The sequence below is a fragment of the Plutella xylostella genome, chromosome 6 (genome assembly GCF_932276165.1).
Source record: "Plutella xylostella chromosome 6, ilPluXylo3.1, whole genome shotgun sequence".
Taxonomy (NCBI): domain Eukaryota; kingdom Metazoa; phylum Arthropoda; class Insecta; order Lepidoptera; family Plutellidae; genus Plutella; species Plutella xylostella.
The window spans coordinates 10,130,799-10,202,887 of NC_063986.1; the positions used below are offsets into that span (position 1 = coordinate 10,130,799).

General features: G+C 37.0%; 1 protein-coding gene across 1 annotated transcript; it reads right to left on the reverse strand.

Annotated features, from left to right (window-relative positions):
• Positions 1 to 24,626: 24,626 nt before the first annotated feature.
• LOC125488624 lies at positions 24,627 to 41,542 on the reverse strand. Its single transcript, XM_048621677.1, has 2 exons — positions 40,645 to 41,542; positions 24,627 to 25,267 (listed from the first exon to the last, which is right to left on the reverse strand). The coding sequence occupies exons 1-2, from the start codon at positions 41,431 to 41,433 to the stop codon at positions 24,983 to 24,985; spliced, it is 1,074 nt and encodes a 357-aa protein (XP_048477634.1). The 5' UTR covers positions 41,434 to 41,542; the 3' UTR covers positions 24,627 to 24,982.
• Between the last annotated feature and the right edge of the window lie 30,547 nt (positions 41,543 to 72,089).

Consider the following 72,089-nt stretch of genomic DNA (forward strand, 5'->3'; position numbering starts at 1 on the left):
CATGTAATTGGCATTTTAGTTGTAATTTCTGTAGTGATAGTTTATTTTTAAAATAATGCTGTTTGTTTCGCTAATAAATAAAATAAAATAAAATAAAAATAAAATAAGCTCAAAAGTATACAATAGCATAAAACAAGCAGCATAAAATAATTTTAATCAAAACTTCACTTCACCTTCCATCTAATTTCACACTGAAATCAGTGCAAATTTCGAGCTCAAACCGTAATACAACAACGCTTTTATAAAGTGAAAAGTTTGGGATAACTCATCTAGTGGAGTGGAGTATCATGAAGTCCTGAACTTGAGTTTACACACAGAACATTAGCGAACAGGGTCAACGCTATTTCGCGCGCGGTCGGGGGATGGATAATAAGTTTATTTAGCAAGAGGACTGACCCACTGTCATGCCTCGGGACCGCCAGAAGGAAGTCTGCTGTAGTGTTGCTGTAGCTATAGCTTCCTGTAAGACCACTAGCTAGCTTTGTAGACTGTCCAGGGACAGGGACAGGGAGGGGCAAGGGTTAGAAAATGCAAGAGATTTTTAACGCTGCCAAGTATCACATACAGCAGTAAAATACCGCAAACGCCTCCGTTTCTGTTACCGGTCGTGAAATTTAGTTGTCAAGTTTTATAGTAAAAAAATATTTATTGCTTATTTTATATCGTTATAAGTTATATATGGTTATATTTATACAGTAAATGCCAGACTGGGTGAAAGGTTTATTAAATTTATTTTTTCTTGGGGCTGTAGTTATCTATAAAGGTCTTTAATATTTTTTCCTTCAGTTACATTATCTAAATTATTATTCCAAGAATACCCTCGGTATGCACTTAGCTTCTCAAGGAATAATGCGAGGAAAAATTTAACGATTAATTTCAGATTATCTTTATAGCAGTCAGAGAGAAGAAGATAAAAATATTCTTTGTGATGGAAACTTATAGAATAAGTGAAGTAATTTAAGTGGAGTAATAGTGAAAAAGAAAGAAATAATATTTCTAGTATTGTGTATGTACACTTTTGATGAAGTAGTAAACTATGGAAATAAAGGCTAGGGTATAAAATCAACAATAACATTTTGGATACAATACTAAACCTCACATACCTATAATATGTTTCACAACTTTATAATAATCATAATTTCCGGTATGGTGATTAAAAAAATGACACCGAAATACCTCCATATAAAAACACGTACCTACTGGTAAACTTAAATTAGTTCGTGTAATTGGTACATGTTATTGATAAGTACCTCTCTAACCTTTCTTTTATAAGTGTATTGTAACATGTACTGTTGATGTGCCTTATATAAATAAATAAATAAGTTCGTAGCAAATTCTTCGTAGCATTTGGCTGCTACGCCGCCGCATCGTAGCACGCAATACTACGCCGCGCCGTAGCAACTAGTTCGGCGATGCAAAAACATTGATAAATTATTAAGGTTACCATTACCAAACCGGGTATTTTACTGTTATTCACATTATTAAGCAATTTTGTAATTTGTGATTCATTCAGTAAAACTAGGATTCATTCAGATTCTCATTTAAAAGGCTTTCCGTACATAAATGCTAGTAGTTCCTTTTTATATAGGTCAAAACCGGTTTTACATTTAATATTCAGAAACAAAAAAAGACATCAGACTACATATTTTACTTACGAACTCATCTGGCTTACCTTGAAACTTTATATTTAGCTTAATCTTTTTATACAACAGGCTTAATATTATCCCACCTTGCGGCCATTAAATTATCTTCGAATAACGAAAGTGACATCATCTAGTTACACTTGTTTAACTTACATAATCTAATTCTCTAAATATCGACTTTCCCTCCCACGAGATGGAAACTAAAGGGTTCTTATGTAGTAACTAATAATTCGTTATGTAACTTCATCATGTGTTACTCTCACGTTAACAGTTGGTTGCCATTAAGTACCTAACTGGTGATAGTGTATTTACGTAATCCAGCGTTTACCGAATACCTGTCCTTTAGTACCAATTTGTCCATAGCCGGTTAGAGCATAACCAGGGAGTAGTGGTTGACTTTTGACACATCTGTCATGAATTTTATATGGAGATGACGTTTAATTTACCTATATATCAATCCCTGTCGGTTAGATAACCGACTATGGAGAAATTGGCTCTTAAGTTAAGCGTTCAACTATCGGCATCGTACGCAACGGACGCATCGCATTCAGTATTCTTTGAATTATGACACACAAGTGCGTCCAAAAATAATAATAAAAACATATCCAAACTTAGGCACACCCTAGACAATTGCGCAATATTGAAAATTGTGCAATATAATTCATCGTCTAGGGTTGATATTGAAGATTGCGCAAACGTCATTTGGATTAAGAACTTATTGCACAATAAGTATATTGCACAATATTATTGTAGGTCTAGGGTGCGCCTTACGCTAGAGGTATAAAGGAAAAGCCTCGTAAATACCTATTTTTGCGCTTGTCACTGATAGTTCACCGCAAGCAATAATGACAACGCACAGTCCCACAACCCACTTATGCACCAGAAAAATATGAAAATAACTTTTAATATACACAGAGAACAAAAACGGACAAATAAACCTTCGAGATCGGTTACATTGTAATTGGTAGAGAATCCTACTAGCAGTATGTTCGCCCTTGTACCAATTTACTTTGTGCAATAAAGAATTTAATAACAATAAAAATTACCAGAACGCATAATAGTACTTTTACCGCATAATAAAACTTGGTATACACGACACAAAAAAGGGATACCTAACAATGTGCGACAGAGGGCTGATGATGATGATGGTGTTGTCGAAGTAAGTTTCTCATTTAGAAGTACTCGTGTGTCGATGCTTATATTTGCTTCAAGAACTACATCTGCAGGTAATCTCATTTTAAATGCGATCTTGGGTCATCCAGCGCCTCTGGAGATTGGTTCAAGATATTTCCAACAAAATTTTCATTCGATATTCTGATTTCCGAAAATTTGAATTTAGATATTTTTTATTTTTAACGTAAGGATCATGCATCCGAATCCAGTGCTTCCGCGCGGACTTGACTATATGGAAATCATTGAGCCTCCCTCAATGATTTCCATATGTTCAGCAGTGGACGTCCTATGGCTGAGATGATGATGATGATGATGAATATTATATTAGGTAGGAACTATTGAAAGCTCACAATAACGCATATTCTGTGCTTCGCCCTCCTCTAACTTGCACCGCAACTGAAGGCTTGATGGCCGCTCAGAGTCCAACTAATAATGTCTCAAGTTAAATTGATCAATTAAAACTTATGCAAAACTTAGACCCGCTTGCCACGAGGTGTGGTCACTTAGCTCACAAAACGACCAGCAGGCCAATTCTCCGAACAATATAATAAAAATTACACTAAAAACATGTAGGCATCTCCACCAAAATCATACCAAAATAGATCCATGTGCCATGTTATATTTGCCTCTATAAACGAATATTATGAAAGGATTCTGACATGCATATGCCATATGAAGAGTATCAAACATACACCCTCTGTGCATTGGGCAAGATACTTGATTTGTAGGGTACCAACATACTGAATGGGTCATATAAAACTTAAATAATAATTATACCAGGAACCACGCTCACGATTAGAGGATATTGAAAACATTTGCTGTAATAATTGGTCTCAAGACACCCCAGGGTGAAATAAATACAAACTAGGTATTATTTCTAAAAGTCCTGTAACATTCAAAGTGATTACGATAATATTAGATAATAAGGGCCATATTCCGCAGAAGGCACGTACATAATTGCCTTTTCTCAGAAACTGTTTTACAGAAAAAAAAAACATTATATTATAATAATATATTTTTTACATTATATAAAAAAACTATCATGTACATTGTACACTACTTTCACGGAAGAATATAAAATGGTACAGAGTACCTACCATGAAACCGAGTTACATAACCATAACCACTTTAATTATAAACACGAGCGTCTAATGTTTTGCAAAATTGTAGTTTTCAATGTTACCCCTCTACGGCGCGGCGCACCCTCGGCCATCCTATTTCCTCTAATTACTTCGTAGTTGCGTGTTACATGCCACGCTTTGTCCTCCACATGATCATGTCATAACCCCGAATATTCACTTTCGGGTGGGTCTCACCACGACTTAGATTAAAATGTATATAAATGCACGAATTTAACACGCTTTGTTTTTTTAACGTGTTGTCTTTTAATAAGTAAGTATTAGAATTTGTTCATATAATTGGAAGACGTAAGCTGACCTATTGGGGGCGGTCCGGTATATTTCTGGTGTATGTCCCTAGGATGCACGCAGCATTGCCCCTCTGGACGGCAAGGGAGAGCCTTTGTAGGAGGAATGCTCCGGACCGGGGGTCGAGCCCCTTGTCCCTCATTCTTCTTCCTATTTCTTTCACAAAGGCTTTCCCCTGCCTTCCCCATGCGCCGGTGGTCTCTATGGCCAGAGGGACAAAGATGAATGAAGGCAAAAGATTTGAATACTTCAAAGTTTTTGCCCTCGCCGCTGACTCCGCGGCAGCGCCCGCTGTCACTGTGGTGGCCGCTAAGTGTGATTGTGCAAATGTGCACACGCAAGTCGCATTAGTGAAAATGCCTGGTTAAACAAGCAAAGTAAGACATGTACTTAATTATAATCCCCTAAACAACATATAAATATGTCAGTATGTACTTAGTATTTCTATAGAATAAAATAAAGCAAGGCAGGCCGAGACGGAGATGGCGGGACGACCTGGACTAGGCTATACAAAAAAATAAATAAAAAAAAAGCAATACTTGCATTCTCCAAAATTTCAACTCAGATTACCAGGATATTGGCGGCTAAACGGCGGCCCGAGTCACGACACGTGAATGTAAAAATTCTAAGGCCCAGATAAATAGTCGTTGCTTAGCACTTGCTCAAACTAATGCTTAGCCAAGTACGACTTCACCTGAACTAAGTCGAGTTGCAATGAGTCTCTTAAATAGACACTACTTAGCGTGTGCTCGGCTAAGTCACTGTCTTTGAACCTGTTATGTCAAATCTGCGTCAAATATATATTTATTTATCTGTGGTCATGGTTTCATTCCGTAGTTTTTTAGCAAATTTGGTATAAATGTGGTCTGTGGATAGCCTGAGAGCATAGAATAATAATTTCCTGAGAGTGTGGCAGATGTGACAACTTGGGTATGCTAAGCAAGGGCCAAGTCTTGACAAATGTGAACTCGAACTCGGCTAAGTCAGAGTGCGAACTTACTGGCATAGTCTGTGCTCAAGTAGTGTCTATTTTAGTGAATTCGTGTTCTTAGCATGTGCTCAAGCTAAGACCCCGTCTTAGTTTCGTCTATTTATCTTGGCCTTAAAGTTTCATTTTTCATTAAATTCTGAAATAGGTCAACCATAAACTAAATAGTGCGATATTAAAACAGCTTTGGAATACTAAAAGGAGAAAAACTATAAAACTTCGTTTAAAAACAATTTATTGGCTCTTTTTCTCGTCGCTGTAAAACTGCTTGAGAAAACCTCTTTAATATCTATAATTCTATACCGTATTTAAATATTGAAATGATGCCACACTCAGCACATTTATCTGAGTTTATCCTAACTATCCTTCCTTCCTAACTAATATTATAAATGCGAAAGTAACTGTGTCTGTCTGTCTGTCTGTCTGTCTGTCTGTCTGTTACTCTTTCACGCCAAAACTACTGAACGGATTTGAATGAAATTTGGTATACATACGGTCTAGACCCTGGGAAAGAACATAGGCTACTTTTTATCCCGGAATTCCCACGGGAAAACTTTTTAAGGCGAAGCGAAGCGCGCGGGAACAGCTAGTTCATTTATATTTGCTAAAGAATACTTTAGAACTGGTTTCAAAGTAAGTACCTACAACAATTTAAATGAATAAAACGGTTGCAGTCCAGACAATAGACACTTTTTGTTATGTTCTTATTTTGTAAGCTGTACTTAATTGTACATTTTACCGTTTTCATACTTGTATACAAATAATACAAGTCAATAGAATATTATAAAGCTTTTTCTTGTTGCAGGCCGAAAAAATACTATAGGTACTGCCTGTTATTGCCTTAAAACCTTGTTAAACATTTACAAAAAATCACTCTGACATAAATTATGGATATAGGATAGATATTGGATTAAGTAAAGATAGTGTAATAAAAATATAATTATTAACATCAAAAGTGCAAAGACAACCACATAACTTAGAGCTTACTTCCTAATTTCTTCCCCTGGCAGGTGGTGGCTACAATTTTTAATTTAACCTCATTAGGTTTATTCGAGATTACCCTCATTCTTGGCGGGCCATGTTTATGAATCGCATTAGCATTTTAATTGGTGCGACACGACGGTGCTTCTGTTACGTAGAAAAAGTTATTTGCAGAAGGTGCACTCGGTACTTCGGGTGTGAAATGTGTATCCTTGCATAAAATACTACAAATTATAGGATGTTTTGACCGTTATGCAGTTGACAGATAAAAACGTAAACGTTTTTGGTTGCGTAAAATATCAATAAATATATAAAAAAAAACGGATGAACGTAATTTTTTTGCACTCTCCGTGCGAATTAGGGCTCTTTGTCTTATATCAAACTCATACTTCGAACACAGTTCTTATTCTTATTAACAAGTTGGCGAAAGGATTAGGTTTCCCGAATAAGTGAGATTATTATTTTAGTTATTGCAGGTGCAATATAGTATTTATTTATAACCTATTTCGTTACATGAAAGATTCAGAACTGGCAATTAATCAAAATTAAAGTCCTCCGAGGCCTAAAAAAAACCCTTCCTTCATTGGAAGGAGACCCGTGCCCCAGCAGTGGGGACGCGATGGGTCGTGATGATGATGATGAAAGTCCTCCTATATGGCTTTACGTGTTCTTAATAAATTATGCATAACTACTAGGTCTTAGGACTAGACGGAAACGGTTTTTATGCAAAAAGAGCCCACGGAAAAACATTATATTTTACAAAATAAAAGCGTAACTTCTGTTCCTACTTGTCTGTGAAACATTATTCGATTACATCTCCGCCTCAGGTGATTGCGTTGCTACATAAATGTTATTTCTGTTGCGCGGTTACTAAATTTGCTGCACTTTGTACACGAATAGAATACATAAATAAAAGTAAATATACCTACTGCATCCAATTCTGACCCCATATACGTCCGAGTGGGGTGCTAAAAGCTTAATAGCTCATTTAATGTCTGGATAGTTAACTAATGACGTTTCAAATAGCTTTTGTACCTTGTACAAAGAGCTTGGGTAAGATTATATATACATATATATTATATATATTCCTATATATATATGTTACTGTAAAAGCCCGAACAACGGTAAATCCTAAGATTTACGCGTAAAACCTAAGATTTACCAACTCTTAATGGTAAAAGCCCGAAAGATTTTGCGATTCGCACTTTTACCACTATTCACTTGGTAAATCTTAGGATTTACATTAAGGCACGGTAAATGTTGAAAAAGCCAGGTTATAACTTATAACCTCCGTAGTCGAACAAAGCGTCCGTAGTCGAGCGGGCTTCAGTGATCGTAACTGATCACTGAGGTTTAGCAACAACCAGCATGGACAGCCATTGGATGGGTGACCGATTACAAGTGGTGTGCCAAGTAACAAGACGTGTTGTAACAAGTATTTTTTTTAACCTAGCTACCTATCTTTAATAATAGGTAGGTAATTAATTATCTTTTGTTTTTTCTCAATTTATTTGTTAAGTTACAAGCTAATTTGTTTTCAACAAGTATATTTCTGTACCTACTAATAAATGCCAATAATTAACAAAAAAAATATATAATATCGATTCTGTTATGTTTTTGAGAAGACATTTTAATAGTTTTAATTTTAACTATTTAGGAAATAATTTAGAGGTGGATAATAATTACAAAATGAAAAAATATATGATTATTACACATTGTTAAAATAATTATGTTGATTTAAAGGTTTTAAGATGACTGTTCATAAAAAATTATATAAATTCTGAAAGAAATTAATTTAAGTTTCTGATTGAAATAAATGAATAGGTAATAATTAATCTTTGTTTTATTCCCAAAACCAACTTTTACTAGGTGTCAGTGGTAAAACCTAGCATTTACCAAATTCTAATGGTAAAAGCCCGAAAAAAATGACCCATTTTCACAAATCCTTACATTTACCAACTCATGTTGGTAAATCCTAAGATTTACTGGTAAATCCTAGGATTTACCGTTGTTCGGGCTTTTACAGTAACATATATAAGTATATATATATATGTTACTGTAAAAGCCCGAACGACGGTAAATCCTAGGATTTACCAGTACAGTAACATATATAAGTATATATATATATGTTACTGTAAAAGTATATATATATATGTTACTGTAAAAGCCCGAACGACGGTAAATCCTAGGATTTACCAGTACAGTAACATATATAAGTATATATATATATGTTACTGTAAAAGCCCGAACGACGGTAAATCCTAGGATTTACCAGTAAATCGTAGGATTTACCAACATGAGTTGGTAAATGTAAGGATTTGTAAAAATGGGTCATTTTTTCCGGCTTTTACCATTAGAATTTGGTAAATGCTAGGTTTTACCACTGACACCTAGTAAAAGTTGGTTTTGGGAATAAAACAAAGATTAATTATTACCTACCTATTCATTTATTTCAATCAAAAACTTGACTTGTATTTGTTTAGGTTAATGAGTATAGATGCCGTTGAGGGTACAAACTCGAGATTGTGTGCTAGCGATGTAAGTCGGTATGTGCTGGTAATAAAGTGCGTTTTGATTTGGCGATAAAGGTTTTTCCCAATAACCACTTGTCGAAAAGAAATTGGAGGTCAAGGTCATTCATCAACTTTTGGGCGATGTAATGCACCGGATTATGGTATTTATGTGTATAGTAATAGATGTAATCATTGAATGCTGGATCATTGGAAAATAACTTTATTTTCACTCATTCACTGAACGATAATTTAAACACGGAAACCGGAAGTAAAATAATTTTCACGTATTATTATTGTTGACGTCGAGTAAAGTAGATTGCAATAATAAATATTTCTTAAGTTCGGTTAGTTATAAGTTATCATCATCATCACGACTCATTACGTCCCCACTGCTGGGGCACGGGTCTCCTTCCAATGAAGGAAGGGTTTCGATCTAGTCCACCACGCTGGCCTAGTGCGGGTTGGTGGACCCCAACACAAGCAAGCTTGCGCTGAGCGAGTTGTCGGGTAAGTGGGCAACCCGACTGTCAGACGTTTTCAAGCCGCCCGAAGGCCTCTGACTAGGCTTAACGACTGCTGCCGAAGCAGCAAGCGGGACCCACGGCTTAACGTGCCGTCCGAAGCACGAAAGCATCCAGAAAAGAACCACTTGAAATCGGTCACCCATCCAATGGCTGACCATGCTGGTTGTTGCTAAAACTCAGTGATCAGTTACGATCACTGAGGCCCGCTCGACTACGGACGCTTTGTTCGACTACGGAGGTTATAAGTTATAACCTGGCTTTTTCAACATTTACCGTGCCTTAATGTAAATCCTAAGATTTACCAAGTGAATAGTGGTAAAAGTGCGAATCGCAAAATCTTTCGGGCTTTTACCATTAAGAGTTGGTAAATCTTAGGTTTTACGCGTAAATCTTAGGATTTACCGTTGTTCGGGCTTTTACAGTAACATATATATAGGAATTCTCAATATAAAACGAAGCAATGCTATTTTTAAAAATCTATTTCGAATATTGCTTCAGGTTGCTTTTTATAGGTACTCGACGCAATTGTTGCATCAGAAAATGCGACAAATTGCTGAACACAACATCCACATTGCACAAGCTGTTTTTTTCTTCGGGAAGCTGAAGTTATCATGTGGAAATTCCGGGAAAGTAAGTGGCTTATGGGAATTTAGATGGTTAGCTTCCTGCATACCAAATTTCATGAGCATCCTTACATTGATTCCGCATGTGAAGATTACATACACACATAAACTTTCGCCTTTACAAATCGCCTTTTTAGTGATATTTGAGCCAATTCAATAAACCGTGACACGCGTTATTTTTAAAAGCACTGATTTATCAAATCATTGTTTATTTTATTGTAACAACTCAATAATAAATTTCCGTATTACATAGGTACAACATACAATACAAACGAGCACTGGAATAAAAAATCTTTTAGGTTTTGGGAAATAGCAAATAAAATGCGCAGAATTGATAGCGACATTTTCCATATTTTTTGTCGTAAAGCTGGAATGTCGACATGCAATAACCAAAGTTTTCTTTTATTAAAATATTTGGTTTGGGACGGATATTTTTCTAGGAATGAAAGAGTCTATTTTTTTTATTCCTAATAAAATATTTTTTGGTACGTCCGATTTCTATATTTCGAAAAGCAATGTACAAGTAGGTACTAAAACAATCTCGAATAAGTTAATTACTTATATATAATTTATGTTTATATTTTATTTTATAATTTCTTTCGATAATAACTCTTGTTATCGTGTCGATAACAAACCAGCCTTTTAAAGGTGCACATCCGGAAGTATGTCACAGAGCTTTTCATTCTGAACAACTTTTGCTTGGGATATAACGAAAAAAAGATGCTTCCCCATCCCAAAAATGGTTGTTTACGTGACACTGTGTATGGGGAGTAGATTTTTTTTAGGGAATATCCCAAGGTCATCATAACAAAAGTTGTTCAGAATGAAAAGCTCTGTGACATACTTCCGGATGTGCACCTATGAAAGACTCACCCTGTATATGAAAATCTGTTCGATATAGACCGCTTACATTATGTGTTTGATTGTAATGCCATGCTAGGCTCACTCCCGTTATAATTTCGCCTTTTGATCGTACAACTTATTATTATGTTGTTTTGACGGTGTTAGATGATATAAATGCCAAGGCCATCAACTAAGAAGTAATTGTTTATTTGACGGAAGTTTAACTCGCTTTGTTATGTAGGTAGGTTAAAACTCATTAAAATTTAAACTCTCAACTTTTGAACATTCTTCTTATACTCAAGAAGGTATTGGTTGATTTTCTTGTGGAAGTTATAAGATATTTAAATATAATTCAATTGTTGGTATAATGGCAACTAGACTATATTCTGTCCATTATATTATTGGTTTTTAGACATTCTAAATCCCATACATATTTGACGACTGCAAAGGAAAACCAACTTTACTTACCAGACATAAAGAATCGTCAAAAATACAATAAGATATTGGAAGCCCTATAGGTATTGTTATTAAGAAGATAATTAAAATGGTTAATAAACGGGCATAAGGTTATACTAGAATAAAGGGCGACCTCAGTTAAAAGACCCTGCCTTTAACTCAGCACTAAACTGTTACAGTAAAGTAAGCCTTTTCATGCTCCACCCTGGCTTTTGGTGGAAATGATTCATTTCATTTCGTGATAAAAAAATCCGAATCCCAGATTTCCCTATTACGTTAACTGTGATATCGTGTTCATGTCTCATTAACATTTTAATTGGTCTGACATGCAGTGATTTATCCGTGTCATGTCATGTCATACCCAACGGTACATGCCTCGCCCTAGTTACCTGACCACGGTTATATGGGTCATTGAAAAAAGTGTTTGTACGTTTGTAAGTAATGTTAAGTAACCCATTTTTAGTTGTGGCAACTAGACTGCGATAATTTATTTAAGAATTTTGCATTTCATACATCCAGTATGGATGCAACCACAGGTTGTAGTTTAAATTTCACTCTTCAACGCAAGAATTAATATTAAACCCATGTAATATCCAAACAATAGCGTAATACACGCTATACGGTGCAGAAAACTCCTAGGAAACGCCTGGAGCTGAATTTCATTTGTAACTTCATACATACGTACGTAGGTTCACGTGATATCTATGAAAATAGTGACGGTGAATTCCGAGAAGGACGAGACAAAGACAAAGTGAAACTCCGGTCCGATTCAGTGATGCGTGCTACGTAATATATTTTGTGTTAAAACACGTCACACATACGTACACCGTGTCTGAAGAAATGATTGGAGGTCAGTGCATCTGACCGAATATTCACACTTCGCTCAGCTTGCAGTAGAATACATAGATAGAGTAAGTACTTGTTGGCAACACCAATATTAATATTTAAAAACATAATAAGTATGTACCTTCGACCATTTACAATCAAAGGTATGTACCTACTTCCGTTTCCTGTCTATATTTAATTTCCTAAAATTATTTATTTGTACTTTTTGACTTCCGTTTCCTGTCTTCTCTTTTTCTATCTATCACCTAATGTGTGTGTACAGTAAATAAGCAGTTTTTATTAATATTAACAAGTCGTTCAAAGTTCAAAGTCATTTATTTGTGATTCACAGGTCAGAAGTAAGGTGTAAAATTACAAAAATATTGTTTCACCGTAAATCAGCCAACATGGCATACAAATATTATAAGTATAGTAAGTACTTCATTATATCTATCATGCAGTCATGCAGAATCAAATAATTAATTAAATATAATGATTTCAAAAATAATTATAATTAGGTCCATTATTATAATTTCGATTTACTCATTGTGTATCGGATAGGTATTCGTTAACGCTATAGTATTAGTAGAGCCATTCCAAAAATATTTTTCTGTCGTGTTTAAAGTCATTCTACCTACTACAAATCTACTCAGCAGTCAGCACCGAACACAACTCCAGCTCCCTCAGTCTACATTTATCGTTTCCAACAGTACTCATTATTTGTACACAAGGGAGTAATAACAAATTTACATACAAAAGGTGGTCTTAACGCTTATAGTGATCTCTTCTACACAACCACCGGATGGCTGGATGGATAGAAATAGGGTACACTGGTACAGTCATCGCTATTTAAACTTCAGTGGCTTGTCAAAGTAAACCGGTAAAACAATTTGTTGGATGTGATGTAACAATTAAACCTAGAGCAGACGTTTTAAAAGACTGCTACTACTATTTACGGCATAACTTTTATTGATAATAGGAATCTTGTCGTAGCTTGATACTAGCTCATAGTTAGTAAAAACTCACCTTTATCAAAACACTAGCTGTTCCCGCGCGATTCGCTTCGGCTTAAAAAGTTTTCCTGTGGGAATTCCGGGATAAAAAGTAGCCTATGTTCTTTCCCAGAGTCTAGACCATATACTGTATACCAAAAATCATTCAAATCCGTTCAGTAGTTTTGCCGTGAAAGAGTAACAGGCAGACAGACGGACACAGTTACTTTCGAATTTATAATATTATATAGTTAGGATAATTAATCAAAACATAATTAAGGGTTCAAGCAGCAACAAAGGGCTGAATTAAATTTTGAATTTTGTGAAACATTGTCCGGCATGTCACACGTTTGTGTTCAGCTCGTCAGCGGGGAATGTAATTATTATGCAAAAATAAACGGTTTTTGATACAATCCAAATTTTAATCCAGTGCCTCATAATAATTTATTTGTACTAGTTAGGTAGGTATGGGTAGGTGTACCAAATCAAAACAGGTTAGGAAGGTATCTCAAATTAAACCTTTTACGAAAACAGAAGTGTCTACCTGAGGATAAAGGCAGTATTGGATCATAATACTTGGAAAATTCTTTATAGCCAATAGATGAATGATGATGAATGAACTATTATGAAAAGAAAATTGATTTGAAAAATGCCTGCAGATACCTGGTATTTACAATATTGTTTAAATTTTAGTAATAAAGGCTTTCTATTCGCAAATTCTTTAACTTATTATTTCCCTCTCTGGAATGCCGTTATCACGCGACTTAGCGCCTAACACGAAAACAACGGACCTTACCACAATGAGACAGTGTTCTATAGTTGTTTAGCACTGTCAAATGCATTAAAATCTGTCACATAAAATACCGATCTAAACTTAACGTTGTAGGTACATAATTAACCCCTGAGTCACCTTTTTTTGTAACACCCTGTATTGACTACGTGTAGCATAAAGCAAAGTCGCTTCCCGCGTCTGTCTGTGCGTATGTCTACGTATGCTTAGATTTTGAAAACCCCAGAAAGGCTTTTGTACCGGCTTTGTTAATAAATAGAGTGATTTAGAAGAAAGGTTTATATTATGTACTTTTTATAGCAGAATTCCCACGGGAAAACCTTTCCCAAGCGAAACTCACGGGAAAAGCTAGTAGGTACCAACGAAAACTATGCCGTCGTAAAATAGGCTAGCTTTACTAAGAGTAGGTAAATACGTAGTATTTGAAAAGCCGTCGTTGTCTGGTTAGTATTTAGTTAATTAAATTTTCCCTGTTGGTTCCAAACTGCTGTTGGTATTTGTATAGTCCAGTTAGCAGCTTCTGGCTGCAAGAACGCAGATGCTATTATTGTTTTCTTTCAAAAGTTTTCGAATTATAAAATTTTGGTACAGTCTTCTCGGCAAAAAAAAGAAGATCGCGATAGCTTGCTGCTCTGAGAGCTGTCAGGTTGCTTTGTCGTAAACTGTACTAAATAGTTTGTTAAGGGCCCTTACAGGGTGACGTGCCGCGCCAATTTTGGGTTTTCAATGCTCTTCACACAGCACACGCAGTGACACGCACACATGTTAGTTTGCACAGTGGGTCGATAAACTTTTACTCGCCAACTTTATTGACAATTATGTTCAAGTACATTTTGGGTGATTTTAGGGTAAGTAAGTATAATTCTTACTTACACTGGTAGGCACCAGGAAAGAGTAGAAATTAATAGGGGTGCCACTTTTCTCCATACTCGGAACCCGATTAGATTTCTAAACAAATGTGGTATTTACTTGTAGAAAGGTAACTACAGGTATTAAAGTGTAGATAATAAGTTATACTAAGGGTATACTAAGCCGAAAGGGGATGACTCAAGGGGTCATTCTGAACAACTTTAGTTCTACGAGTTTTGCAAAAACGCGAAGAAAAAAAATCGTTTTCCATGGTAAAAAGTCACGTGGCAACAAAGTTTCTATGATAAAGTTTTTTTTGGTTAATTTTTAAAACTCGTAGAACAAAAGTTCAGAATCAGTCTCACTTGTTTTAACCCGACTGCCGAAGGAGGAGAGTAATGTTTTTGATTGTATGTATGTATGTTTGTAAGTATATTTTTTGGTGGCAGAATAATATTTTTCATATTTTTAGAGTTTCGTACCTCAAAAGGAAAAAAGCAACCGTTATAAGATCTCTTTGTTGTCCGTCTGTCTGACTGACTGTCTGTCACTGCCCTTTTTCTCAGAAACGGGTAAAGATATCAAGCTGATATTTCGCATAGATATGAGGGGTACCCAAAAAAAATTGGGGTACTCCCTCTCCCATACAAGTAAATTGGGGCTGATATTTTTTCCGGTTATTTTGATGGTGTAGGTAGGGTATCGTTGAATAGGTCTTTTAATATAATAGGTATAAAAAAGGTTAAAATATAATTATTTGGCTTTTACCCTTAAATTTGGGGACCACACCATAGACAAATCCTAATTTAAAAAATGTTTTCAATAGATAGCGTGATTTTATGTTGGGTAACTCAGAATAAGAAGTGATGATATCTCAGAATAATAATGGTTAATGGTGCTATTCCGCTGAGCATCGAAACCGGTGGGACGCTAATGAAAAGTGGTCATGGAAATGCACCAGGAAAGACCCTGCTCCTAGAACAAGGCATGAGTTTGTGATTTGTGTGCGTGAAAAGCGAGGATGCAAACTTTGAATATTTTCTTGATTTTTTTATTATTGATGCAATAACATATAATTAGTATTATTCTGAGTTACCCACCGAAGTCACCCCGTGGCAGGTTGACTAGATAGGTACTTTTGCAAATCACGCCATATATCGTTGTTTTTATTAGTGGCTACTGTCTATAGAAGAAATTCCGTCATTGACAATTTTACGTTACAAATGAATTTAGTAAACCCAGTAAACCTAACTAATCCAGAAGAAACCTCAAATATCTTTCTCTCTCTCTTTGAAAAACATACTTAATAGCCCAAACTCGATTCTATTCTATTCTCTGTGGGGGTGTAAGTACCTGCACCTGGCTCTCTCGAGTGGAACCTTTGTGCATATCCCCAAGGTCTAAACTGCCTTCCTAAGCTTGAACCATTTCCCACCACGCTGGTCCACTGCGGGTTGGTGGGTTCACATATCTAGATGTGCTAAATCTAGATATGCAGGTTTCCTCACGATGTTTTCCTTCACCGTTAGAGCGATGGTATACATTGTACTTAAGTTAAAAGAACTCATTGGTACATGTCAGCGCCGTGATTCGAACCCGCATCTCTTGCGTGAGAAGCGGGCGCTTACCCGACTGAGCTACCACCGCGCCCAAACTCGATGCTTTTAGCTATTAAATCTTTGAAATAAAATTCAGTCACCTCCGTGTTACTGCCCTCATCAGATCCTCACGAGACCATGCCTCAACCAGCACCATGAGACTGTGTTTTTGAATCCTAACCTAATCTTCCTACGTATTGTCATCACTTAGATCCATTCACTATATTCCTGCTCCTCATCCCAGGGCCGTGGGGAGGCACGTCAGCTTTTTAAAGACATCAGCAGCAGACTAATAGAAGTCTCAAGGGACCCTAGGGCTGGCACTTACCTATCACAAAGGCTAAGCATCGCTATATAGCGGGGTAACGCGGCCAGCGTCTTGGGTACCCTACCCGACAGTGGCAGCGATCTGGCCAGCATCTTCTTTTTAGTTTAATTTTAATTTTATATTAGTGAGTTTTAGTTAGGCATTAATAATTATAATTTAATCAAGAAGTACCATGGACTTAACTAATAAAAAACATTATCATTTAATTTATTGAATATAGTATAAGAATTATGCTCCCTCAATTTCAAATCAAATTATGTTGGTGTCATAAAAGTTGAAAAAGTGCAATGACAACCAATGTGCAGTGATTTCGTGTCTGTACACAATAAGATCGCGAGCTGTCAGTGCCGCCTAAACCGACGTGACCCTTCTTTGGAGGCCACCGGCCGACTGAGTCAAACGTCGCTTGTGTTTATGATTTTATAACACAGAAAGCCGCCATAGATATTTGTATGAAGATTTGAGGGAAAAAATTGCTCAAGTTTGGGATTAATTTACACAAAATAGGTGTGTGTTTATTAAAAAACAAGGTATTTAGCGCCTAGTCCAAGCATTTATCTTTATAATTTGATAAGAATCATATGAAAATTCTTGATAATTACGACACAGTTGTTACAATACGGGAGTGTGATTTACTGGTTTTTCGTAATTAATTTACAGCTATCCATAAGCATTTACTTAAATTCGAATGATTCAGCACCTAGCTAGACTCTTCGGCTACCTGTGTGATTTTTTTCAAGGCTGTAGAGCATCATTTACTACATAATTCTATGACAATGCCAACCCTCGATTGCCTATTGCCGACCCTTAATGAGAAGTTTTTTTAAACAGATGATTGAATATTTTTGACACTTCTTCTTAATTTCATGTTTTTTTGAGCTGGGTAAGTATAGGTATGCAAAAAAAAATTGTTCAGTTCACCATCATGATCAAAAATTAAAGTTTTGGGAAATGATTAGAATGGTGTTAAAATTATTCTTTAAATATGGAAAACATCCACAGCGAGCAGATTTGTAACACAAAAACCAGTTTGCTTGGATTCAACTTAACGAAGTTAATAAGCCTTGTTAAAAACTAAATCAATCAAGTGTATTTATTATTACAGTGGTTTTTTTGCTCACGATTCACAATTTCTTAACCGTACAGTGTGTTTATAATTAATAACCTATATAAAAATGTATTTACGATATCTGTATAAAATAGTATATGTACCTATCTTCTTGACTAGTGGAATACGCTTGGCATAGCATTAATTGCCACTTCTAAGGTTAAGACCCACTCGGACGTAAGGGCACTCATAGTTAAACCTGGCTTCCTGCTAAGATGCTTTTATGATGTCTGTGTAAGCTGCAAACATGTATACCTAACATGTATACTCTAGACTCCATAGCCCAAGTGCACATTTCACAAATGTTGTAGCTCCACTTAATCGATCGTTAATACTCTTTCGACAAGTTTCACACCTGAGAACGTCCAGTTTAGCAGAACTTGAGTTTGGATACTGTGATTGGCTGAAATGCTGTTGAGTACGTACATAGTTAGATAGATGTACTCAAGTCAGAAATTTGGCATATTTGGTCGATGAAATATGTCAAATAATATTATAATTATGAATAATATTATTAGTTTTAGTTATTATGAATAGCTAAAACTATTCTATAATTGAATAGCTATAACTATTATATTATTATTATTATTTTTTTTTTTTTTAATTATGAATAGACCCATTTCGATACCTACCTACCAATGCTACGGGACTGAATTGTAGCACCTCAAAGTGTAGGAGGCCAGAGTGACCAATAAGTTGTTCAAGCGACTAGGCCGAGTGAAGGAAGCTCAAACTTGGTAAAAGTTTTCTCCTTGTAAAGCATTGATTTTGACAATAGTCCGAAGTTTAGGAAGTTCCAGCTTGCGTTGCCTTTCCCAAGATGCGACTTTGCAGTTTACTTGCGAAGTGCCCTTTTTACAGAGTTGCTGAATTATAACTTTCGCTGTGATCTATTTGTTTGGTCGATCTGACTTTCAAAGAAGCGTGAAAGTAAGTAGTAAGTACTTACACAAATGACGACCGAATGGCGTAGTGGTTAGTGACCTGACTACTGAGCCGATGGTCCTGGGTTCGATTCCCGGCTGGGGCAGATATTTGTTTAAAGACAGATATTTGTACTCGGGTCTTGGGTGTTGATATTCATATTTAGTATCTATCTATCTATGTATTTGTGTAGATATATCAGCTGTCCGACACCCATAACACAGGTTCTGCCTAGCTTGGGGTCGGATGGCCGTGTGTAAGATGTCCCCACATAAAAAAAAAAAATAAAAAAAAAAAATATAATTATGTTGTATAAAAATTGTAGTAGGTAGTTTAGTTTGTAATATAGTGTCTTATTTATTATTAAGCTAAAGTTATTATATATTGTAAACCCATAAATACAAACACTTAAGACTTGTGTAAAAAAAATCGTTAAGTACCAGATAATTGTTTGTGTGTGTTAGTTTTTTTTAGCTTTAGTGCCCTGCCACAATATTGGATTTAGTTTTAAATGCTTTGAATTACTTACCGTTTTATGTATATCAAGATGAGTTTTTACCAAATATAATTATAATTTTACCAGGCATGTACAATGTACATATATAGTACATATACATGTAAGTATACATGAAATTAATAAACCCCTACTCTTTCCTCGAGAAAAACCCTAAGTAAAGGCTTCAATATTGTAGAGCAGAACGGCGTCGCGATTTCCGAACTTACTTAGGTACTTTGAGAATAACCATAAAGAAGTTATTAATCCTTTCATTATGAAATGATTTTCTAACCACTCAGCTGAAAGTTTCACCCTCAAAGTTTTGATTAAATTAAAAGAGAGCATGTCTTCATGCAGGGGCGGGGGGTGAGGAAGGGCAGAGGGGGGGGGGGGGTGGTGACATGAATGAGTTCGTTAAGAAATCCGAACACTCGAAGTCCTGGCAAGATGGAAGATGGTAATTTTGACTTTATGTACCAGGAAGTAAAGGTGAATTTCATGGCCTGGATTTTTAGTACAGTTCCTGTGTTTATAATATTCTAAGAAAATGGTTATATGTCGTGTTATCGACTGGAGAAGTCACCTAGCCCAGTGGCTATCGGTTTTTTCATAACTTCAGCTTGCAGATTTTTATTCAAAAGTGAACTTCGAACACTCCTTTAACTCTCTACTTCGCTCATTGTCGGCGGAAGCAATTATACATATATGTATATGAAGATTTTACGTATGGACCGTGCCCTGATTTAAGCAGGAAAGCATATTTTTCTGCCAAGACGTGTAATTTAGTTGTATTTTAGTTGCTTTGGAGACACACACAAGAGTAACAATAAAATTTGTTGGTCAGATTAGCGTCAATCGCTGACTGGCTAGGGTGCCTTAGATATGGAACTTGGGTCTCCTTTCGAGTAACCCTAAAACAGGTACGACAAAAATACCTGAATACCACTAATAGCATTAAGTCCACCTTTTGTACACTTATATTTCATATTTGTGCAATAAAGTATCAAATAATAATAATAATAATAATACCACATCAATTTTTTCCACACTCCGCTAACCTATAGCCGGCAAAGTTAAATTGATCATTGAAAAGACATATAATAGGCACTTGGAACATTTCACCCGAGCCAGACCCGTGATTCCGGTTCAATAAGAAGAACATTCTTTTAAGAACCATTCTGGAAGTGAACATTTGACCCTTTTTTTAAAACTAACTTTGTATGGCGAGTATAAGTAGTTATAGTTTAAAAAAAAACTCAATAAAAAGATCAATTGATACCAATAAGTGTACCTTTTTGTTGATTGTACACTCTTTCACCTAAAGATAGTCTAGAAATTGTATGTTTTTGTACACCAATAATAAATTTTAATAAACTATGAAGCTGAGTTGAAACGAGGTACGTTTTTAGTTTACTTACATAAATACCTACATGCACAGCCTTGCAATACGATGATCTCACACCCGTGTCGTGTGGAAACTATTCTCATTTGCATTTCAATCTTCAACTAAGCCGGGGAACAATCTCGAAGAGTGCGTGAAGCGGAATGTACCAATAAAACGTGGATTCTTCGAGTTTAGATTCCGCTGCGGCTTTTCGAGGAAGATGAAATTGTTTAGCTATCAAATGAAGTAATGGATCGAAAGGCGATTGTAATGAGTTGCATGCGTAGTTAGATAGATTTAAGTAATGGATTTATTGTGATATCTTACACGTTTTAAAAAAGGGGAAAATTTTGATTGCTACTTTGAAAAAAATATTTTGAGGAGGTTAATATAAAGTGAATCTATTTAATATTTATTTTATTATAAGTAAAAAACACATTAAGTTACATACAAATGTTGTCAAGTGGGGTAGTAATCCGAAAGGGTGACTCGATGTTACTGTACAACTTTAGCAGCATCTTGTAAGTATATTGAGTAAAAAATCAAAGTCCAGTTCAATAATTATGAGATCAACTTTCCAGTGCTACTGGGAACGATTCTTATTCTTTTGGCTCCTACTTCGTTCGCCTTGTTTTCATTTCAATAGATGCTTTCAACATTCACTTTTAAGTGCTCTTAGAAATTGAGAACTTTATTATTAGCTTAAAGTGAAAAACAGATGAATGTGTTCATGTAAATTATAGATGGTATAAGTGCTTTATATAGGTAATTAGCTGAAAGAGGTTCATCATCATCACGACCCATTACGTCCCCACTGCTGGGGTACGGGTCTCCTTCCAATGAAGGAAGGGTTTAGGCCTAGTCCACCACGCTGGCCTAGTGCGGGTTGGTGGACCCCAACACAAGCAAGCTTGTGCTGAGAGAGTTGTCGGGTAAGTGGGCAACCCGACTGTCAGATGTTTTCAAGCCGCCCGAAGGCCTCTGACTATAGATTGGCAAGTTGCTTGGCGACCCTCCTTGCGGGGTGAAAGACGCGGAGGGGACGAGGTACCCAAGACGACAGCGGGTAGCGGGAGGGGTAGCGGTGAAGGGCAATTGATGATGAATTGTTACGGCAGTCTCGGCCGCGCAGCCGAGGCGGCCACATGTCTTATATAGTCTGTCATAATTTGAGTGCGACCCACATGAGATCATTGATCCTGAGACCATTAGTCTTAGGATGAGTGTTGAGGCCTTTTTAATATTATCGTTATATTATTATTAGGTAGGTATCTATAATTCGTCAACAAAATAACGTTAAAAACAACAAATCGTATAATGTCTCAATATAGGGGCTTCTTGTAGAACAGCGTACCGGATCAGTCATGCTACGCGACTAAAGGTTGGTACTGCGCAGTCAGATACGAAAAAGTAAACAACAAAGACGAAGAGTCCATATGACAGTGCGTCAGTTGTCAGTTCTTGTAACTAGGAAAGCAACCAAAATTTATGTGATTTAATGAAAGTAATTAATAATAATAATAATAATAATAATAATTCTTTATTGCAGGTGTATACCCATAGTTAAAATTAAATTAAATACATCAAATTCACAAATAAAATACAATACAATAAAATGGTCAAATTATAAAATTAAAAATACACTATAAAATATAAAAATAAAAAGCTTTCTACCTAAATAAAACTTGAGAAGTAGGTAGGGTCATTTTCGATTTGCGGTCAGCTGTACAGAGAGCCAATGTTTAATGATTGGGCACCTGTAGTCATTAGCAACGTTCATTAATATTGCATTCCCAGCGCTGCGCAGTCTGTGCCAGAACGAGGCGATCCGGGACCTCATGATGGCGAAGAAGTCGGGCACCCTCGCCTCGGCGAACATGCTCGACGCACTGCAATACCGCGGCTGGCGCATGAGGATGCGGTATGCGTCATTATACTGCACCCTCATGGCACTCATTGATTTGCGTGTAAATTTGGTCCACAGGTGACAGGTGTACATGTTTTGGCAGTAAGCCCTAAAGAGTGTGATTTTTACATCTTTATTGCACCTGTGGAACCGTCTAGCGAGCATGTTACACCTCACCGAGAGCGCCCGCCGCTCGCGCTCGATGTCCTGGTCGTCGGTGAGGTCCTCAGTCAGGAGATGGCCCAGGTACCTAAACTTCCGCACCTGCTGCACCGGTGATCCATCAAGAGAGATCCCTGGAACCCTCTCCGGACCCTTTCCTGCCTTGAAAACCATGAACTCCGTTTTTTTGACGTTGTATTTCAGTCCATGAGAATTAGCATAATTCTCACAGACCGAAAGCAGTTTACGTAAGCCATTGATCGAGGGACTGAGTAGCACCATGTCGTCCGCATAGCTTAGGTTGTTTACACAAACTCCCCTCACATGACAGCCGACACCGGTGCCCCTCAGCTCCCCGATGAGGTCATTTATATAGGCATTGAAAAGGTCCGGAGAGGTGAGACCCCCCTGGCGCACCCCGCAGTCTAGCCTATATTCGCTAGAGGTCGAGTCGCCCCATCTCACAGCATTTGTTTGGTTGCCGTACCAGTATCTCAACAGATCCACAATACAAGCCGAAACTCCCGAGTCCATCAACTTACGCCACAGAGAGTCGTAATTTACTAAATCAAAGGCCTTGCTCAGATCTAGGAAGCAGGCGTAGACCGACGTATCTCTCTGGACATAATAGTTGACCGCGTGCTTGAGGCTCATTACTGCGGAGTCCGTTGAGAGTCCGGGACGGAAACCAAACTGTGCATCATCAATCTGCAACTTACCCACCAGTGCAGGCTGCAGAAGCCGCTCCAGGACCTTACCTATCACCGTCCCCAGTGAAATTGGCCGGTAGTTGCTCGAGGATCCAAGGTCACCCGTCCTATTCTTGGGTACTGGGATGACCACAGTCTTCATAAGCTGTGCTGGAAGATAGCCACATCTGAGACACTTATTAAAGAGTTGACATAGACTGGGAAAGAGGGCATCACCAGCACACATGAGATGTTCAATGCTCAGCCCGTCGTGCCCCGGCGACTTGCCTCGCTTCATGCGCCGCACCGCGCGAGCCACGTCGTGCACGCTGAACTGCAACACTTGCTCGGCCGGGACACGACGTCTGCAGGCCGAGGCCACAGGGGGGCCTGAGGGTAGCAGAGGGGTGACCTTGAAACTGCGAGCAAAAAGATTAGCAATGTCCGTAGGGTTTTGATGACCTCCCACGGACACTGGCAGACTTTGTTTATATTCCAGCTTTTTTGTAGCTTTCCAAAACTTTGAAAAGTTTTTATCTTTTCGATGCAAAGCTAAAATATTCATTTTTATCTGATCCTCATTTTTCTGGCACCATTGTAGCTTACTTTTGAACTCCCGGCGACTATCGCGCATGCCATCATAGAGTGGTCCTGCCACCGGCCGGCCAGCCGCCACCCAGCACTGGAAATGCAATCTAGCTACTGAATGGGACTCCCTTACGTGATAATTCCACCCTATAATATTCTTCTTATTAGCGCTCTGTACAGCGGACCGCGGCCTCACGCTAGCAATAGCTCCATTTTGTAATATGCTCACAATATCTGCATAAAATTTGTCTATACATTTTATATCATGCATACAGGGTCCGTTTATACATTCAATACAGTCATTAACATTATAATTCATAAGTTTAAAATTATTTTTACAGTAATTATAAAATACATCAGTCTGACTAGAGTCTCTAGCACCCCATACAATATTATAATTCATTTTATTACTAAATTTTATCACAGATGGAACACAAAACATATCACATTCAATACATATAGGGAAATGGTCTGACCATGTTACGTCATACATGACATACGCGGTGGTGACGGTGGTCCAGGCAGCCTGCGTGGTTAGGCAGTGGTCCAGCCAGCGCCGGGAGCCGTTCGCCTCACTGATGAAGGTGTAGGTGTCCGAGGCGGCGCCCAGCAGGTTCATGTCCGCGCACTCCCACGTCTGCTCGCTGCAGTAGCTCGACAGTTCATCACCAAAGCATGTGCCAGGGTGGGCGTTATAGTCACCGAGCATAAACGCCGAAGCGACATCATTGTCCTCTATTACTGCACTTATTTTCCCCAGAACGTCCGAGAAGTCCTGAAGATTATCAACACAGTTGGTAGGCATGTACACAGAAAACACTATGAACGAACGTTCATCAACACATATTTTAATCGCCGCCACTCTATCACTGGAGCATTCTATCACCGATACATCGGGAAACGTAGACTTGCGCCACATGAGGGCCACGCCGCCGTAAGGTCTTCCTCGAAGGACTCCCGCTGACGTGTCCACCGATGATTTGGCTGTACTGTTGAAATCATCGTCAATTTCATTCATAAAATTGAGCTCGTGAGGCAGAAGCCACGTCTCCTGCAATGCTATTACATCAAAACTCCCACACAGTTCTCGGATATGTGGAAGAGCCCTTTTGATGTATTTGCAGTTGAAAGATACCAATTTGATTTTAGATATTGTACTATCCATGATTAAATTATTTTGCTGTCTTCGCTGTCCATGACGCTTCACGGAACCTCCGGTACATGACACCCTCCGGCCAGAATTCTGCTGATAGGTAGGTATTTAATTTACTACGGGGTACAGTGACTTTAAAGGAATTAAAATTCGTTTCTTGCTTCTGCTGCAGTAACTCGACGTTAACGCATTGCTCGCCCATGTCAGATATGTGCTCCTTCAGGTGCTCGACAGTACTCGACTTTTTAAGTCTAGAAACGTAAATCGCCGAAGTCATGTCCGCTACTTGTATTTTAGTAGACATCTTGTAATATACCCCCCCTGTAGTGACGCTTCGAACTCTAACCTACCTATTTAAGACGTATTTTTCGCCCTAACTAAACTGAAACGAACTGAAGAGAAGTCTTGTAACGGTATACGTGTTTTGCATTATTCGTTTGGCCAATACGTGATCGTCTAGCATAGCGGTTAGGACTCTACATTGCCGAAGTAACTCAAGTTCTTTTAGGAGGTTGAGAGAATCCCTACCCTAGCACTAATCCCTAGAACCCTAGTTCATAATCCCTAGTTTATCTAATTTTTAGGACAACAGAACAAAGCTCAAGCAATAGTTATTTCTTAAAAAATATACATAATTGAGAGTGATTTAAAAATATATATTATATATATATAAAAAAAAGGGTTTTTAATTTGAATAGAAGGTGCGCCCCGCCTCGCACACCCTATGAAGGACGACCAGATCTGTCCACCAGACCCATCTACCTTCTCTAGCCCACTGGCTCTATTCAAACTGTTTTTTTTGTCAGTCAGTCAAAGCCTAGGAAAGGATCTATTGATTGGGATCCAGATGATGTTAATAATATTTTATTCAGCTTCACAATTCAGCACGGATATCTCCTGAGCCTACTTAAGTATTTATTCGACACGGATATTTCCTGAGTCTACTTATGCATTTATTCGACACGGACACTTCCTGAGTCTACTTAATGTATCAATAATGTGTAATAGTTATTCGGCACGGATAGTTCCTGAGCCTACTTCTGTATCCATAATAAGCAATAATTATTCGGCACGGATATTTCCTGAGCCTACTCTTGTATTTTCGACACGGATATTCCCTGAATCTACTTATACATTTATTCGACACGGATATTTCCTGAGTCTACTCATGTGTATCGTCACAGTACAATGTCTTCCAATAATGGACATAATTAGAATATAATTACTATCTCCCATTTCAGCTTGTGTCAAGAGCAATCACTCAAATGTATCTCTATATTGTAGATCTCAGAGTTATGTGACAATTAATATTTTATCGATGCTGGCTTGTGTCTACCATGGTACCTACAAGTTGTTCAAGGTGGTTTCCCTGCCTCTAATTAACTTCATCACAGTCAAGCTCAACATTACTTATTAATAACTAACTGTCATCATCTCCTCCTGTATATGGTATGTATATTGGTCAGTTTGTAAGAAGAATCCAATTCAGCAACTGCTTTCCTTTACCCAAGCTGATAAGAAGTCATTTCAATTTATTTATCGGTAGTAAGTAACTCATGTACTATGAAAATATTTTCCTATCTTATTCCAAACTTAGTAAATTTTATTTAGAATAGAATACAGTTGAAACTCTTACGGTCGCCAATCGCCTCAATGACCCTAATTATAAATTTTGTTTAATATTATCAACATCTTATCCAAACCCAAATCAATAATTATTAATATTAGCAGAATTAAAGGAGGATAATAAGTATAATAAATTATTACTAATCACTTCATATGTAAAAGTTGTCATGGTCACAGTCAATAATATATAGCCAATGATATCCATTTAACCTTCAAAAGTAAAATTGCATGAATATTCACTATGGAAATATTTATTTTATCTTTTCCAAATATTTCAGTTAACTTAAAATAGTGTTAGTGCTCCTATGGCCGCCATCCAACACATTGACCCTACGGGTATAAGTATCTAATTGAAGGTATTTATTTTATTTAATCAGACAAGTAGATCACTTTAGTAAAAGTAAAGTTGGTGCTCAACTAGGTCGGCAACTGACTCATTGACCCTATTATTTATTAATTTTGTTTAATATTCTTAACATCTTTTCCAAAGCAAAATCAATCTTTATTTATATTAATAAAAGGGTATAATGCAGGTTTTTAAGTATTATAAATTATCATTAACTTGCTGAATATATAAGAATTGTCTTAGTCACAGTCAGTCAGGTACAAGTTATGGCCAATATAACCATTGAATAAAAGGAATACTTACTAAATTACATGAATTCTATTCTGTTTTCTGATACATAACTAGTAATTGAGGTACTGAAGTAAATACCTATTGAATTCCAATAAAGCAAACTTTACATACTTAGGTGGGTAAGTAAATACCAAAATCATATCTATCACATCAATGAGTAAGAGGCCTAGATCCACTAACTATACATCAATAACATTCACCACACATGAGATACAAAAGGATAGCATGTTTTCAATTCAATAACCTACTCTCCCACAGTCTAAACCTAACTGCTTAGCATCTAAGTGGTTTGAAGATGAAATGCATTTTATACAACCCCACATTTTACACAATGTTCCTAGTATCAAGTACCTAGTAAGTAAGTATAAATTAAGAATCTGGGTTTCTTAGTTCTGAACTAATGTTTTGAAAGTAGATTTATTTTGCAAACAATACAACACTTAAATGTTTGTTGGTTTTGTTGCTGCCTAATTGTTAAGTATGGTTTTTTCTTTTATGATAAACAATACTTCAAATACCTGAATTTACCAAGTGTAGCTAAACCCATAATAAAACCATAGAGAATCATTAAACTAGTGAATCATACAAGTACACACAATAATTATTCAAGTAGAAACATAGTATTTTATGAAAATATGGTCCGGCCAATTTTCATCCCGGTGGAAAAATGTTTAAAATCATTTCAAATATTAAGAATACAAGTAATAAGTAATGTTTATAATAACCACTCTTAGAGAATCAAAGTAGGTTGAGCTAGCTGTAGATTTTAAATTACTTAAGTACTAAATAGGAATGCTGATTCAAATAAGAATATAATTTTGCTAAATAGATTCATAGCTTAATATGAATAACCTGAAGCATATTCTTCATTCTGGTTTCAAGACTGAATAGATAAGTACATGCTTACATGAGAACTAGATGGAGTTGGTAGAAATAAGTTTATATAGTGTATCTCAGGAGATAAGTAAATAAGTACCGACTACCTAGGAATATGAATCTTCTTGTAACCTAAACAATTTCAGAATGATCTAATATGTTACCTAATAGATTTACTTAAATTGCAAGCACTTATCACTGAATAGGATTCCACATAATTATGTTATATATCTGATGAATCATCCATTATTATTACTTAGGTACTTATTCAGATTGTTGTGCAAGCCTAGTAAGGTTGTAAACCAAATATGTTGGAACATAGGTTATGATCCACCACAATGAAACATAGGTACACCTAATGGTCTGTATTATGCTAATTACTGTTCTTTACTGGGTATGCAAAGACTGCTGGGTGAAACAATTTCAGGTAGATAGATTGCTGTGAGTAAAAGTAACATACTTAAATACTTGACTCATTAGCCATCATCTCAATAGAACATACTATTCAATATCTGTACTATATTGATATAAGTAACTAAGTTTATTCCTTCCAGGTAAACAAACATAGCTTGATGAAACAAGTGGGGTAATTTTCCCATAGTCGAATGTAGGTACTTATGCTTGTAAATTGATTGTTTTATGTGATAGAATCTTTAAGGCTGATTGATGAAGTAAAAGGTGGTTTCCTTGGGTCTCTCCTAATAAACCTAGGTACCCTAGCAGCCTTCAATTTCAAAATGGCCAAGATGCTGAACAATTAATAATGGGGAACAAGTGGATTTTAGGTTATGGAAATATTCGAATTTTGAAACCAGAACAAAATAAATAGATATTTTGATATTATGAATGGAGTGGAATATAGATAATAATATGCTGTGATACCTCGAAATAGTGGTTATTATAAAATCCAATCGACACTTAGCTGAGGTTCCTTGTTGCGCCGCCGCCGGCTGGTCGAAGCTGCAATCCACCGTATCCACATACTTATAAAAATACATTCTCTATCCCCTTTTCCCTTTAAATAAAACTCTAAAATGCAAAGGCTTGATGTTATCACACGAAATCCCGCGGGAAGACCAAAGGCGAGTTTTCTTCCCGAAATCTATTTATAGCCTCTCCTGACCATCGACGCCCTTTTTCTTTTTTTTTCTTTTCTTTTTCCGGTTCATCCATCGAACTTTATCGATTCAACTCCATCCCCAAGATCCTAGACTACAGGTGGCGCCACTGAGCTAGACAATAACACAACTATTAAATATTTTTAAGGTAATAAACCGATGGACTATTGTTCTATAATTATTGATAATTAATATTATTATTATTTAACTAGTATTTACTAATTTCAAGTCCTGATTCGATTAATTAGAACTAAAAGATACTCAGTTGAGCGTCAAGGAGGCGTAGTACGTAAAGTGTCGCGTAAATTAGTGTTGTGCAAATCTGATCCTCATAATAATAACTTATCACTATGGCGTCATTCATTTCAATAATCAAACAATAATTAACAGAGCCGTATAAACGGTTGAAACATAATATAACCGAATCTAGTATGATATCTCTTTAAACTCTAAGCGTCAACAATAAGACTTGTACTTATTCTAGGTATCTGTCGATTCGAACGACACAACACCCCCCGAACATTACCATATAAGGAAATGCGTCATCGAGTCTAACCCAATAGATGGCACTAGTGTGGCATTTCTACATCTCGGTATGGTTGTGTTTTCCAACCAGCGTAGTCTTATTTTGCTTATAATAAAAATTTCGCCCATCTATACATAAATATTGTAATAATGTATAAGTCTGCTACGGACGGACTATGTTCCGTTACAACCACCCCCTAAATTTTTAGGAAATGCAATTGGATAAAAATTTACCTATCTAAGACTTATACATTATACATGAATAACGGTACATGAAAATAACAAACTAATATCAGAACCTTACAATACAAATAAGTTTCGTTACAACCACCCCCTAAATTTTTAGGAAATGCAATTAGATAAAAATTTACCTACTTAACTTGATAGACAATGATAACTCTATATATTAGTGAAGGTGATAAACCCCAATACTCTCATATTAAATTTACTTAATTCATAGTATTGTAACCAGTGTTTTATTGTCACTTAGTAATATTAAAACCAGGATATTCGAGGTAACAGTCGCTGTACCCTTCGCTATCTCGAATATGCAACGAGTTCGAGGCCCCCTACTGCAGATAGATGCCACCCACTCGGCCAGCGCACCCAATGAGGACAACAAAGGTGTCATTACCCGACAGGCGTGCACATAATCAATCCTATCAGGCAACTCATTTGATAACTCTCTTATAAGAATTCATCAAACGCCTTATATGTTTCTCAGTGATTTCTCCATACGATCGATGCATTGGGTGAATTGCTTACTGTTTTCTTCCCAATGTCTTTGCAATTAAGAAAAGAACCTAAGTAACAAAGTTAAACTAAATACTTGAGTTGAGACCCATATCCCCTCTCAAATATGTGATCGATTAGAGCCCACACTGTAGATCCTCACCGAATGTCCAGTCAAGCAGACACCATCTACGACACAGGTATCATTATCCAATAGGCTTACACTATCAGTAGTCCTGTTGAACAACTCATTCGATAGCCCCCTTATAGAAGCTCACCAAATGCCCTATGTGCCTATCAGTGGTTTACCCGAATCGTTTTACTTTTCTACTTGGATTAACTCCACTTCAACACCTTCACAACACTTTTATCAACAGAATTTTGTAAGGTAAATTTAAGAATCCCTGGGTCTTATCACCTTCAGCATTTACTAAACCTACCTAGCTTTATGTAAACCTGTAAGCTATAGTGACAACAGGATAAAAGTTTATAAGAAAAACAAATAACTGAACGAAACTTTTAACGAAAAGAAATGCATCTCTGGAAGTACTTCTTAATTATAGCTTAGTTACGTAAATATTAATTAATAAATTACGGCACACTAAAATTGTAACCAGTGGTAAGCGTAGACAAAGTATTCGAGATAACAGTCGTTGTGCCCTTCGCTACCTCGAACACGGAACAACTTCGAATCCCCCACTGCAGATTAATATCGCCCCACCAAACCAGCACTCCCGCGAAGGCGACAAAAGTATCATTATTCAAGAGGCTTGTATTTTTAGCCTAATGAATAACTCATCTGATAGCCCCCTTATAGAAGCTCACCAGACGCTCTATATGTCTCACAGTACTTTCTTAGAACGATCGGCGCATTGAGTGACATTTAAATTAGTTCCTCCTCAATGTCTTTGTGATTTATGCAAATCAATAATAACTCATTAATGAAAAATATTTGAGTTGAGATCCAAAGTCACACTATTCCCTTCTCAAATATGAGATCGTTGAAAGCCCGCACTGTAGACCATCGCAGAAAGTCTTAGTCGGTCGAGACAATAAAAACGACAAAGATATCATTATCCAATAAGCAATGCTACTAGATAACTCATTTGATAGCCCCCTTATAGAAGCTCGGCAAATGTCTTATATGCCTATCAGTAGTTTATCCGAACTGTTCAGCAGTAGGTATGTATTTAAAAACCATCACTTATCACCTTCACAAAAAAATATATATTATAAAATGTAATCTATCACGGTAAAGTTATTAAGTATAGGAAGAAGTACTCCAAAACTACATTCCATTTCATTACCATACCAAAGTATAGTCACCGACATTAGCGCGCCCAAAAGTATAAAATTTACAGGGCCAATGAATAAATGACACGGTTACACGGTGTGACCATCATCACTGTACCTTCAGATAACCTGTACCTAAACTTAAATCCAAGTAGAAACTTATTTACTATCCCTCTTGTGTAAGTCAATTAATTAGTAAAATCAATTAGTTATTTAAAGGAGTGCAATGAGAATTTAAATCAGCTATACTCAACCTGCGGCCCGCGTACAATGACTTAAACGTGTTTGTGGCCCTTACATAAAAAAGGTTGAGTACCAATGATTTAAATGGTGTATCACCCCCAAAATTAAACAACTCTAAAATATTTATCTATGTTGATGAAATACTTAGGTAAGTTAGGCACATTCGTTCACTCCAAGACAGTCAAATTTAAAATGCATTCAAATTGTCAAATAACCTAAGCTCTTATCTATTCCTGTAGATGAATACTCTCACCCCCACGTGTGTAACAACAGAACAATACTTAACCCACATTCACATCACGACCGTCTTTCCTATTTTATAGTATTGATTGACTCAATTCAATCACCTCACTACACTCTCATTCATAAACATTCCTACATTTTTAAACCATATTTACTAATTTTAAGACACACCCCCACTCACATATGTCACCTATTCCTAAACACACCCTACTGATGATGATGATGATTATAAAATTGGAGCAGCCCATATTTACTCACTTTAAGAGACACCCCCACTCTCTTATGTCACATATTCCTAAACACACCCTACTGATGATGATGATGATTATAAAATTGGAGCAGCCCATATTTACTCACTTTAAGAGACACCCCCACTCTCTTATGTCACCTATTCGTAAACACCCACTATTGATGATGATGATGATGATTATAAAATCGGAGCAGCCCTAAGGATACCTATTCTGTGACATTTACCTACTATTATGTTGAACCGCCCGATGATTATGAATCTTGGCCATCATAATCTAACACATCATTATAATCTAATACACATATTATAGTTTATAAAATATAGCATGAGCCCTTTAAAATATACCACGTTTGATTGACAGATCTTCCTGGTAGATGACTATCGACAAATAATTGTAAAATTTTACGTCGACTAAACCATTTGATTACCGACATAGCTGTCAAAACATGCAAGCTGAAGTGGCAGTGGGCTGGTCATATCTGCCGAAGAACCGATAACCGTTGGGGTAGACGAGTTCTCAAGTGGAGACCACGAACAGGCAAACGCAGCGTGGGACGCCCTCCTGCCCGCCGGACCGACGACCCTAGGCGGGTGGAGGGTAGTGGTTGGATGAGGAAGGCCGAGGACCGAGTGTTGTGGCGCTCCTTGGGAGAGGCCTATGTCCAGCAGTGGACGATTATTGGCTGATGATGAAACCATTTGACTTTGACTTTGACTTATGCCTGCTAAATAAAGTTGGGTTTCCCTTGAAAGCGAAGAAGTGACAAATAAAATGTATGGATTTGACAGCTGTCATTCTAATCAAGCTATTTTTAAAGAACTGTAACATACATTCACTAGGCTCACCCCCACTATCTTATGCCTTCCAGCTTCCTCTCCTGGGAACAGTCCTAAACACCCCCTATATGTGATGACGACATTGAAGTAACCCTATGAATACCTATTTGTGTGTAACTTTTAATCTAATGATGTTACGGCCGATGATGATGATGAACCCAAGCCACCCTAATTTAACACATTGATAAAATCAGATATAAGTAAGTATGTAAATACGAACATAGTTTCCTTCACTAGCTCATTTTATTTACACCGTAATCTTATCATTCCTCTATCTCATAATATCCCTAATGTCGTGCACATTATTCACAATATCAATCCATACTCAATCGCACCTACACGCAATTAGCAATCCAGTACCTCTACTATATGTAGCTAGCACGCACTCACGCGCAGCCTGTATTTAGGTATACACTGCAGGACACGAACCTCCTCCAATTCCCCAACAACAGAGAGCCACCTCCACAATCTCCATGCACATAAATTTAACACCACAACACACATTGAACACCAAAACCCGAGGATCGAACTCGAGACAGTAGTCAAGGTCACTATCCACCACAACATTCGGTAGTGTAGCCAGCTAAGTATTCACATACATGTGGAAACATAAGATCATAATATCATAACCTCTCTTTCTCCACATGCTAGGTATCGATTTCCCCCTCCTAGTTCCAATTATATACCTAATTACCTATACCTGCGTATTAGCAAAACGCATACCTACTACATACATGCCATTGAAGTAGATACAACGAAAGGAGTGACATATCCACTGTACCCAACACACGAACAGTGCCTCCGACATCGGCAAACAGCCACCGACAACTGATCCCACTACATAATCTTTTAACCACGGTGACAATCACTGGAGCTGGACAGCTGTTTGTCACTGACATTATAATAAGAAGTAACATTACCTATCATTGCCTAATTAAATAGGTACATACATGAAGGTCATTGAACCTGTACAAAACAGTCTTTAATTTTGTCGACACGAATGCGGTAACTATATACATATTCAGTTAACCCCACGAAAGCTGAATATACTATTACTTACTAAAATCCACAAAACTCATAACAATAATATTCGCTAAACTTATAACAGCCCTTTCCTTTGTCCGCAAGGTACCTACACGTCAGGTACCTAGAACTCACCTACATCCATACCAAATTCATGACACCAATCCCCTTCTATCGTGGGTAAAAGTCACCTTGACATAAGACCCAACACTAATCCTATCTTTTCTATGCTGGCAAAATTTATTTGTCATACATAACTAATTCTCATTACACCCCTTTCTCTAGCGTTGAAAGTATAAATATATCAGCATATAAACATACACCAAACCTATAACAACACTCTTCCTTTATGGTTTAATTAAACCCACATAACGGACTACCTAAATAAATGAGTAAGAAAATTATACAATGCAAAATATTTTAATATGTATACCAGCGCCACCTGTGTTAAAACTCTTGAACTGCAATTAATCATTGATATCTACAGGTTCGAACATCAAATACAGCTAGCTAACTTCTTCCTGTTGTATCCTTATTTACCGTTTATTTAAAGGTAAGTAGAAGTATAAAATAACAGTAGACAGACAGTACACTTGGAATTAAACCTAAAATCGGATGCACACAATCAAAATAAATTTGCCATGAGTAGATATATCTCATCCGCCGCTGTGAAACTGACACTTATTAAATGTGTCAACTATCTACCTATAATATGTGTATATGTATGTATAAATAACAAAAAAAATCTATTCCCTAGACAATCGTAGTCGTAGAAAATTAAATAGGTAAACAAGTACTTAGGTACTTACTAAAGTTTGCATTCACCAAAACATCTGTTAGTTATAGCTACCTACCACGCTAACTTCGAACGGTCTTTGACCTTACTAGTTTATTCTCGTTTACTTAGTAGGTACCTACTTTATTTTACTATAGGTACCCCTTTTCCTTTATTAATTTAATGAAATAATTACAGAAAATGACGCAACATCCATGCGCCAAACCTACCAGTTTCAAGTGCACCATGGTAAGATCGGTATAAATGAACCATGTAAAGTGTGCGCAGCTTCTAAATCACAATGTCATGTCTTTACCAAAATAATAATGACAGGACGCTACCTATAACCTATTTGATTGTTTTACTAATGCATTTGTAGGCAACCTACACGTATTTTAAGCACACTAAGTTTGAATGTAACAAATTTGTATACAGTAGGGTAAAAGTACCACATATCGGCACTTCAAATGTTTCAAGCAAAATGTATACAAGTATACAAATATTATGCTAAGTTTTTTTTTTTTTTTTATTTTATGTAAAGGGTAAAGTTACCAGTTATTGACCTTTTAAATGGTTCAAACAAAATGTATTACCTAAGTGTACACATTATATTATTATTTTTTTTTTTTTAAATGCCTATTTTATTGTACGCCTACACATATGATTTTTCTATTAACGTTTTCTCTCAATCTCCTTCCGTTTCACGGCAACAATTGTAGGCTAAAAGCCTTTTAAGTTTTTGAATAATGCAAAACACAAATAAAATAACGTTCCTAATAACCCGATCCTGTTTCTAATAATTCTAATCACCCTATCCTGGTCTACGGCATATCAATTGTAATATACCCCCCCTGTAGTGACGCTTCGAACTCTAACCTACCTATTTAAGACGTATTTTTCGCCCTAACTAAACTGAAACGAACTGAAGAGAAGTCTTGTAACGGTATACGTGTTTTGCATTATTCGTTTGGCCAATACGTGATCGTCTAGCATAGCGGTTAGGACTCTACATTGCCGAAGTAACTCAAGTTCTTTTAGGAGGTTGAGAGAATCCCTACCCTAGCACTAATCCCTAGAACCCTAGTTCATAATCCCTAGTTTATCTAATTTTTAGGACAACAGAACAAAGCTCAAGCAATAGTTATTTCTTAAAAAATATACATAATTGAGAGTGATTTAAAAATATATATTATATATATATAAAAAAAAGGGTTTTTAATTTGAATAGAAGGTGCGCCCCGCCTCGCACACCCTATGAAGGACGACCAGATCTGTCCACCAGACCCATCTACCTTCTCTAGCCCACTGGCTCTATTCAAACTGTTTTTTTTGTCAGTCAGTCAAAGCCTAGGAAAGGATCTATTGATTGGGATCCAGATGATGTTAATAATATTTTATTCAGCTTCACAATTCAGCACGGATATCTCCTGAGCCTACTTAAGTATTTATTCGACACGGATATTTCCTGAGTCTACTTATGCATTTATTCGACACGGACACTTCCTGAGTCTACTTAATGTATCAATAATGTGTAATAGTTATTCGGCACGGATAGTTCCTGAGCCTACTTCTGTATCCATAATAAGCAATAATTATTCGGCACGGATATTTCCTGAGCCTACTCTTGTATTTTCGACACGGATATTCCCTGAATCTACTTATACATTTATTCGACACGGATATTTCCTGAGTCTACTCATGTGTATCGTCACAGTACAATGTCTTCCAATAATGGACATAATTAGAATATAATTACTATCTCCCATTTCAGCTTGTGTCAAGAGCAATCACTCAAATGTATCTCTATATTGTAGATCTCAGAGTTATGTGACAATTAATATTTTATCGATGCTGGCTTGTGTCTACCATGGTACCTACAAGTTGTTCAAGGTGGTTTCCCTGCCTCTAATTAACTTCATCACAGTCAAGCTCAACATTACTTATTAATAACTAACTGTCATCATCTCCTCCTGTATATGGTATGTATATTGGTCAGTTTGTAAGAAGAATCCAATTCAGCAACTGCTTTCCTTTACCCAAGCTGATAAGAAGTCATTTCAATTTATTTATCGGTAGTAAGTAACTCATGTACTATGAAAATATTTTCCTATCTTATTCCAAACTTAGTAAATTTTATTTAGAATAGAATACAGTTGAAACTCTTACGGTCGCCAATCGCCTCAATGACCCTAATTATAAATTTTGTTTAATATTATCAACATCTTATCCAAACCCAAATCAATAATTATTAATATTAGCAGAATTAAAGGAGGATAATAAGTATAATAAATTATTACTAATCACTTCATATGTAAAAGTTGTCATGGTCACAGTCAATAATATATAGCCAATGATATCCATTTAACCTTCAAAAGTAAAATTGCATGAATATTCACTATGGAAATATTTATTTTATCTTTTCCAAATATTTCAGTTAACTTAAAATAGTGTTAGTGCTCCTATGGCCGCCATCCAACACATTGACCCTACGGGTATAAGTATCTAATTGAAGGTATTTATTTTATTTAATCAGACAAGTAGATCACTTTAGTAAAAGTAAAGTTGGTGCTCAACTAGGTCGGCAACTGACTCATTGACCCTATTATTTATTAATTTTGTTTAATATTCTTAACATCTTTTCCAAAGCAAAATCAATCTTTATTTATATTAATAAAAGGGTATAATGCAGGTTTTTAAGTATTATAAATTATCATTAACTTGCTGAATATATAAGAATTGTCTTAGTCACAGTCAGTCAGGTACAAGTTATGGCCAATATAACCATTGAATAAAAGGAATACTTACTAAATTACATGAATTCTATTCTGTTTTCTGATACATAACTAGTAATTGAGGTACTGAAGTAAATACCTATTGAATTCCAATAAAGCAAACTTTACATACTTAGGTGGGTAAGTAAATACCAAAATCATATCTATCACATCAATGAGTAAGAGGCCTAGATCCACTAACTATACATCAATAACATTCACCACACATGAGATACAAAAGGATAGCATGTTTTCAATTCAATAACCTACTCTCCCACAGTCTAAACCTAACTGCTTAGCATCTAAGTGGTTTGAAGATGAAATGCATTTTATACAACCCCACATTTTACACAATGTTCCTAGTATCAAGTACCTAGTAAGTAAGTATAAATTAAGAATCTGGGTTTCTTAGTTCTGAACTAATGTTTTGAAAGTAGATTTATTTTGCAAACAATACAACACTTAAATGTTTGTTGGTTTTGTTGCTGCCTAATTGTTAAGTATGGTTTTTTCTTTTATGATAAACAATACTTCAAATACCTGAATTTACCAAGTGTAGCTAAACCCATAATAAAACCATAGAGAATCATTAAACTAGTGAATCATACAAGTACACACAATAATTATTCAAGTAGAAACATAGTATTTTATGAAAATATGGTCCGGCCAATTTTCATCCCGGTGGAAAAATGTTTAAAATCATTTCAAATATTAAGAATACAAGTAATAAGTAATGTTTATAATAACCACTCTTAGAGAATCAAAGTAGGTTGAGCTAGCTGTAGATTTTAAATTACTTAAGTACTAAATAGGAATGCTGATTCAAATAAGAATATAATTTTGCTAAATAGATTCATAGCTTAATATGAATAACCTGAAGCATATTCTTCATTCTGGTTTCAAGACTGAATAGATAAGTACATGCTTACATGAGAACTAGATGGAGTTGGTAGAAATAAGTTTATATAGTGTATCTCAGGAGATAAGTAAATAAGTACCGACTACCTAGGAATATGAATCTTCTTGTAACCTAAACAATTTCAGAATGATCTAATATGTTACCTAATAGATTTACTTAAATTGCAAGCACTTATCACTGAATAGGATTCCACATAATTATGTTATATATCTGATGAATCATCCATTATTATTACTTAGGTACTTATTCAGATTGTTGTGCAAGCCTAGTAAGGTTGTAAACCAAATATGTTGGAACATAGGTTATGATCCACCACAATGAAACATAGGTACACCTAATGGTCTGTATTATGCTAATTACTGTTCTTTACTGGGTATGCAAAGACTGCTGGGTGAAACAATTTCAGGTAGATAGATTGCTGTGAGTAAAAGTAACATACTTAAATACTTGACTCATTAGCCATCATCTCAATAGAACATACTATTCAATATCTGTACTATATTGATATAAGTAACTAAGTTTATTCCTTCCAGGTAAACAAACATAGCTTGATGAAACAAGTGGGGTAATTTTCCCATAGTCGAATGTAGGTACTTATGCTTGTAAATTGATTGTTTTATGTGATAGAATCTTTAAGGCTGATTGATGAAGTAAAAGGTGGTTTCCTTGGGTCTCTCCTAATAAACCTAGGTACCCTAGCAGCCTTCAATTTCAAAATGGCCAAGATGCTGAACAATTAATAATGGGGAACAAGTGGATTTTAGGTTATGGAAATATTCGAATTTTGAAACCAGAACAAAATAAATAGATATTTTGATATTATGAATGGAGTGGAATATAGATAATAATATGCTGTGATACCTCGAAATAGTGGTTATTATAAAATCCAATCGACACTTAGCTGAGGTTCCTTGTTGCGCCGCCGCCGGCTGGTCGAAGCTGCAATCCACCGTATCCACATACTTATAAAAATACATTCTCTATCCCCTTTTCCCTTTAAATAAAACTCTAAAATGCAAAGGCTTGATGTTATCACACGAAATCCCGCGGGAAGACCAAAGGCGAGTTTTCTTCCCGAAATCTATTTATAGCCTCTCCTGACCATCGACGCCCTTTTTCTTTTTTTTTCTTTTCTTTTTCCGGTTCATCCATCGAACTTTATCGATTCAACTCCATCCCCAAGATCCTAGACTACAGGTGGCGCCACTGAGCTAGACAATAACACAACTATTAAATATTTTTAAGGTAATAAACCGATGGACTATTGTTCTATAATTATTGATAATTAATATTATTATTATTTAACTAGTATTTACTAATTTCAAGTCCTGATTCGATTAATTAGAACTAAAAGATACTCAGTTGAGCGTCAAGGAGGCGTAGTACGTAAAGTGTCGCGTAAATTAGTGTTGTGCAAATCTGATCCTCATAATAATAACTTATCACTATGGCGTCATTCATTTCAATAATCAAACAATAATTAACAGAGCCGTATAAACGGTTGAAACATAATATAACCGAATCTAGTATGATATCTCTTTAAACTCTAAGCGTCAACAATAAGACTTGTACTTATTCTAGGTATCTGTCGATTCGAACGACACAACACCCCCCGAACATTACCATATAAGGAAATGCGTCATCGAGTCTAACCCAATAGATGGCACTAGTGTGGCATTTCTACATCTCGGTATGGTTGTGTTTTCCAACCAGCGTAGTCTTATTTTGCTTATAATAAAAATTTCGCCCATCTATACATAAATATTGTAATAATGTATAAGTCTGCTACGGACGGACTATGTTCCGTTACAATCTGTGCGGTACCAATCATGTTACTGTTTTTTGGTTTGCTTCGCTTCTTACGCTCAACGAGTATGAAGCTATCGTCGTGTTTATTTACAGCAGTCCGACGGGTCGGTTTCGCTTGCGTCTGCGCGGGCCGCAGGGCGATGTCGCGGTAGGTCGGCGTGTGGACCGGTTCCGCTCTTATCTCCGCACTCGCTATCGGTGACGATTGCGACAGCCGCCCGCTATTTACATTATTTTTGGTGGATTCATTTAATTTCGTCTTACAGTCTTCCCGTTGTTGTAGCCTAGGCCTAGGTTTTGAGTACTGCCTATTGGGCGTATCTGTTTGCATTTCCGGCATAGTCGTATAAGATTTTAAATTATTTATATCCGTGTATACTTTCGTCTCAAACAATGTCATCTCCGACTTGGAGATCGTGTCATTACGTAAACTATGCAGTTCATTTTTCAATAAAACTAGGTCTTTCAGTAGCCTTGTGACGTCCACATGATCGAACGACACGGGAGGCAGTCGGTTCAGGTCCTGCGCCACGAAGATCGGCTGCAGCTCGGGGGCCGTCGCATGAAATAACTTAATGACATCCTTGATGTTCTTCTTGTTTTTTTCGTCCCCCTTTCTAGTAACGCATCTGTTACCATCAGGAAGACAGTCAAATAAGGTAGTTTTACCTGTCTCGATCTCTGCCTCCGTAAAGTTAGTCGCACATATTTGCACAATACTTAACTCGTCTAGTACGTCAATTTTATTTTGTATAAAAGTCAAAAACTCATTTATGACGATCTTTCTTGCCATTATTATTTAAATACACAGCATTCTCAGGAAATTGTTTAACTTTAGGTAGGTATACACCTTCGTGCGTAAATACGGCGCAAACGATAACCGGCTATGAGTGCGCGCGGAAGACTGAGCTGAATTAATGAGCAAAACACAGAGAAAAATTACAAAATTGATGAAATTTTGAAAGAAAATGGTCATATCGTGCTTCGCCTACCCCCATACCACCCGGAATTAAATCCTATTGAACTTGTGTGGCGGTACGTGAAAGGCGAGCTCGCAAGAACGTCGATTGACTCTAACTTAGATAAAGAGATAAAAGACTTAGAGTTGCTTTTCTCTAATTATTCGCCTGAAAAGTTGAGAAATTGTGACGACCATGTCATAAAAAATTAAGACGAATATTATAAATCTGATAGAGTATTTGACGATGTATTGGACAGGTATGTTATTGTTTATTTATAATTTAATGTAAATTAAACATAAAATATTATATGTGTAGGTACACTGAACTAATATGACTGGCGTACTCTAGTACATTATACTTCAAAGTAGGTATAATGTTTTTTGGTTTTTGTCTTAGATTTATAATTGAAGTTAATGAAAACGATGATGAAGATGAGGATGACGACGACGATGAACAAGTTCAAACAGAGAGTGAACATGAAAGTGACATGGAAATTGATTTATAAAATAAAACACTTTTACATAAATAAATTCAAATTGGTAGATATTCTGAAGGTAAACATCCAAATTTTAATGCTGTCAAACTATAAATTTTAAGCTAAATATGACATTTACGGGAACACTCATAGAATAAAATTTTACTTACGTCAGAAATAGTTACAAGCTATCGCGAGATTAATCCGGGCACACTTTTCTACGTGTGTAGCATGTCGTGCTACCTCGCCCCCGCCACTTCTTTCACCCCGCAAGGAGGGTCGCCAAGTAACTTGCCACATTATAGGCTTAACGACTGCTGCCGAAGCAGAAACCGGGACCCACGGCTTAACGTGCTGTCCGAAGCACGGAAGCGTCCAGTAAAGCACCACTTGAAATTGGTCACCCATCCAATGGCTGACCGTGTCAGTTGTTGCTTAACCTCAGCGATCAGTTACGATCACTGAGGCCCGCTCGACTACGGACGCTTCAGAGAGCTGAAAGAGGTTATTGCTTGTTAATCTAAATCTTTTATTTACTCAACTACGTATTGTGTTAACACTACTCAAACACAACTGTAATGACCTATTTTCCGCACTCGTACACATTCGGGAGCCTTGTTTTTTTTAAATAGTTCCAATTATTAAAATAATCTGCTTTCCCATATTATTGTTAGTTAGTTTAGCAGAATACGAGTAGTTGGTTAGTATTTTATCCAGAATAATAATAGATTAGAGGATTATTACAAGTTTGGTCCGATACATGTTATTAGTTATTGTTATGACTCAGTGTACATAATTAATACAACATATTATTAGATATTCCTGCTACTAGATACCTATTTGTTGGAACGATATAATTATTGTGTATGTGACATTATTAGTTCAATTTATATTGTAATAATAGACTAATGCCTACTACACTACACCCAATCTTAATCTCTTATTCTCTCCACCCAAAGGTTGTCTGGCAGAGATCGCTTTTAGTGATAAGACCGCCTTTTGTACCCTAATTAAGTTGCAATTTGTTAATCTTATTATTCTTAGTTTCACCATAGTCTGTTAGATCATAACACACCCCTGTTATATTGTAATGTCATAAATTATCCGCCATCTCCACATTAAATTATTGACAGATGTGTCAAAAGTCAACAACTAATCCCTTGTTATAAATCTAAAGTTTTATAATACGGGGGAAAGTGTGAATATTTTCGGGGGAATGGGTCTGCGTTATTAATCCCATACTATCGGTTTGATGAACAGCTCCACATTCATTCCGGCCACACTCGGCCACACTCGGCCACACTCGGCCGCAGGAAGCTCCCACACACCGGCAATTTCCGGACCTAAATCATTAATTATTCCACTTATCAAATATACATTTTACTAAATACTGTTCTGATCGTGGATAAACGAGTTCGATTTGTGCTTGGCTGGGTTTTCACCGCGTAGTTATTAATATGAATATTGTCAGCTATAAGTACCTACTGACTTTTTTTAAACTTGTTATGAAGGGTTATTACGCTACTAGGGTGACTTTCACCGGACATTTAAACAAAATTAAATCTATTTCTGTTCTGCTCAGTCATTGTCAAAGCAAGAGAGCAATAGATTTAAATTTAGTGCAAGTGACCCCTAGAATGTAATACTCCTACATAATATATTTTTTATAATAAAAAAACAGTATTAGCATAAATAAATCTAATAGTAATGTAATTGTTTGAGAAACGGAACCCTAAAAAATTGCGTTACAGGCAAAGACTACAATATTATATTACTGACACCTAGACCTTTGGCCCTTACTGCGGACACCTTGGCAAAGTATATTATCCTAATCCCTTCACTGAAGCCATTCAAATTTACCCGCAAAATATAATGAGGGGTTCTGTCAGAGTTGCGTTTACAGTTTGCTTAGGACAGGTTAAAGAGAACCTTTTCGATATAATTTTGCCTATTGGACGGGTAATAAAAACAGATGTGCCAACGGAAAACGGACCTAATGGTGGGCTGTTTGGTTTTAGATGTTTGTGCTGATGCTTCAGTTGTACGCTCAAAAGTGCTATTGTTGTATTGTCTCAAGGTCGAGGTCAGTTAAGGTTAATTTCTATCTCGCCGTTTCACACAGAGGGATTATCGCGAAGTCAAAACGAAGCTATGAAAGGGTAGATTTCAAACAGAGATGGATATCTCGATACTTGAGATACTGTCCATACCACCGAAATAATTATTTGCTCATGGTTCGTCGATATGCGTAAACAATTATAAAGTTCAGCGCCTATTCAAAAAAATCTAAATTCTTTATTTTCTTTACAAATAATGGTTACGGTTGTATGGGTCCCTCTTTTAAGTGAATATTTTACATAAAGACATAAAAGCCAAAAAAGGTGCAGCAATGCTAGTGCGACTGTAAATTAGTAAATTACTAAGCAGTAAGCAGTGTAAGTAGTAGTTTATTTTAAACTTTATGTGCTACTGTACATTTATGGTATGTTTTATGTGGTACGGTACATTTATACCTACCTACACCACATCGACTCATACCGTTCCAATACCTATAAATATAAAGTTTACAAAGATGAAGAGGAAGTTATAAAATCCCAACTGGCTTCAGATCTTTCATTAATATCGTATAACGCCGTCGTGCAAAAGGTCTAAGAAAATAATTTATTTTCTTAGCATTGGGCGACGCTCGGTCGTCGTCCCGGGAATAATCCATCATACTTCGTAATCGATTCCACTGAGCAACTTTCTGCTTCAAATATATTATATTTTGTAAATACGTATTGCCTTTTTAAATTTTCGTATCGTAAGTACCTTTTGAGAAAAACACTTTGCCTAATGATGCCTATTCGTCTTGCTAAATATTGGCCTTTTATGGTAATTCTGAATGTATTTTTTAATGTTTTCCGTTTCCTCCTGTTTGCTTAGAAGAATGTACTGGCAGATAAATTAAAGTGAAATGAGATACACAAAGGAAAATATAGTTCATATTATTTACATACAAAAGGTAAAATCATATAGCTTCTTTTCAAGAGCTTTTTTTTTTTTCAAGAAGTGACTACGTCATTAATTTGTAGTCACTACCGATCGTCGTCCTAATAACAATTCTAGAACTTACGTCCTAGATCTAAAATTTAGAACATAGCTTCATTTTAACTAGCAAAAGACGGGCGTTTCTGCAATTTTTTAAATTAATCCTTAATTTTTATAACTACGTTAACAACAACGTTTAAATATTATTATTAACAACGTTTGAATATTATTATTAACAACGTTTGAATATTATTATTAACAACGTTTGAATATTATTCAAAATATTATCATCCTTTACATTTTAAAATATCAAATATCATACCCAATATACAGATTCATACATGCGAATAGAAGTACGCGAGCTAACACTACAAAAAAAACGCGTAAATTTGACGCTTCAGCCGCGTGTAGATATTAGGTATTCTGAACACTCGAGCGTTTTTAAAGCTAGAGAGAATTGGAAAAAAAATGAGCTGCGAGTAGATAATAATTTATCAGAAAAAATTTGGCCTTTAATCGGCCATTTATGTCTGCAAACTCTCCGCTAAACACCAGCTGAGCGGGGGAACTGTAACTTATGAAAGACGAAGATTCGGAGCGATACTGCGCTAACCACGACTCAGTTTCGATACATCAAACGTAGCAATGGAAAGACAGCGTCATTAGTTTTTTTTAAACCATCCTGTTACATTATTTTGTGCTGCGGTCTCTCAGACGGAAATCAGCAGGATGATCCAACCAACCTAGCCTCGTCAGAAGACGGCACTAAAACATAGGTACTAATAGGTGCTCATAGGTAAGAACTTTAGTGCCAATTTCTCCATAGTCGGTTATCTTACCGACCAAGGATTGGTTCATCAACATACGTCATCTCCATATAAAATTCTTGACGGATGTGTCAAAAGTCAACCACTAATACCTCGTTATGCTCTAACCGACTATGGTGAAATTGGCACGTTTAGTATCGCTTTGGAATCGCCCGTTGTTACCTAGAATAGGGCTGCCATATTTGTGTTGACTGCGTTGGTGAACTAACAATCTGTCGATGTCGTTACGTGTCGTACAATAGACACTGTGACTAGGCAAACGCGATTCCGGATGCCAGAGGCTAGATGTTATGCAGCTGTATAGAGGTAGAAAGAAAGAAAGAGCGCAAACTAGCTAATTTAATTTTAATTAGTTGAAGTTGTATACAGGATGTTCCAAAAAGGGTACACTAAGCCGATTTTATTTTCGGGCTTAGATATACCATGCTGCACATGTAGGTTTCGGCTTAGTAAACCCTTTTTGCAACACCCTGTATAGAAAATACCACAATAAGCAGTGATCTCAGGATATGCAATACCACATGCAATTTAATAGTCAGAACTGACTTCCCGTTATGTGACTGATCCTCATTCCATTATCTAAATACTTTTTTACGGATGAGAAAGCTATCATATCAGTGGGTGAGCTCCTTTAGTGCGACTCCTGTGTGGCGATCAAAGAAAGCCAATTTAGACCTCATTGAGAGCAGTTACTTCCGAACCGGCGTAATTTGGTACTGACCCAAATTACGCTAAAACTAGTATTCTTGGATCGGGAATTGAATAAAACATACAATAAATATGTGGACCTAATTTTGTGATCCTTTATATCCAGTCAATTTAAATTAATTGATTTCTTCGGTATGACACTAAGACCCAGCTATAGCTAATGCCCACGTTTCATCAAAATTGAATCCTGAAGCTGGCGTAGACACGAAGCAAAGACAGCATTCACAAGCTAAGTAATTGCAAGTAAAGCCATATATATATATAAGGGTATTTTATACGGTAGTAAGGGTATTTCAAACGTTTATATACAGTGTGTTGCAAAAAGGGTATAGTAAGCCGAAACCAGCATGTGCAGCATGTTATAAGCCCGAATCTAAAATCAGAATTTCAAAATTCGCGAAAAAAATCCTTTTTGCAACACCCTGTATATGATGTCGACTTCTTTATTCTACGAATTCACAATAAATTACTTAACTTTTACCTTGTATTGGACCTGCCGAGTCGTGTGTATTCCGCTACGCTGCAAGTCGTAGCGGTGCTACGCCGCGCCGTAGCCGCGCTACGAAATATGTTTCGCAGATTCGGGATTGTATGATTATAGTCATTTTATAATATCTTAGATTCAAAGTTTTTTTTTATCTTTATTCAATGTTAAGTATTATATACTTTGCATATTAAATACATAACTAAACCTTTTAAAAATACTTCTATTTATCTTGATAGTTGGTATTTCAGATAGTGTTTCAAAGAAATGGTATTGGTACAGTTGGTACAGTCAAAGTCAGTACTTGCAGTACAAATTTAGGTCTCACGCTCTCAGAACTGTATAAGATCCAAAATATTTGGCTTACCCGGTCATCACGTTGTACAGTACAATTCACGAGAACTAACGAAATAGCCGCCGTCTATGAATGCTCGTTCATGAAGGAATGATATGGGTAGTCAGCTAGTCAGTATGCTTCAATAAACAAATAGCGACCAAGCAGCAAAGCGCATACCAATAGCGTTGCTCATTCTCGACGAATTCCGTCCACACCCCATCTGGGAACTAATAAATTGACGGCCGAATGGTGTAGTGGTTAGTGACCCTGACTGCTAAGCCGAAGGTCCCGGGGTCGATTCCCGGCCGGGGCAGAAATTTTTAAATTTAAAGACAGATATTGATATTTTAAATTTTAAAGACAGATATTTTTTACTCGGGTCTTGGGTGTTGATATTTTTAATTAATATGTATCTATCTATGTATTTGTGTAGATATATCAACTGTCCGATACCCATAATACAGGCTTTGCCTAGCTTGGGGTCGGATGGCCGTGTGTGAAATGTCCCCACATATTATTATTATGCCTTCAGTGGTTTTTAAAATTTAAAGACAGATATTGATTGAATTTTAAAGTTTAAAGACAGATATTTTTAGTCGGCTCTTGGGTGTTGATATTTATAATTAATATGTATCTATATATGTATTTGTGTAGATATATCAGCTGTCCGATACCCATAATACAGGCTCTGCCTAGCTTGGGGTCGGATGGCCGTGTGTGAGATGTCCCCACATATTATTATTATTAATAATGCCTTCAGTGGTCAACCCACGTGAATTGAACGGCAACAGAGGAAGGCTATTGCAGAATACAAGTGCACACTCAAACTAAAGTTGTTTCAACTCTTTATGGCAGCTTTACTTTGTATTTTAACTTCTATGTCAATGTTGGAAGGGAGTTTTATTGACCGTTACGACGATGTCGCAGTACGTGACTCCCACGAAACCTATTTCGCCTTTGACATCGCATAAACAAGTCAAATAAAATATTTAATAAAAAGATCCAGCTCAGCTTTAAAGTCAAATTAAAATGGCGATTGCACGAAAAAAGACTATTCCTCGTATTATTTTTTTTATCAAAGGTTTTTTAAAAAGCTAGCTCTTAAACTCCATGTTATCCATATCCGTATGATAACTTACTTTTTTCAATACCAATATTTTTTTGTAAGTTCTATGAAAGCTGCGTACAGACCGGCCCAACGAAGGCCAACGAACGGGTTTATTATCATACATAATAATGTATGATAAATATCCATCGTTGGGATAACCGTTGGCGTTCGTTGTGCGTTCGTTTGCCCGGTCTGTACGTAGCTTAATACGAGGGTTATTAGTCACAGATTACCGAAAAGTGATTAGTGTTATAATAATAATATACAAAAATACTATCCTAACCTATTCTAAGTGCCTGCGTCTCGCTGACGAATTGTGAATAGGATCATGTTAAGGTCTAAATTGCCTAAGTTTGAAGTTGTCGGTTGACACATCTAGATGTGCTAGATCTAGATCTGGCTTTCATCAATATGTTTTCCTTCACCGTAATAGCCGTGGTATATTTATTCAATAGTGAAACTGGCCCATGTGCTCTACTTTATATTTTGTTACTCGGCCACGGGGTCAGGAAAGGAAAATTTATTAAAACGGATATTCTTTCTGAGTGCTCGCTGAATTTCTAGCGCTCTACAAGTCTTAGTATCAAGTGAAATTAGGTTTCTGCAGAAATAAGGATCACTTTTCTTAGAATAAGTGTTGAGCCAAGAAAAAATCGAGATCATACCTAGTTACGGCTTGTTGTTTTGTTTTCGACTCCCGACTGAAAAGTATACTCAATATACCTACACAGTTTTATTTAGGGCAACGAATTTAGGTAAGTACAAGTAGGTATTAAATTTTTTTAGTATAAGTTGACTTTATAGTGGCTTTGGTTTACCTATTTGAAACGTTAACTTTATAATTTTATTGTGTCGTTATAGGATTAGGTAATCGCAAAATGTATAAGGTCTCTTGACTGTGTTCCTAGTTCAAAAAAGGATTTCATAAAATTTATCGAAAACTTTAACTTACCCATTTATTTCGTATAGTTGTTTTTTGTGGCCACATCCTCGTGTATACATTACTTTAACACGGAGTAACTCAATACGTTGGCCGAAATAGGCTGCTATGTTCGCATTAATTTTCTCTTCCCCGCTTCTAAACTACTCGCATTTTACTCGACCAACCACCGAAGACCTGCTCACCCCCCTACCTATAGCTGAAAAATAAGACCGTGAGAGGGGAAACTTAGGGAGTGTGAGCGATCAAGTTTCCTTGGTCAATCGAATATGAGCAAAGCAATAGATGCGGATGTGGATTATTTTCTATGTGAAATAACCTCTTATGCTTTGACGGGAGGTACACAGTACACACTCCGTGTTATTGAGAGGCCAGGGGAGAAGATATACGATGAGTCAGTCGATGGTTATCAAAATAAGGAAGTCTTATGGGAAAGGAAATTTATTTGAATCGTTTCATGGACGTATATTTTGTTTGAAGATGCCAGATTACTTACTTTTTTCTTTTGGTGGTTGTTTAGCCAATCGTTTCTTGATTGATCGATTATATTGTGTGTATTATATGCATGCTGGAGCGGCACTTATAATTGTCTACTCTCTAGATCGAATGATGAACAGTAAATTGTTTATTTTGCAGATTTTAGGAGGCACCTGTCTGTGCTTCAAACACATCTTATACATAAATCCTTTTAAACTTATCTACCTGAGGCCTGCTAAAATTAATCTTACACATTACGACTTTACCTACGCCGCACACGGGTGCTTAAATGCACATTTTTAAAATGCCGTGTGCGGTGTGGTTAAAGCTGTGCCAGAAATTTCAAGCCAAAGTGTTATTGCTACCTGAGTGGGCAGGTGGAGTCTGCATCTAGTTTTTACTAACAAACATCTCGTTTTACAGATTTTAATTTAACTTTAGCTATCTGTGTTCGAGCCTAATAAGACATTGTGTTCACTATCGTTTTGTATAATATCTACGTTTTATGAAAACTCTACTAAAGAGTTCGTAGTATACCTGCATGGAGAAGTAAATAATTAAGCGAATTTATGTTAAAGTTTTCAACAGAGTACGTGGCAGCTTACAGCTTAGCTGGCCGTTAGCTAGCAGGAACTTATCATCCTGAGCTGCGGAAGAACGAAAAAATATTGATGCTGACGAGTCCTTGAGTGGAGACCACGAACAGTCGTTGCAGCATGTTGCTTTGATGGGCAAGACCTAATTCGGAGTGTTGTGGCACGATACGGAAGTGATATTTGATGGCAATAATGAATTGTAACACATAACTACAAAGATACAACTAAAGTCAAAGTTGAAAGCTTTCAATCATCTAGAAGCAGTGATTGTTACCCAACAATACTACATGCGGTCGTTCGTATACAGAAGTTATGCAAAACTAGTCTTTGATGTTATGTGTTCTGGTGAGAAGTTATGTTTGACACAATTGAAATAGAGATTGTGTGTTGGGTTATATTACGTAGGAATGTAAAATATAGCATCCGTACACACGACGTAGCGTACTGCTAGTTAGATATAACGTCAGATATTATTATTAGTTTAGTATATACAAAGGAATGGTTACAATAATTATCCAAAGACTAATGATTTAAAGTTTGTAGATAAAAAAATTATTTGACGCCGCGCCGTATAGGCATCAGCAAATTAGTAAAAGCTACTTCGTGCCTTATGCCTATTGTAGCTCTTGTTTTTACACTATGAAGATTCAAATGCCGAAAAACCAAAAACTGTAGAAATGAATAGTCTGAATGTTTGTCACTGTGGGTATTACTGGCTATATTGACAGCCAACAGTAGTTGGATGAATATGGGTGAGCTCCTCTACAGTTTACAACTTTTACAAGTATTCATCTTACGCTACATTTCGCGCATAATCAAACACGAACCAAGCTAAGCAAATCTCAACTTTATTTGATTACTTTCAATGTTATATTTTCAGCAACATCTGGAACAAATTGTAGCGTAAGTACAAAATGGGAAGGCTTAGCTGTAAATTGAATATTAGGTTTATTTTTCCGCACAGAGGGTGGAATTTCGAATGTTTTGAGTTCAATAGTGAAGGAGCTTGTTTGTTTCGTATTTTATCGATGCGGAATGTAAATTATTGTTATTGATGTTGTTTGATTTTGGAGCCCTCCCAGTTTTCAGTTAGGTGTCGAATGTCGGGTTTGAATTTTGGGTAACAAGCGTGTTTCAGGGAATGTATGTTTAGTTAGACTGTAACATGCCTACATGCGTTAACGTTGGTAACGTTGCCGTTGGTCATAAGTTATAGCAATAGTTTTAAAGATTTGTCTCCAAAATAAATACTGCTGACTACACACACATCAAAACTAATAATATTCCTCTTTTTAAAACAAATTTATAATAAAAGTACCAATAAAAAATATGGAGTAAATGATTGTAGTACCAGGAGTGCATAGGTAGCGAGTAGCAACTGGGTTAGCGCTGCACAGATTGATTCGACCCGCCTATTGTTTGCTTCGCTATTCGGATGAGCGCCTCGCTACGGTATGCTACAGCCAGTTTTGACTTCGTGATATCGCCTAAAATATACTGAGTGAAACGGTTTGAAATTAATTAAATCAATGTTTTATTATCGCGCACACACATGGATATTAACAGTCCAAATAGAAAAGAGACAGAGATAGGGGTGCGTTCCAATATCAGTACACGATACGAGGGGTGCGTTGCAATATCAGTATACCACATCGCCCAAGATAGTTCAACTTCGTTGTAGCAAATTTTAATTAGGACAGAAACAGTTGAGCTGAATACGCGTTGGCATCAACTGGCATGACACTTTGTAAGCCCATTTTTGAAAATATCCTTACTATTATTAAAGAAATCTCATAATATCTCGTACAAATACCTGCCTCGGTGTAAGCAGACAATAACTTACCGTGAGGAGGCCGGAAAGTTCACAAATCGCACGGCTCCCTCGAGTGTGCCCAAACTGAGTGTGAGTATACATACCGTACTGGTAGTTTTCATCTCATATTCTTATAAAATAAGCTGTAGTAAGTACACTGACGAGCAATGAAAGATTCTAGTCAAAAAAGCGCTAAATTACGTATTCTATGTTGCCGTCGGCAATATTGAAGTACATTTAATAGGATATGAGACCCCATAGCATGAATTTTCATCGTGAACGTGAAGTAAAATTACTCGATGAATTCTACTTCACGTTCACGATGAAAAATCATACTAAGGGGTCCGAATATTATCAACTAAAACGATCTATAATAGAACAAGATAATCGGTATAGTCGAAAGGCAGAACTCATGGGAACTCAACTTATGTTCTAATTTTAAAAAGTCTCTACTAGATTTTAGATGTGTACCTTAAGTGCGTAGTATTTGTACACATTGTAAAATAGCGATACGGATCGTGATAACAAATTACTGCTAAGGGTTGACTACCCCTTCGGGGATTACAGTAGTGAACAGTCGGGAGCTTTCTCGGCACGGTACATTGCACTGGGCTCTCCTGAACTTCTGTAAACATATCGCCAGAGGCATTGCACAGCCTACCTAAATGGGCAACTTGCAATGTTAGACTACCGTACCGTAAAGGAATAAGAGCTTTGCCACGCGAGCTTTGTGTGTGCGTTACATTAGCAGTGCGTCGACCTTAGACTAACAATATACGGACAAGATTGAGTGTCAGTGCAAAAGAAACGTCTCCACTAATAACACCCCACTCCTACCACTGAGATTTGTGACCGTATTCATTGGTACAAAGGTTGAACTTAAAACAGTTTGACAGTAAACAAAAATTGCAGACAGCTTTTGTTTTTGTTAGTTTTTGTATGTGACACACCATCTTGTCGGATATTGTTTATATAAAGCGTCGACTGAGCGATGATGCTCCGTCGTTCTACATATAAATTGAACGACGTCGATTGCCAACGCAACACAGCTCTAACGAATCGCACATATAACGCCTTTGTGGTATAGCTCTGCAGTAAGGGCATCAAATATATTTTTTTGCCAGTTTTTTTTTTACTTTTACTACAGGAGCAGTGGTGGATAATGCCTCGTCCTCTCAATCGAGAGGCCGTGGGTTCAAATCCTGGCCTGTACCAATGAATTCGTTCAATTGTGTTTTCAATTAAGGAGTTTAAGTACAATAATACCACGTGCTCTTACGGTGATGGAAAACATCGTGACGAAACCTGCCCATCTAGTTTCTAGATGTGTATCCTAAGTGCATTGTACTTATTCCAAAACGGCGATATGGTTCGCAACCTATCACGTACCTAGTACAAATGTAAGTACTGCAAAAAGTGGGTGGCTCGCTTGTGAGCCATCTCTGACTACCCCTCCGGGGATTTCAGTCGTCAGTGCATATATTTTTACTTATTGGCCATATAACACAAACTATTTCTTTGGTACCGCTTTTACAATAAACACCTTGGCAAAACTATGCAGCAATATTCTTAACTACAATCTTGTTTCAGCCGGAATTAAGTCCGGCGCTCACATAACGGCGTTTGCCAAAAGATTATAGGGAGATTTGGTGGTGTTCGTTAGGCGAACTTTGATTACCATTTTAATTGAGTTGTGACCTCTGCATACATCTTTGTGGTTCTATCTAAGCTGGTTCCTAGATGGGATATTGGAAAGTTCTGCGATCCAGGGGAAGCGATGTTGTTAGATCTTCTTGACCAATGATGAACCTTTCCACGTATGTAACAAATCAATTTGTATGATATTAGTAAGCAACGAAACGCAAGTAAAGTTAACGGAGGCTATACTGCCTTAAAAAATATTTTCTACGACTTTGGACTAAGTTTGGACCTTACCATACTCGATACTCGACGTATGTTAAAGATAAGATAAGATAAGATAAATTTATTAAAATTCCACAAAAATCATACAAATTATAACTATTCTAAATATATTATTTATAGAACTTAAATTAATATAATCAAACCTGAACTAAGGTACGCTATGTACTTTGTATCTCAGGTATGCTTAAAGAGCACATAATGTAAATAAAAAAAATCCAAAAATTATACAGTAAAATTTAGTTAATCCGATCTATATAAAACTAAAGGTGTAAAAGTGTAAATTTAATTAGACATAAAAACTAGGTTATTAGGTAAATTGGTATATGGTTAAGTATCATACTAAGGTAGATTTAATATGTTAACATAAAATTATAAGTACCTACGTATAATTTTGTGATTGTAATTTAGGAGCGTTAATAACCGCGAGAAACAACAAATTTAAAGGTTGTGGATAATTAAGGCTCTGTCCCAATAGGTACGTATACATTGGTGAAGTTATGTATTGACTTAAAAAATGCCTAGTTGACAGTCGGAACGCCGTTATTGCTTTGCGAAGCTTTTTGTCGGATCTCTGAGGATTTCTGAGTCAACTTATTTGTTTTACGGAACAAATTACAAACATGCTTCAGTTCAAACTCCGAATTTCGTTGGTACTTATAACATCACTAGAATTTAGTCTGGGTTTCGTTTCGGTGGTAGTTTAAGTAGAAAATAGAAATAGCACTTTCTTCCCTAAGGATCATTGATTTCTTGTTACGAGTATTTGGATAAAATTACCATCTTAATATTTTTTAATTCATATATTTTTTTTATATTCAATTTGGACTAATTCATAAAAAATATATCCAGTAATACACAATAATGATGACATCAAATGGCCTTTTGTTGTACATGTACATTGCACTCCACACAAAACGCTCTTAACTGACAAGAAAAACTCTCTGAACCTTGAAAACCACAAATCGAAACACGATACCACACACAATACATCCACTTTCCGCCATTGTTACTTATTCCGCTCGCTTGCGTAGCTTTTTTATACAAATGGGGCATAAAAACTTACTTTACCCACTTAGTATTCATAGGTGATACGGGCATAGAATGTTAAAGCCCCTAACAAAACAATTTGCTGACACAAATCCCGGTTAATCCTGGAACTGTGTTTAATCTATCACGCGACTCCTGGTGCTCGGGAAAGGCCATACGGAATTAAAATATCACACGGCTATTGGAAACCCCGATCGGGCCGGGAGTCCCGGGTTCGATCCCGGCCGGAGCGGTTTTTTTCAGATTTTCATAGAGTTGTTTCGTAGGTAAGTAGAGTAACTATGAAGACGTGTTCTTAATGTTGCCTGCCTATTGGTGAGCACGACGTAATACATTACTAGCCAATACTTTCAGTACGGTGAACAACCCTGTTACCAGCTTAGTCACCGACTAGCTAAGAAGAAGAAGAAGATTGAACTGCTACTGTACCACCACCAAAATAATATTAGCAATAAAAAAATCCTTAAGCAGAAGTTAAGCAGTGTCAAACATCTCTGTGAGATCCATACAAGTTAGCTCAGATTTGACAAGCGAGCGACGCGACGCTGCTGGATTGTTAGGCCCGGGTCTCCTATTTACGCCGTAGGTCGTGTCCAGCGTCACGCCGTAGGTCGCGTCACGATGCTTACTATAGAAATGTACTGATGCGGTCTCCCTCACACGCCGACGTTGGCGCGTAGACGCCGTAGGTAGGCCGTAGGACGTTGATCGAAACGATTACGTCAAAGTCGGACGCCGCATATAGCATAAAATAGGAGACCCAGGCCTTAATTGCTTATGTGTCGGCGGTGGTAACTCCGCTACAGTAAGTTACCTATGTTGTACAAAACAAAAGACGAAAGTTCATCTGAGGTGACTGTAGAGTACAATCACTATCTTGATAACTCTATCGACGGCTTTTAGAAAGTTAAATTAAATTGGAAGATGCAACGGCAAGACTTGAAGTTTTCAGCCATCAACTCTTTATGAGATAAGTTTCTTATCTAATAAGGTGTTCACAATGCAAAGATATGAGATTCGTGGCTCATCTAAAGTAAGGTTTATGTTTAGGTAATGTGGAATAGAATAGAATTCTACTTTATTGACTAAACAGAACACAAATAAAAATGTATAAGGATATAAAGTAATAAATGTATATTTTTGTCTGCATTGTGAATAGGACATTTCAATATTATAAATAACAGATTTATATTGAAACTTAATGCTTTATAGTATTATGACGTTACGCCTCTATTCTATTCTCTGTGGGGGTGTAGGTACTGCACCTGGCTCTCTCGAATGGAACCTTTGTGCATATCCCCAAGGTCTAAACTGCCTTCCTAAGCTTGGACCATTTCCCACCACGCTGGTCCAATGCGGGTTGGTGGGTTCACATATCTAGATGTGCCAAATCTAGATATTCAGGTTTCCTCACGATGTTTTCCTTCACCGTAAGAGCGATGGTATACATTGTACTTCAGTTAAAAGAACTCATTGGTACATGTCAGCGCCGGGATTCGAACCCGCATCTCTTGCTTGAGAAGCGGGCACGTACCCGACTGAGCTACCACCGCTCCGTTACAGAATGTTCCTCGTTCCTCTGATGTTTCTTACGCACATTAACTAACTGGTTAAAATAATCTAAGCTGTGGTACTGCTAACTTTCATATTTGATTATATGGAGACAACCAACCCATAAAAACACTGTATTTATATTCCTAGATGTATTAAATTATTTCGCATTTTTTTTTATCTTCAAATAAACTCAAGCAATAAACACAATATTTTAGGATTATTTGAAAACATATTTCAGTGATATTGTTATTCTGTCAACTACACACGGCGGTTGCGATGAAAGAGCACCACTTCATTTGGCCGGGTAATCAAGTATTCGCCGTGATCTCGTGAAGTGAGGCTCAATACGTGTCACCAACACCCACTATACAGTAAAGTTGTGTAATCATCATCATACCTACTCAATGATAACGATTACAAAGCTACCAATTTTGATTAAAACCTGATTGATTTAACTAAACTAATGAGAAAAAGCTAGCGCCGTGCGAAGCGTCTGTAGTTGAGCTAGCTTCAGTGATTCAGGTTACCCATTGGATGGGTGACCGATTTTAAGTGCAAGTGCAATTTCTGCAAGTTAAACCGTGGGTCTCTGTTGCTTTTTCGGGAGCAGTCGTAAGGCCTAGCCTTCGGGCAGCTTGAAAACATCTGACATCTTGACCACCCCGACAACTCTCTCATAAGCTTACTTACTTGTGTTGGGGTCCACCAACTGAGGTGGACTAGGCCTAAACCCTTCGCTGGAAGGAGACCTGTACCTTAGCAGTGGGGACGTCATGAGTTGTAATGATGAAGAGAAAAGGCTACATTAAAAATATTCAAAAGCTGTAGAACAAAAGTTGTACAGAATGACCTCCTCACTCCTGAGTGACATCCTTTCGGTTTTTTTACACCCTTTATAAATAACATAGCATTTTTAAAGAGTAACAGTAAAGCGAGCGCGGTTTCGTTACACGAAAACACGTAAATCAAGATACACGCACCGGGGCGAGGCTGAAGTAATTACAACACGAACGTTGCGAGTGCGGCGGACACACCCTTATGTAAAATGTAGATATGGTCAGACAACCTTAACTTTACAACGGGTAAAAGAGGGATTTTATTTTTCAAATGGTAGCCCAAAATAAGACTACACGTCCCAGTGTCAGTAATTACGAAGAAAAGTAAAATTGTTGCCTTACTAAAGTCAGTATGGTCGGTCTCAAAAAAAATCTAAAATGGCGGAAATTCTATGTACCTATCTTTTATAAATAAAAGTAAGTACAGAAAACCGGCCAGCAACATTTTTAAACTTGTCGATAACTCATTTGATGTCCAGGATTTTCATGACATGAGGTAACGTTTGCAACTATTATAATTATAACGCATAGAAATCAAATCCAGGTGATTCGCCTATCGAATAACCAATCTATAAGTGTAGATTTTTTAAATATTAATTATTTTATTAATATTAGGATTTGGAGCACTGTACTGTAACGTAGCGCCTTAGGGGCGGCTAGCTCAGGGGGTGCTACGCTAACATAAATGAACCTAATGACTGATCATTTGGGTTACCTATCTGAGTGGAGTTTGAATTGAAACAACTGATTTGGTTTTACGAATACAACGAGGATAAAATCTTTGACTTTTATTTATATATAATGCTTAACCAACAACACGATATAATTACAACATACGGCCCAGACTATGAATACGACCAAGAACCGATAATCTAGTTTTTATTGACAATTCTGATGTGACTCTTTATGCTTTTAAATGCTTTTGGATATGACAATTATGCTTGCGGCTGAAGGCCCTTTTACAGAGAGGTTGAGGAAGCAGGGGTGGAATAAACGTGGTACAGAATCCGGCAGTTCCTTTGGGTTCTGGGAGCGACGCGATCGATCGAACCGCAACCAGACTTAGTAGAAGTGCCAGGTCTTTCGAGAACTCCGTAGTTCCACCAGGCTCTTGCAAACGTGTGCGGGGGAAGACCACAACGCAAGCTTGAGGAAGGCAGACTTACTGAGCCGGTCTATGTCTTAGCGCACTAGACCTCCGGAAGCGACGCGGTCGACCGAACCGCAACCAGAGCTAGGTGTGAGCACTAAGACGACCCCACGAGTATTGCCTTTCTGTCCGCGCGTGCGCCCTTTTATATGCGGCTTCTGTAGTGGGGAGTGGCGGCACGCGGCGGCGGCGAATCTTGTTTACTTCAGTGGCAGTGGAATCTTCCATGACGTCATCGAGTGGCGGCGGCGGCGGCGGCGGATGTTGTTTACTTGCTCGCGGCCGTGGAATTTTCCGTGACGTCGCGCTGGCTTCTTGTTTCTATGGTGCGCGGGCGTCACATTCTCCCCCTTCTTATGGAGATTTTTACCTGTAAAAATCACCGTCTAAGTACATGTTGTATACTCTGAAATCCTTTTGTGGTCTTGTCTCGTGAGGGTGGGGCGTTCTGTGACGTCGTGGCCCGTCGCGGGGTATACTTTCTTAACATCTTATGTCGATAAAAGCAATGGTACTATCACGACAATAACACCCCCTTCCTCCTGAATAGGCTTACCCCGGTATCAAAATAACAAAATAAAAATAACCCTTCCAAAAAAACGATTCGTCCTAGTGTGAGACGACCATTATTTACCTATCTTATATTTAAAGTCTTATTTATTCTACTATCAGTCTTATAGTCGTTCTTTTGACTGTAAACGACATAAGTCGGTATGGTTTTGCTACAAAATCAGTGACAATGTTATAATACTTTTTCAACATGAGATCTGGTTGAATTAACTAATACCTACTCGAGTCGCCGTGAAGGCATCTAACTAACCATAACTTAACTATAATAAACACTACGCGATCAGTCTCAATTACTTGTGATCTATTTGAAAGACAACTAAAGCCAAAACATTAGATTTTAGCACCTAACTCCATGTGTTAGGGTGCAACCCGTGTAACATAAAGTTACTCTGAGTCTCTTATTTGCAGTTGAGAATATCTACTACGACTTTGAATCTCCTGACTCGTGAGTTGCGAGACTTATCTTCATAAATTATTATCTTTTTAATGCTACTTAGAAAACTAATTTACTAACTATTCCAAGAATAGTAGTCCTATACCTATATAAGCGACTATTTTACTAACTATTTTAACAAATAGTACTCCTTCTGCTTTTGACTTTGAGTACATAGAATAAGACAACAAACAAAAAAAAAAAAACTTGTCAAAATTGTGACGAACCAAAAATACCAACAACAAAAAATAAAAAAAATGAAGCTCCTTTGCTATTAAAAAGAAAAATAAAAGAAAAGGGAAAACCGCGCTCTTATTGCGATTTCCTAATATATTTAGGGAGACGGACTATCCCCCTTCGGTGTCCCCCATTCCTTTTCTTTCCACTCCTCTTCTTCTTTTTCTTCTTCTTCTTACCAGGGTCGCACCCTGAGGAGTGCGACCGTATGAATTCCTCGTACTCCTCCTGGCTCACTTCCCCGTCGATGGATGCCAGCTCCGCTTCCATCTCCGGGTCCGCGGGCGGTGTGTCTTCCCCCTGGAACGACCAGCCTCCCTCGGTGGTGCGCCGGAGGTATTCCCTATCGCCCCTCAACTTCATTGCTCCATCCCCCGTGATTATTATCTCTCTCGCCGTCCCGTACATCGTCACTGCTCTAATTTCGCTCCCCGACATGTCTTCTGATGTGTCTTGTTATCGACTAAACCTTTTTTTCAGGTTTTATTTCTTTTATTATGAATGTTCATCTATACATTCCTATATGTAGGTACTTATGTCGAATGGCTTGTCCCTGCATCGTGGAGGCCTATTGCGGTAACATTCTGGCGACCCATTATCTTAAATTAGAATATTTTTTTATATCGTGTTTTAGATTGTTATTGTCTTTATTATACTACTATTATTATTCATATATTTTATCAGGTTTATCCGTAGTACTTTTTAATGTCTTTTATGTGTGCTGTCATGATTCTTCTCTTGTTTCTCTCATCTTGTAATAAAAATATTACTGGGGATACTTCTTTTATTACAGAATAGGGCCCCGAGAACTTCGGTGCTAATTTCGAACAGAAACTTTTGCTTGCGACGGATAATGGAAAGTCTCTTTTTAACACCCGATCATTAAGGTTCGGTTTCCAATATCTTCTCTGTTTATCGTAGTAATATTTTTGTTTTTCTGATGCTTTTTGTTGGTTTATTCTTACTATTTCGTAGATTTTGTCTAGCTTTACCCTTTCTTTTAACGCCGGTGTGGGGAACGTATTTTTATCCCCTGGTAGCCTCAATTCCTTGCCGAATAATAGGAACGCGGGTGTGTATCTCGTTGATTCCTGGACTGAAGTGTTCAACGCGAAGTTAAATTCTGGTATATACTCGTCCCATTTTTTGTGATTATCTGAGATGAATGTCGATATCATTGTTTCTAGGGTTCTATTTACTCGTTCGGTGGGGTTACTCTGGGCGGCGTATGGTGCGGTTAATCGGTGGGCTATTCCGTATTTCTTGAGTACTTCTTCGAATTGTTTACTTGTAAATTGTTTCGCGTTATCTGATAACAAAGTAATTGGGCATCCGTACTTATATATTATGCATTCTTTCAGTGCTTTTATTATAGACGTTGTGGTTGCTGTTCTTAAGGGTTTAATTTCTGACCATTTTGTAAATTTATCATGAAAAACTATTATCCAGTTGTAACCTTTAGATGACCTTGGTAGTGGTCCTATTAAGTCTGTTGTTATGATTTCCCATGGGTTATTAGCATTCTTTATATGCATTACCCCTGCCCTTTTCTCTTGTGATGGTTTATGCCTTTGACATGCTTCGCATCTGCTCACGTATCTCGTTACGTCTTTATACATCCCAGGCCAAGTGTATCGTTGGGCGATTCTGTTCAAGGTTTTCTTCACGCCTAAATGTCCCGCACTTGGGTCGTCGTGATTTTGTTCTAAAATTTCTAAAGTTTCCTCACGTGGTACGCATAATTTCCATTCTGAATATTCTTCTAATTTCATGCCGTACAAGTGGTTCGTGATTTTTTTATATAGCTTTCCGTCTTTTATACAGTAATTTTCGTCTTTGTTTTGGTTTTCTGCGATTTCTTTAAACTTATCGTCATACCAATTTTGTTTTTCCACTGCACTGGCGTATCCTGGGTTCCTAGACAACTCGTCGGCTATTTTGTTTTGTGTCCCGCTGCGGTATTGTATCTCGAAATCATACTGCTGTAGCTCTAGTGCCCATCTTGCCAGTCTACCTGATGGGTTCTTCATTGTGTTTAACCACTTTAGTGCTTGGTGGTCCGTTATCACTGTGAAATGATATCCTTCTAGGAATGGTCTCATCTTACGTATGCCCCATACAACTGCTAAGCATTCTTTTTCTGCGGTGGAGTATTTGGTTTCTGCTGGTATCAAAGATCTACTCGCATAAGTCACTACTTTTGGCATATTGTCGTATTCTTGTATTAGTACGGCTCCTAATCCCTTGTCACTTGCGTCAGTTTGGAGTATGAACGGTTTTGTAAAATCTGCTCTTGTTAGAATCGGGTCGCTTATTAATAGCTCTTTTATATTTTCAAATGCTTGTTTCTGTTCCTCTTCCCATTGGAATCTTATGTTTTTCTTTAATAATTTCCTTAGTGGAGCTATTACTTCGGAATACTTTGGTATAAACTTTCGGTACCAGGACGTCATTCCGATGAATCTTCGTACTTCCTTGATGTTTGTTGGTGATTTTAGTTCTTTTATTGATTTTACTTTGGCTTCGTTCATTTTTATTCCGTCTTTTGTCACTAAGTGTCCTAAGTATTCTATCTCTGGTTTACAAAATTCGCATTTTTGTTTATTTATTCTTAGGCCCGCTTCTCGGATTCTTCTAAATATTTCCTTTAAATGTTCTACGTGTCCTTCGAAGGTCGCACTGCATACGATAATATCATCTAAGTAGACATAGGCATTAGGTTCTAATTCCGGACCTATCACTCTGTCAAGTAATCTTTGGAAAGTTGCTCCACTTGAGTGAAGTCCGAATGGCATGACTTTGAAATGGTACAATCCTCTGCCAGGAACCGTAAAAGCCGTTGCCGGTTTACTTTCTTCGCTCAAGTTCACGTTCCAGTACCCGTTTTTTAAATCTAGCTTTGAGTAGTACTTGGCTTTTCCCAGTTTTTCTAATGTGTCATCTATCTGCGGTATGGGGTACGCGTCTTTTTCTGATATTTCGTTGATTTTTCGAAAATCTATGCAGAAACGATATTCTCCGTTTTCTTTTTTTGCTAGGACTACAGGTGAGCTGTAAGGACTACTTGATTTTTCTATAATGCCGTCTTTTAACATCTTATCTACGTGTTCATTAATGATTTCTTGAATCTTTGGGTTCCGTGGGAAGTATCTTTGCTTGACGGGTTCCTTATGTTTAAGCTTTATTTTATGTTCTACCCATTTGTTACCGATTGGGCTGTTTTCGCATTTCTTGAACTCTTCATCTAGGACTTGTTCTAATTCCTTTTTTTGAGCTTGATCTAAACTATCTTCTGATGGTATTACTGTGCTTTTCATTTCATTTGTTTCGGCTAATTCAGGTTTAATATCTTTATTTTCCTCTATCTTGTTCCACTTTATGTCCATCCCTAGTCTTTTTAAGATATCCATCCCGATTATAATCCTTTTCGTGTTAGGTAACATGTTGACTTGGTGTTTTATTGAAATGCCGTCTATTTCTATGTCTAATGTTAGCGCTTTATTTATTTCTATTATGCTTCCGTCGGCTAGGATAACTTTCTTTATTGTGTCAAACTGCATTGCTCCTGCGTCTAATAATTCCTTGTAAATTTCGTGGTTTATATATGAATTTGTTGCTCCCGTGTCTAATAATGCTTCATATTTCTTCCCGTTAAGTTGTATCTCAATAAATATTCGATTATCCCGCGTTACGTCCCTGATTGTGTACGATTCATTTTCTATTGTTCTTGATTCTGTCTTCAGGCAACAATTAAAACTGGTTCTTCCCATGATTCCGCATTTACAACAAAATATTGCCCTCCGACTCCTACATCCTCTAGCTAAGTGGTCCGGCATTCCACACTTCCAGCAGTGTGTTTCGCTGTTGTAGTTTGGATTTATTTTACGACCGTTGTTTGACCTATGTATTCTATCGTCGTCAGGTGGTCTACGGTTGCTTGACAATGTTGGTTTTGTTGCGGCGTTTGCTGTTGACCTTGGTTTATATCGTTCCGCGTTCAGTTTTTCGAAGTCTTTAGTTATCGAGATGAGTTCGCTAAGGTTACTGAAATCCTTCCGTTTGACGTAGTATTTGTAATTTGTGTTTAAGTTTTCGTAAATTCTTTCGAGTTTTCCTTCTTCTGTCAGTTTCCCGTATCGCCTCATTAGTGTTTGTATATCGGTTAAATAAGTATTGAAATCTTCTAAGTATCTTTGCTTTCGCGCGATTATTCGTTCTAATAAACTATTTTCCTGGTTATTCGGGTAATACTGGAGTTGAAATCCTTGTATAAAGTCGTCCCAAGTATTCCAGAGACTTTTATTGTTCCTATACCATGCCAATGCCTGTCCTTTAAATATCCTCGGTAACAGGTGTAATAATTTATCCTTATTCACTTCTGTGCCTTCTATGAATTCATCTAATATTTCTATGAAATCTACTGGGTCGTTGTGGTTATCAAATGTGATATTCCATCCCAAGACCGCCTGCATGATTTCCTTGTTCGCTTGTATTTCTGCTGTTATCTTGACTGCTGAGCCGTCTGTCGGGCTCCTGGCAGTCGTTGTGCTGTTCTTTTCTTTTGACATTTCCTCTTCTGACCTGCTTTCCTCCCAAATTTCTTCCCCCCTATCTGCTTGTTCCCTTAGTTTTTTAATTAATGTTTTTCTTAAATCCTCTACTGATAAATCTTTAAACTGTAACTGTATATCCTGTTTTTCTAACTCGTTGATTAAATCCTCCTTTTTTAATTTATATATCCACGATGACATTTATTTATTTCTTTTCCTATTTCGTTCCTTCTTACTCCGTTGTTATTTCTTGAATCCCGGGTTTATTTTACTTTTTTGTACTGACCGTACCTTTCTTTGTGACTGGTGTTTGACTACTGAAACCTACCGAATCACTTACTAAACTGAGTCGATTTTGACGTATCCTACTAAGTTACTCATAATACGACAAAAACCGAACCTCCCTTGTGGTTTGACCGACCGATGAAAACGAAAGACTACCGAAGTACCTACTTGTACTCTTGGCCTGAATTCCGAACAAAATGGTCTTCCCGTTTGGATTACTAATTTTGGGCAACAAATGTAACGTAAATCTTATTATTACGAAACAAGTGGGCCTACCCTTTCAGGGTTATTTCGTTGGGCGCCAAATGTAACGTAGCGCCTTAGGGGCGGCTAGCTCAGGGGGTGCTACGCTAACATAAATGAACCTAATGACTGATCATTTGGGTTACCTATCTGAGTGGAGTTTGAATTGAAACAACTGATTTGGTTTTACGAATACAACGAGGATAAAATCTTTGACTTTTATTTATATATAATGCTTAACCAACAACACGATATAATTACAACATACGGCCCAGACTATGAATACGACCAAGAACCGATAATCTAGTTTTTATTGACAATTCTGATGTGACTCTTTATGCTTTTAAATGCTTTTGGATATGACAATTATGCTTGCGGCTGAAGGCCCTTTTACAGAGAGGTTGAGGAAGCAGGGGTGGAATAAACGTGGTACAGAATCCGGCAGTTCCTTTGGGTTCTGGGAGCGACGCGATCGATCGAACCGCAACCAGACTTAGTAGAAGTGCCAGGTCTTTCGAGAACTCCGTAGTTCCACCAGGCTCTTGCAAACGTGTGCGGGGGAAGACCACAACGCAAGCTTGAGGAAGGCAGACTTACTGAGCCGGTCTATGTCTTAGCGCACTAGACCTCCGGAAGCGACGCGGTCGACCGAACCGCAACCAGAGCTAGGTGTGAGCACTAAGACGACCCCACGAGTATTGCCTTTCTGTCCGCGCGTGCGCCCTTTTATATGCGGCTTCTGTAGTGGGGAGTGGCGGCACGCGGCGGCGGCGAATCTTGTTTACTTCAGTGGCAGTGGAATCTTCCATGACGTCATCGAGTGGCGGCGGCGGCGGCGGCGGATGTTGTTTACTTGCTCGCGGCCGTGGAATTTTCCGTGACGTCGCGCTGGCTTCTTGTTTCTATGGTGCGCGGGCGTCACAGTACTTACCAAATGAGATCCAAAAAAATGCTTATTCTCCCTACATATTTGGTCACATGAATTTTTAGTAGGAAACGTAACAGTTTTTTTTAAGTTCTAGAACTCAGTTCAGCGTAATGATCACGGGACTAGTGATAGTAATGAATACTCAAAACTTTTAATAAATCTATACTTAATTCAACATCAGAAGATTTCTACAAAAGCGCCCAGCAAACTAAAAGCCAAAAACCATTTATTCGCTAAATATTCTAGGTTGTTCAACTAAAAGGTCGTTGGCTGAACATAAATGACATTAAAGTTCAGTGCCCTCTGATAACATTAAGGAATTTATTTAATGAAATCGTATTCGCCAATTTAATTTTGTTTAATCACTTGGTAAATAGAAAGTTAACGCCCTGTCTTTTCTATCTCTCACTTTGGTTTAAGCTGGTACTTGTTATTATTCTGTGGTTTAATTACTTTACGAATATTTTTAATAAATGAATATAAGTACTTACTTATATTTATCTATAAAATGCTGTTAGGATATGGTATATTATGCCATCATTATATTCAATATACATATGTAAAGAGTCCCAGGACTTAAAACCATAATGACTTATTACAGTGGGCATGTTACTCGTATGGTGGTCAGCAAATATAAATTTAGCTCAATTCCAAAAGGATTTCTTAGATTCCCAATAGTATTTCAACCGGATTGCGTATTTTTTCCGACAAATATTTAAGATATCTATGCAAAAAATAATAAATACTGTTCAATCATGGGGGCCCGATAGTAAAATGCCGTGATCGAGTGAAGCGTAAGCAAATCAGTAAAACCTAATGACGAAAGAAACAAAGAGGACATGGCATACCCACGAAAAAAACGGCGGCTCTTTTTTTCTTTCGTCATTGGACGAATTGGAACAAGCAAGTGGCTTTGACAACTGAAGTGCTTGTTGGTTGGTTGGTTTACGTACGATAACACTAATAAGTTAAAAAGAGACGACGATATATTTTTAAGTAACGATGTTTATGCCGGGTCCTCTCTTTTTTCTTTCGTCATTGGTAACTTTCGTTTGACATACACTGACTCTATCACGAGTCATGACAATCTGTGCATCTCGTACACAGCCTCTATATTAACTCCCCGTTCCCCAAAAACCTTAGATTAACAATATACTAAAAAGATGATGTTTCACATACAAACAATAAGAAATGAAAAAAAATGGTCTTCAACCTAATTAATTTTTCAACCTCATGATTTTGTATCAATGAATAAAGTCACAAATCTTCTAACTGAACTAATTGAAAATAATAGCTCAGTGGTAGTAGTGGAATGTTGTTTGTCAAGACGTTTCTTTTGCACTGACACTCCATCTTGTTCGCGTATTGTTATTTTAAGTCAAATACTTATCAGTTAATACATCTTTGCTTCCCCCTCTTTCACAACGGAACGACAGAGATACCACACCACGATACTTATTCGCGCTTGAATTGCTATATTTTACTACGAATATGCAAGGCTAGTAAGAGTGATAAAAATACTAAAAAAGGCAGATAATTAAAAAAAAAACACCGGGAACTGTAATATAGTACTACCTATTTTATATCCTAACTAATATTAACGTGAAAGTAACTGTGTTTGTCAGTCTGTCTGTCTGTTACTCTTTCACGCCAAAACTACTGAACGGATTTGAATGAAATTTGGTTTACAATTATGGTCTTGACCCTGAGAAAGAACATAGGCTAGTTTTATCCCAAATGATTTTGTATTTGTATATCCCGAAATTCCCACGGGAAAACTTTTTAAGGCGAAGCGAAGCTCGCGGGGACAGCTAGTTATTTATAACTTCAGAAAAACTTTCTCCAAATTATTCACAGTAATTTTTTTACGAAATATTTTACGTTAATGGATAACCCTAATTTTCAAAAATGGCGCCTTCATAACCGTCAGTTGTCGGATAATGTCCTCTTTATGCGAAGCAAAGATGTAGTAAGTGTTATTCATAAGCCCCGCAAAAAATCTTTGAGGGTTAAGTGATTTTACCTAGTACCTAGGTCTGGAAAAAAGAAGCCGATTTTATTTAAATTTTGTAAGTTGTACCACAATAACGTACAATTTCAAAAGGTGTATGTTTTACTTCTATACCTAATATACAGACATACTCATTAAAATATACATATATTATGTTTGTGCAATAATGTAAAAATGCTTGTTGCCCATATATAAAAAGGGAGGTATAGGTATATGAGAAGTGAACACGAAATTATGAAACTTTTATTTACGCCATAAAATACAACTTAAATTACAATAATGGAGCGGGACACATTTTGCGAGACATTCCGGCACACCCTGTAACATGTCCCAACAGTATATTAACTACAGGGTGTGTTACTGGGCTCAGTACAGTGACCAGGCTTTTGTGAAAAATATAATATGGCCCACCTACTATAACATTTATTACATGGCAAGCATGCGGGATTTTCGGTACAAATTATTTATCTTTACGAAAAAAGGAAAATGCTATAAGTATCTAGGGCACTATGTAAAACTTTACAGATTGGGGATAAATAAAAATTTCATAATTTTAAATTATGTACAGATAAAGAATAAATCCCACTGGTTTTTAGAGAAAGGATTGTTTTTTTTACTGTAGGTATAGTACAGATAAATGTAGCGAAAACAGGAATCTTTTCACAGAAAATGTATACTTACAGAAACAAATTACCAAATCCTCTTTACAAACTTTAAAACCTATAAGTACTACCGATTATGGTGCCTATATCCGTACTGAATAAATATCCTTTGATAAAAGACTAGATAAGTTTCTCTACGGCCTTACGTAAACTTAAAAGAAACTGGCTTCCTCATTTATTTCTTTCTTTTATAGTTTCAGCTTTTTCAGTAATCATTTATTAGCAAGCTTAAATTTTAAAACTTTTGTAAGAAAATTTGAATCTTATGAAGTTTTTGCAGCATTTTGTTCCTGAAAAGCCGACGCAGCCTTTTTAGGAACATGAAAATCCTGAAAATTATGCCCAGAAGCGAAAACTGTATGTTATAAAAAGCTAACTCAGTTAATAGAACCTCCGCATATTAAAATTAGTTTATTCACTGCTGTCAGCATTTTCGCGTCAATAAAGCTAAAAATAATTCAATACTTCGGAACAAACGACCGAATGGTGTAGTGGTTAGTGACCCTGACTACTGAGCCGATGGTCCCGGGTTCGATTCCCGGCTGGGGCAGATATTTGTTTAAACACAGATATTTGTTCTCAGGTCTTGGATGTGCCCGTAAAATGGCAATAGGCCCGCCCCCTATTACATTGGGACTAACATAACACTCAGGCGAAAAGTGGGTGCAGCAATGCACCTCTGCCTACCCCGCAAGGGAGTACATTAGTACAAGGCGTGAGTGCGTGTGTGTTGTTCGCAACAAACTAATTACACATCTCATTTCGTAACAGTGTTAAAACTTAAAATTCGTTTTGCATGCTGATTATTTTCGCCCATATTTTTCGAGATCCCATTCAATTTAAAACCGCTTTTTACCTGTCCAATACCACTTTATCCCGTAATCCAATATAGTCTCACTTCTGGGACATCAGTGAATCACCAATGAGCCCAGTCGTTTATAATTACCAGCGTACGTCGGGGCATGTCAGTACATTGACGAGTTACGACGAGTACCGGTCGCGCAATGTACGGAGAACGAGGTGAGTGCGTCACTTTAAAAATTGGAATTCTCATTTTCGAACGAAAATTCATTTTTAAATTACTTACTGATGTTTTTACTAGTGGCCAGGTCTACGCTGTACGAGTATTACATTGTGTATTTAATAAATAAATAGTTTAATATGGTGTTTATAAGTTTTTGCCTCTGTTGACAACTTGACATGGTAAGCATATTTTTTTTCAATATTTTTAAAAACTCAACGAACTAAAATGGTTTAAAATTACCTCCTGAGCCTCCTGTTTCTGTTTACTATCCTTTTTCTTGACTCATGTATTTAGGAACAGTTTATCACCGTCACTTGAGGATGCTCCTTTAGTTTTCATGTGGTGTTTATGTTCATAGGCTGTAGAAATATAACACGAATTCAGTCCAAAAACATGAACTTTTCAGTAATAACTATAACGGTGGGTCTCATAGACACACCGGCCCATACAAACACTCCCCAGGCACACTCGCAATCTGCTACCGAGTTTAAACCTTCCCGCTAAACAAATAGAGTGAATTTTTCATCAACATACTTTTTTTATGCATTCGCTCTATAAAATCTCCCCTGAATTCTTTGTTGTGTGAATTTTAGACTGAAGAAGCGCTTGTATTGTTGCTCCACGTTTGGAATTCATTACTTAAAGTTATAAAAAAATGAAGGTACATTCGTTAGAAAAGGTTTACGTGGTGGAAAATTACCGGGTTTTCATACAATCGGTTGGTATATTAAATAATTATGTAATGGCTCATGCTTTCTCTAAGAGAGTTACAATAGATAAAAATGTGAATCAATTTATGTGTACCCTTCTAAATACTTACTTAACTACCTATTAAAAGAACAAAAATAAAGTAGATAAAAACAGACCTTGTAACTTAAATTCGGTATTCCAATGAATTTATTACAGCCCTAATATATCCCGAGAATCTTTAAGCATCTGAAAACAACATTGAAATCAATTTCAGGAACGTATAATAATGCGTTACCTCGATTTCGTAATGTACACTTGAAGAATAATCACTTATTCATTCCAAAGGCTGATTTGGTCTGTTATTCAGCTGCTTACCGACACAGCCGGGACCAGACGAGTGTAACGTGAAATGTAACATTACGTGTAGTTTAACGTCAACAGTGTGGACGGCAGTCGAACTCAACCAAACGAGCACTGCGCGCGCTTTTATTTATTTAATTCTTTATTGCACAAATATATAATAAATGCACAAAAGGTGGGCTTAATGCTAAGAGCATTTTCTACCAGCCAACCTACAGGAGGTACAGGAAAACTGGTACAAAGATGTGCAAAAAAAATAAATAAAAATGAAAGAACTAAAAACGTCACTTAATAATTATCTAAATATATATAATAAAAATACATTATAATACATATATATATTTATATAAAGGATACATAACTATAATAGGTATGGAATGAAAATAATATAATATATAATAATACATAATAATAATATAATAACCAGGCAGGTACACGCTTTTATGGTCGCGCGAAAAACCGACAGCCGATGGATCAACCGCGAGCGTTACATGTCCACACGTAGAATTCGTGGGCACTACTGGGTACTGACTGCACGAATGCTCGCTGTGTAATATGTAACATTACACCTCGTAACGTTGGTCAGTACCCACCTTTATGTAGCATCGATTACCTATGAAAAATCTGTCACATCCTCACAAACTAGCCTAACCAACGTTAAAAACCCCCGACATTCAACAGTAAAAGTCGAATAACATTGGATTTTTATAAACGATGGCTAAGAATCCTTGAAAAAACATTACTTACCTAAAACCCTAGAAAACAAAACGGAAATCGGTTGAGTAGTTTGGGACCAACTCTACCACAGTCACATATACCCAGACAAGTTAAGAGATTTAGAAAGTTAATGTCTTACGCACAAAAATGAACAATTGTTAATTAATAATAATAATATGGCTTTGGGATCGTTACATTGTCCTGAATAATATGGAATCTATTGGGAGTCTAAAGAGAATCTGCTGATATTTTATTCTGTGTATCTTTACCGTGTGTACCCTGACCTGACACAGAAATGTTACATAACTTACAATCATTATTATGTGTGTCGTATCATAATATGAGGGCATTTTGCGAATAGGTTAACATTGGCACAATTTTTTTACTAAGCAATGTGAAAACGTGAAATTATCTGTTTTAAATTCTTCTTTTTGATTAGTTGCGTGGGTAAATCTCATTGTCCATATTCCAA

Excerpts from the sequence above, each read along its gene's own strand:
- LOC125488624 (XM_048621677.1), bottom strand. The coding sequence starts at position 41,433 with ATGGCAAGAAAGATCGTCATAAATGAGTTTTTGACTTTTATACAAAAT. Across the intron at positions 25,268-40,644 it reads ACATGATTGGTACCGCACAG|ATGTCTACTAAAATACAAGT; the intron begins ATTGTAACGGAA and ends GTATATTACAAG.